This window comes from Balaenoptera musculus, chromosome 13 (genome assembly GCF_009873245.2).
Source record: "Balaenoptera musculus isolate JJ_BM4_2016_0621 chromosome 13, mBalMus1.pri.v3, whole genome shotgun sequence".
Classification (NCBI taxonomy): domain Eukaryota; kingdom Metazoa; phylum Chordata; class Mammalia; order Artiodactyla; family Balaenopteridae; genus Balaenoptera; species Balaenoptera musculus.
The window spans coordinates 42,513,332-42,585,420 of NC_045797.1; the positions used below are offsets into that span (position 1 = coordinate 42,513,332).

A 72,089-nucleotide genomic window follows, 5' to 3' on the forward strand; every position below is an offset into this window, starting at 1 on the left:
ACAGAAGAAGCAGTAATCAAGATGAGACTTAGTAGTTAAAATTGTTAATTAGAGACAATAGGGGAGTATTGACAGAGAGGACAAAAGGTACCTGGGGTATAGAGGCAGGAGAGAACATGATGTTTTCTGTTTGTTATAATTTGAGTTTAGGCTTCATAGGGGAGAATATCAGAAGATGGTTAAGCAGGAGAAAGATGGTAAATAATTGTGTAACTCATGCTAAACTATCTTGATCTTACTTTACTATATCTAGCTATTATGATGGTTATTTTCATATGTCAACTTGCCTAGGCTATCGTGCCCAACAACTTGGTCAAACATCAGTCTAGATGTTGTCATGAAGGTATTTTTTTATATGTGTTTAATATTTAAATTAGTAAACTTTTAGTAAAGCAGACTACCTTACTTAATGTGGATGGGTTTCATGCAATTAGTCAAAAGCCTTGAGAAAACACTGAGGTCTCCTGAGGAAGGAATTCTGCCTCCAGAGGCTTTGACACTCAAGATTGCAACAATTCCTCCCAGGATTTCCAGCCTGCTTACCAGCCTGCAGATTTCAGACTTGCCAGTACCCACAATTGCATGAGCCATTTTCTTGAAATCTCTCTATATAGACAGATATAAAATACAGACATAGATATAGATACATCCTATTGTTTTTTTTCTCTGGAGAACCCTAATTCTTTCTTTTTCTTTCTTTCTTTCTTTTCTTTTCTTTTCTTCTCTCCCTCTCTCTCTCTCCTTCTCTCTCTCTCTCTCTCTCTCTCTCTCCCCCCCCCTCCCTCCCTTCCTTCCTTCCTGCCTTTCTTCTTCCCTCCTTCCATCTACTGACCTACTAACCTATCTGTCATTGAGAGGAGATGAGATGAGAGAGGGGCATGGAAGAGAAATACCAAGAGAGAGAAACACCAGAAGATTATTGGAGAGTGGCCATGAATATGTGAAATCCTATAATCTTGCTGCAGCTCTCCTAAGGTAGTTTGGGGGACAGATACTCTGGTGTCTGATCTTACAATGATAAACTTTTGGCTCTGTTGAATATAACTGACTTAAAATCCTTTATCTGACCTTTCAAGCTTGTTGTTTGAAATTGGTTTCTCTCTGGCATGAGGTGTTGGAAATTGATCTCTCTGACATGTGGTCTCGGCTCTCTGTAGACTCACCTTGGAATTGTATTTTCTGACTTTTTCCTCTCCATATCACTTTGTATCCACATCTTATACTAGTTTTTAGCCTCAAGCCCAGTTCACTTATTTGGACAGTCAAGATTGTCAGATGAAGCAGAGTACAACAATAATTGAGAATGATTTTAGAAGCAGTTTAAGTAATAAATTCAAGTGAGTAATTCAATATGGAGCATGCTGGCTGATTTTGAAATTTCAGCTGTGAAAGGACAAAGAGGAAGTGATAGGTAGCTGGAAGATTTTTCTTCTAATTGTGAATTACTTTACCATGATTATATGCAGAAGGAAAGATGACTCCAGAAATAGGGGTAATTGATAGCCTCAGGTTTCAGAGATGATGGCAGTGGCTAAGATACTAAGAACAGTTGGATGTGTTAATCTTTGATGGGAAGAAAGACACTTTTTCCTCTACAATGATGGGAAAAGGGGTTGGGTGGGATGCAAATACAGCTAAATCTGTTAAGTGGAAAGGCAAAAAAAAAATCTTCCTTATGGCCCCTATTTCCTTCATTAAATAAAAGTTTTCTACAACTAAATTATATAACAGAAAGGTAGAAAGCTTAAAAAGACTGGAATATTTGGGGTAGCTTCTGAGAGGAATCACAAAAGCCTAGCATATAGATACAGAAGTATACCTAGAAGAGAGATGATAAATGAGAGAAGAGGACGGGGTCAAGAGCTACATATAACAGTAGATTAAGAGAGTAGGTATAGGGGAAACAAGAGAATGAAAAGACAGGCTATTATAGTAGAACATGTAACACCAGTACCTGAGATTTTTAGATGGGAAACAGTCTCAGATGATGACTAGGTCAAAAGTGTGTTCATGGTTCCTAAAATGGACAATGAATGACAGTCATTGAAATCAAGCAGCTCCAGGTGTAGAATGGGTCCTACTAAAATGCTCAGGTGACAATGACATTCAGGATGGTGGGGAGCTGCTGAGATGGATGTTTAAAACTTGGCTAGATGTGAGTACCCAGGAGGTCTGTAGATAATATGGGCAAGAATGCATATGGAATAGTAAAGATGGATGCTTTGTACCTAAAAGAATGAGTGAACAGTGCATATTAGTGGAGTGAAAAGGTCTAAAAGTGATGAAGGAAATATTTGCATATCTAAGTCTCTTTTCCAAATTTTGTGCTCAAGAGATGTACAGAGGAAAATTATTCTTAAGAAAGAATCATGCTGAAGCAAGGGTGGGTGTGGGGAATTTATGTAAACATTTGAGCATGTAGAAGAGGGTAAGATGAAATGGGGATTGCAGACAGTGATTAGTAGTTGAGGATGGAACAACAGAGCAGAAGTACCCATAAGCATGCAGGTGAATGGATGGATGATGAGAGAGCTGGGGCTTGGGGGTAAAGAAGAAGGCTTACATTAAGGACCATCGTCAAGAAAAACGTAGCCTACCATTCATTCATAGAATTAACAGGATGAAAGATTCCAAAATAAATTTTATCAGGTAATCTAATACAGTTCTTTAAAACTGGCTTTGGGGGAGTAGGCATTGTCGATAATTCTGTGCAGATGTTGTTGGGTCTTACGTAAGGAAGAGAAACAGGACTCTAGGTGCTGAAGAGATTGTGGGGAAGTTATTACTGCTTGATGCTACAATACGCTTAGGTGAAATAAACTGGGTAATAAGTTTAATTCATAATGAACAGCTTGGTCCTAAATTATTTTATGTCTACAAAACACTAAAACACCTACCTGAAAAGTTAAAAAAAAAAATTCAGCCAATCTTCCTAAAAATAAGTTCCTTACTTGATGTTGTAATTGTTGTTGTTGTTTTTTAAATTTGGATACAGCTGGTTGGCTTAGAATTGTTTTCACAAGCCTCACTATCAACCTTGGAGAGGACTTCTAATGAGCAAACCAAATAATATTCTGAAGTTTAAAAATAAATGATATGGGAACATTTGCAAATTTGAAACCAAATGCTTTCAAATTTTTCAAAATTAATTTAAAAGATATGACAATACCAGTGTTATGGAATTTTGAATTTATGTTTTGATACCTAAAGAAAATATCATAGAAGTAAAATCATATTGCCATTCATTACAAATGTCTTTATGAAATGAAATCCCAAATGCTTCACTGGTCACTATTCCACATCAAAAGGAGGAGATGTATCTTCAGACAGTGCATTCTTGACATCATGATCTTTATCTTTAGAATGAGGGAACATTTAATAAAGGTCCAGTAAACTTCTCTTATGAATCTCTTTCTGTCCTAAGTAAGAGACCAGGTTGCTTACTTATAACCTTGAATCAAGTTCTGTGGCAGGATCCTTAACTGATGTTAAGGGAATATGAGGTGATAAAATGTCTCACCACCAAAAGGAAAATATAACCTCTACTTCCCTTAGTTACTTTCAATTCTCAGTTTACTTTCCTTGAAAGGAGAAACAATCTTTTTTTTTTTTTTTTGCTTTAGGAAATCCAGTAGCACGTAACAGAGTGTTATTTAGAATGAGATAAAGTGAAATACATAGGTACACGTGTATGTAAATGTGTCTGTGTGTTTTTGTATCTATATATAGTAGAAGACTGCCATGGAAATTATTTTCAGAGATAAAAAAATCTTTTTTCAGGGGAGAGAGGATGGAGAGAGGTGGAAAGCAAACATATATAATACAAGGCATATAGAGAGGGAGGCTGTGTTGAAAAGTACGGTATTTCTAACACAAACTCAGATTCCTAAAAGTGGTAATTAACATTTCATTATATGACAACAAATCTTATAGTCCTCCAAACAGCAATTTAAGTACATTTGTTTTTATTCACTGATTAATTAATCCTCTGACATGTAGCAAATAGGATAACATTTATTCGAGCCTCATTGCTCACTGCAAATTATGGCCAGGTCACTAAAATCTGCATGCTTTTGAACTGTGGAAGGAAGCCCCATCTTATTCTTTCAACTGTGAACAAGAACCCATTAAGAGTAACTGATACTTCACTTATCCGTGTGATTTACATATGATAGACCTAAACTAAGTATCAGTTTGCCTAGATTTTATTGATGAAATATTGGATTGGATGCAATTCACTTGTTTCCTTATTCATCCTTCTTTGGGCATTAATTTCTTTAATTTTTTAAAAAAATTATTCTTTCAACATTTGTGAAATGATATTTTTTGGACCTCCACAATTTATCTCCAGCATGGACTTTTCTTCCTCTGTGTCCTTTGGGCTTTGTTCCTGGGGCCCTTTCTCCCCTGGAGATGCCATCCTCTCAAGCAACTTTAATTACTCCTTCTGTGCTAATGTATTATAAATGCTATCTTAGAGATCCATCTTTAGATCCACGTTTCCAGGTATGTGACAGATATATTAATCTTGTTTCTTACAGGTAAGAGAAATTCAATAGATTCAAACTAAACTCATAATCTCGCCTCATAGCCTATTCTCCTCTTGTGTTCCATTCTTGGATAATGACATTACCACTTATAAAACAGATTTATTCATTCTACAAGTATATAGTGAATATTTATTATGTACAGGCATTATCCCAGATGCACCTATGGTAAACTGTTATCTCAACTAGAGACAGATTTTGCATGAAGCTAACAAAGCAGTGGGAGGTAACTTGCCCTTGGAGACCAATGCACTTCTCTTCCTCCACTACTCTAGGCTCAAAAACTACTCAGGAGAAGGAATCTTTGAAACTGGTTAGATGTCCTTAGTTAATGGTATGGAAAAGAGTCTGGAGTCTCTGGGCAGTACCCAAAAAAATCAGATATAATTTAGGAATTAATTTTTAATATTTTCAGATACTCAGATAGGTACTGAATATTATTCAAAGAATTGTTTTCAGATAATTATTCCGATGAGAATTTTTTAATGAATTGCTTCAAAACTTCATTTTTCTTTTTGGATTTTTTTCATTATTTAAAAATCATTTGCATACCCTATAATATATATTTATATATTATATATTGATATAAATTATATAGAATTATATAAATATATGATATGATATAATATGTAATATATTGTGACTGATCGTTGAAATTGTCCTAAAGAGCAAGGAATTAGCTTTATTATAGTATAATTAACATATAGTAAAGTACAAACTTTGATAAGTTTTGACATATATTTGTGCGTATTTGTCTATCTGGCCATCTATGTATATATGTAAATATCATCATCACCATCAATATAATGAATCTAACCATTGCCCCCAGAGTTTCCTCATGCCCCCATTTTCATTCCATCCTTCTCTCCCCTTACTGGTTTTCCCCTCCCCCATTCCTATGCAACCATTGAGATTAGTTTGCATTCTTTAAAACCTTATGTAAACAAACTCTTTCTGTATGTATTCTTTCAACTCACATTACTATTTTGAGGTTCATCCACATTGTTTCATCTATCAGTAGAGTATTTATTTAAATTGATGAATAATATTCCATTCTATGCATATAACATAATTTGTTTCTCCATGGACATTTGGGTTGTTTTTAGTTTGGGGCTATTACAAATAAAGCTGCTGTAAACATCTGTGGACAGCTTTTTAACTAAAAATATTATCTACTTCTCAATTTCCTGGAGAACTTTTGTAGAATTGGTATTATTTTTTCCATATATATATATATTAGAATTTCCCAGTGAAGCCATTGGGCTTGTGTTTACTTTGAGGGCAGTAATAGATATAGAACTATTCAGATTATCTGTCTTCTTGAGTGAGTTTTGATAGTTTGTGTCTACCACAATATATATATCACCTACCACAATAATATTCTTTGTTCTGAAATCTACTTTATGTGATATTAATGTAGCCACTTCAATCTTCTCTTGATTAGCACTGGCTTGGTATATCTTTTCTTACCATTTTAATTCTGACCTATTTGTGTCTTTATAATTATAGTGGATTTCTTATAGTCAGCATATAGTTGGATTGTGCTTTATTATGCCTTGAAAACTGTGGTATCATATGTTTTATCTGTTTTTAATTTATTTCAAGAAGGAAGGTAAATTTGGTCCCTCTTACTCCATCTTGCCCAGAAGTGGATATTGTTGATGCTTTGGGTTTTTTTTGTTTGTTTGTTTTTTTGGGTGATTCTTTTTTTTTTTTTTTAACATCTTTATTGGAGTATAATTTTGATAGAGATTGTAGAGCCACTGTGCATGCAATCTCAAACAATGAAACATTGGACATCGAAGATCAGTGAAGAGATTTCAATGATCACTGACTGGAACCATGAAGTTGAACTCACTTAATAACCACAAGACAGAATACAGTCTTCAAGAAGTCATTTGTAGTTCCTAAGAATAGTACCATAATCCAGGAATCTATCTTTTTGTAGTTTGGTTCTGGGCAAAACTTAAAGAATAATTTGATATGTCCATAGATTGCATTCCTAGAGAGGACTATCTTTTTAGGATAATTGATAATATATACAAAAGAATAAAAGTAGACATTTGGAGAACAGCTTGAATGAAGAGTTTCTAAAAATATATAATATAAATTTTAATATTTTAGAAAATGTGATCTTTAGTTATATTTTTACTCATCTGCAGACTAATAAAGAATGACATTTTATACTATTCATGTAACCTTTGTTTCCTTAGTGATATCGTGTATTTCCTAAGTCATAAAACTCTTGGATGGTAGTTTCTCCTTTAAACTCTTATGAAATCTATTCTGCATAGTAAAATCAATGCTCTATTTATATAATCAGAATAAGATAAAACAGATGAAGTTAACCAGAAAAAGCAATATAAATTTTAATTTTCATTTAGATATTTCTGTGCATTTCTAAAGAAAATTTTGTTCATAAAATGTGTATATATTTTTAATCTTCATTAATCCCAAGCTTTCAGCTTAAAAAATTGTTGATCTTCTGGCAAACACAGTACCAAATAGTTTTAAATAGCTTCCCATTCTGCCCCCATCTGCTAAATTCATTACGTTTTCACTAATTAATTGGCTCTTTTTGTATTATTTGTAGACATTCTAATAGCAAGCATTTTTCTGCTTGAAAAAAAGAAAGCTTACATTTTTGTATACTAGTCAATAGAGAGGGATGTTATCAACAATAATAAATGCTTGTATAGGCTTAAACACCCACAAGTTACTTTTATATATGAACCTACCCCTACACCTCCAAGTTAAGTATAATGATAACAGTTTTAACAGGTGAAAGAATAAAGGCTACAAAAAGGAAAGTCATAGAGTGATTTTCCAAGTTTATGGTTTATGACCCTGGGAAAATGATAGAGTTATGTCTTACATCTTAAGTTTCTGATTTCTAGTGTGATACTTATACTTAAAAAGAAGAAAGTCACAACATAATTTTGTTCAAGATCACTTTTGAACAGCTATTTCGTGAGGAAATGTTTAGCATTTGGCCCACAACAACATCCATGAATGTACTTCTAATTTGGCTTTCTTTTGCTCTATATTTCCAAAATCAGCTCTGACTTTACATAAAAGTGTTTCCATGTACACATTTGCATATGTAAGACTGCCCTTTCAATAGGACTAGTGTTTATCCTAATGTTTTCATCTAATTTTTCTTTAATCACATTAGGAAACCATGGCAAATCTAACATGGCTTAATTAACGATGTAATTGTAAGAAGACTATTATATTAAATTTTCAAATAATGATTATGAGGTTAAGTTTTAAAGACCAGGAATAAACTTACAACATCACATTTTGGCACTAATAACTCTAAAAGCTAGAATAACTTTCTTCCTGAAATAACAGAGAAAAAATGATATTTTTCCTAAAATTGAAATTAAAAGAAAGCCAGAAATAAATATGAAAAATACTGAATAAGATATACCTCCAATTTGTAATAAAACCATAAAAATATTATTGCAAACTCTTCATAGAAAACTATAATTAAGGATTTTATACTTCAGTGAAAGCTGATATTTAATGACATGCACATAGCTATAAATTACTCTTGTATTTAAGATCTCTCTAGGTGTCATTCTGTTGTTCTTCAGATGAGCTTACAAAACTAAAAAAAAATCATGATTTTTAAAATATACACAAACTACCATTGTACCTTGAAGATTTTTATATAAGCTCATTAGAAATAACTTTATTCATTTTTATATTTTATTTTAAAGAAAATCAGTTAATAAACTTCATGTAAAGATCAGCCTATAATTTATTGCTGTCCCTTTGGTCAGAGATTAATTTTGAGACACTTTATTAGTGGGTTATAGTTCAGATTACTCCATAATATGAGATGTGGAAAAGTTATAAAATATTAAATAAATGGTAGATTATCAGTAGGTAAGTGATTTCTAGTACAAAAAAATGAAAAATTGAGCAAAAGTACTTGTGGATCAACTCTTAACACTGTTTTAAAGGCAATCTACAGATTCAGTGCAATCCCTATCAAAATACCAATGTCATTTTTCACAGAACTGAAACAAATAATTTAAAAACTTTTACAGAAACACATAGGACCCCAAATAGCCAAAACAACCTTGAGAAAGAAGCACAGAGCTGGAGGAATCATGCTCCCTGACTTCACACTATACTACAAAGCTATAGTAATCAAAACAATATGGTACTGGCAGAAAAGCAGACACATAGATCAATAGAACAGGATAGAGAGCCTGGAAATAAACCCATGCACTTATGGTCAATTAATCTATGACAAAGGAGACAAGAATATACAATGGAGAAAAGACAGTCTCTTCAATAAGTGGTGCAGGGAAAACCAGACAGCTACATGTAAAAGAATGAAATTAGAACATTTTCTCACACCATATACAAAAATAAACTCAAAATGGGTTAAAGACCTAAATGTAAGACTGGAAACCATAAAACTCCTAGAGGAAAACATAGGCAGAACACTCTCTGACATAAATTGTAGCAATATTTCTTTTTGATCTGTCTCCTAAAGCAAATAAAAGCAAAAATAAATAAATGGGACCTAATTAAACTCAAAAGCTTTTGCATAGCAAAAGTAACAATTGACAAAATAAAAAGACTACCGACTGAATGGGAGAAAATATTTGTAAATGATATGACCGATAAGGGATTAATATCCAACATATTTAAATAGCTCATACAACTCAACATCAACAACAACAACAAACAACTCAATTAAAAAATAGGCAGAAGAACTGAATAGACATTTTTCCAAAGAGGAAATGCAGATGGCTAATAGGCATATGAAAAGATGCTAATCATCAGGGAAATGCAAATCAAAACCACAATGCCATAACACCTCACACCTAATGAAAAATGTCTATCATCATAAAGAACACAAACAACAAATGTTGGCAAGGATGCAGAGAGTATTATTCTTAGTGAAATAAGTCAGACAGAGAAAGACAAATACTCTATGTTATCAATTATATGTAGGATCTGAGAAATAAAACAAACAAATATACATAACAAAACAGAAACAGACTCATAGATATAGAGAACAAACTAGTGGCTACCAGTCGGGAGAGGGATGGGGGAAGGGACAAGATAGGTGTATGGGATTAAGAGACACAAACTACTATGCGTAAAATAGATAAGCAACAGGGATACATTGTTCAGCACAGAGAAATATAGCCATTGTTTTGCAATAACTTTAAATGGAATATAATCTATAAAAATATTGAATCACTATGTTATACACCTGAAACTAATAAGATGGAGAGAAGGGGCACTATTGGGGTGGGGGTGGGAGGCACAAACTATTGGGTGTAAGATAGGCTCAAGGATGTATTTGTAAAACATGGGGAACATAGCCAATATTTTGTAATAACTGTAAACAAAAGTAACCTTTAAAAATTGTATAATTTTTGTTTTAATTTTTAACAAAAAACAACACTGGTTTAGATCTGAGGAGGCTCTATCTTTACTAAAGTAAATGATGACTGAAATTATAGGAATGAGTTTGGCATTTCTAAATGACTAGACCTAAAAAGAAGAAAAAAGTTGATAACAAAAGAGGGGAGGTTATTATGTAAACAGAGCATGGAAATGATTTGCTTATGAGCATGACAGAAAATTTTAGACCTATCATGTCATGATATAAACAAATCTTGTCTCAATGAAAGAAAGCATGTTTACATGGGTGAATAAAATATAAAAGTTTATCTTGCTGTATTACTAAGATTTATGCACTTTATTGTATATAAATAATGCCTCATTTTCAAAATAAGGAGAAAAGATTTGGATGGGTTAAAAGGCAAATATATGTGAATTCAGGTTTATATGTAGGAAACTCAGTAAAAGAAGAAAAGTCTACAAGAAAATGAAACAAATACAATATAGAGGAATTTAAAACTAGATTGAAAGGAATAGACAGCAGAATAGATACTATTTGCAATTGAGTGAATATTTGTGTCTCCCCAAATCTCATGTTGAAATCCTAACCCCCAAAGTGAGGGTATTTGGAGGTGTGGCCTTTGGGAGGTAATTAGGTCATGAGGGTAAAGCCCTGATTAATGGGATTAGTGCCTTTATAAGAGACACAAAGTGTTTGCTCTTTCTCTTCTCTCTGCCATGTGAGGATACAAGAAGACAGTCATCTGCAAACCAGAAAGTGGGCTCTCACCAGACATCAAATCTGCAGGCACCTACATTTTGGACTTCCCAGTCTCCAGAACTGTGAAAAATAAATATTTGTTGTTTAAGCCACCCAGTCATGGTGTATTTGTTAAAAGCAGCCTGAACTAAGACACTATTTGAGGTACTTCCAAAGAAGCTGGAACAAGTTAAACATACGGATAATTTATGGTTTAAAAAAAAAGAGCAAAAAACTTTCTGAAGTGAAAATCAGATTCTATAGATTAAAAACCTTCATGATTTGCAGGCATAATTAATAGAAAGAGAACCCATTTTTAGAAAAATCCCTGTGACATTTTTGAATTTCAAAGGCAAAGTTAAATCTTACACACAGAGTTTTCCTCAATCTGCTTCTCCAGTTCATTTAGTACGAGGTGACAATGAAGCAGCATGAACAGTTTTGGTGGTTGAAGTTTGATCGAAGTTATATATTTTTAACCACATGATAGCACCTTATTGGGAACATGTGCTAGGAAATACTTCTCAGATATAGCAAAATTCCGAAAATACATGACTCATAACTTTTGAAAATACATGACTTGTAATTTTTGAAAATACATGACTCATAACTTTATGAAAAAGTTTAGTTGAAGTACTACAGCTGAACTGAATTAAAATTAAAATATCAAGAAAGGGGAAGATCTAACATAAAAATAATGGCCAATATTGAACCAAGTCAAATATGTGTACTTATGCCAATTTTATATTAAATATTGATACATAATTTGGCAAATCTACTAAAATGATTCTTAAAGAGAAGGCATTAGTTAAAACAAATTTAATATAACAATTGAGCTTTATAATCTCATTAAATTTGTCAAATACAGTATAAGCAAACTAAATTATTTATCTCAATCTTGCACTCAAAAATATGTATTTTTGAATTTGAAAATTATAGGATTAAGCTCAACTGCATTTTTAACTGAAAAATAAACAATAATCAAATTTAAGCTAAGATTACTTCAAGTTCTTACAGATATAAAAGGAATAGCACATAAACCACATAACAGAGTAATTGCTGAAACAAATCTGTTACATAAAAGAAGTGGAGAGGAACAATAACATTTTATACATTTAGCAGATCAAGCAAAATTAAAAAAAAGAAAAATGTAAAATACATCAATTATATATATAGTAGAAGTATTCAAATATCTCTGTATATGCATATATACATATACATATGTGTATATATATGTATTTTTTTGAAATAGCATTTTAAAATATACTCTTAAATAGATAATCATACTTAAGGTCAAAATATAAGCTGTAGTACATCACAAAAGGAAAACATCACAGGTATAGAACTTTGACACATTACAAAAAGAATAGAAAACAATAATAAGAGTTTAGAGAAGACATTCTAGCTCCTTCCTTTAATTAAAAAAAAAAAAAGAAAAAAACTTAAAACATCTCCAGTGTCATCAAAGAAATCAAAACAGAATTTTAGAAGAAAAATAAAATGAAAATGAAAGTATGACACATTAAAGTTACAGAATATAACCAAAACTAGATTCAAGATATTTTCTTAGACTTAACATATTCCTATATTGAGAAAAATGTTTTTACTCAAGAAGAAAACAAATTTAGGAAGAGCAGAACAAAGTTAATTAGCAAATGTAAGAGCATAAATTAATAAACTGGAAAACAGAAAAAAACAATACATGAATAGTATTAGTTTTCTAGGACTACTACAACTAAGTAACACAAACAGGTGACTTAAACAATATAAATTTATTTTCTCACAGATCTGGATGCTAGAAGCCCCAAATTAAGGTGTCAGCATGGTTGGTTACTTTTGAGGGCTGGGAGGGAGAATCTGTTCCATACCTCTCCTGTAGCTTCTGAAAATTTGTTGGCAGTCTCTGCTATTCCTTGGTTTGTAGGTGCATCACTGCAATCTCTACCTTATCTCCACATGGCATTCTCCCCTCTGTATTCATGTTGTTTTCCCTCTGTGTCTGTCTGTAGCCAAATTTCCCCTTTGTAAAAGGACAACAGTCATATTGGATTAGGGCTCACTCTAATGACCTCATTTTAACTTTATTTACCTCTATAAAGATTCAGTTTGCAAATAAGGTCATATTCTGAGTTACTTCAGGTTAGGATTTCAACATACCTTTTTTGGAGGATATGGTTCAGCCCATAATATGAATGAATACAAGATCTGGTTATTTGGAGGGTAAAGTAATAGGAAAGATATAAATAGTTTAATACATAAAAACACAAATTGAAAAATAATAATAGAAAAGGTAATGTAGTATAGATATAGTAGTTATTAAGGTATGTGATAATGGCATGCCATTTAATGAAGTATATATATTTTGATAAAAATTTTAAAAATATAAGAAAAATAATTAAAACATTTAGAAGTAGAAGCTCAAATACATTTATTAAAACAAATATAACTAAAAAATGAAGTATAAAATGTAGCAGAGTTATAGTCATTGCATAATAATGTAGAAGACAATCATCCCTTATTCCTAACAAAAGACAGTGGATCCAGACAGTAATATGGTGAGTTATTTCCCATTATTTATCTCAGTTATTTTTATAACTCCACAAAATTTACATTTGCAGTACATTCTTACTACTGCTATCTCTTGATGTATTCAGTAATTCACAAGTATTATGAGACATATGTAGTTTTAAATGTTGGGTAAGGAACTTCTGGTATTCACCCCTCTACACACACACACACACATTAAATATTTCTCTTTTTAAAGATGAGATGATTTACATTCCATATACTCTGTTACCAATATAAAATGATGGAAAACTTTCCAGTTCTTTTAAAAATTATTTCACAGCATTAATAGTAAAAACCAAAGGAATTAATTACAAGAATAAAAACAACACAACAACAGAGATCAAGCTCACAAAGACAGGTGCAGAAATCCTAAATAAAATGTAACCCAAATTCTGCTTTATATTAAAAAATAAAAATGGTGCAACATAGTAATTGCATCTATATCAAGTAGTCTTAAGATATAAAAAAAACAAAATAAAACCTTTACATCTATTTAGATGTTTAAAAGGTATTTACAAATTCATCTATTCTTAGTAAAATAAGCTTATTGAAATGATAAATCATATTTATCTAGAATAATAACAACCAAATATTAAATAGACTATATTAGAAGCATTCTCATTAATTTCAGGCTCAGAGTAAGTACATCACTAGTTAAAAGAATAGGTCATTTCTATAGGCAAGCACATTGTATGATCATCTGCCTGGAAAATCTACAAGATCAACTGAGAAACTCAGATCGTTTCCAAGAGAGCTTACTAAATTAGCTGATATAAAATTAACACACAATTATAGGATTTTTCTACATTTCAGCAATGGTAAGTTAGAATTTTAATAAAATTAAAGTATTTAAATAAATTTGATTAAATAAATTTAAGTTAAAAATTAGAATAAACTAAAAAAGAACAATTAGCTTACTAACATTATTCAATGATGGATGATATTTTTTCAAATAGTATTTTGATTATGCTTGATTTGACTATTTACAAATAGTCCCAGAAGTTTGGGATTAAATAAAATATGCTTATGTAGTGGAATTCTGGGTAAATTTTTAGTGGTAAAACTTATTTTGAAATTTAAATATTTCCAGAGTAATTATAAGAATTTTTATGAAAATATAATTTAAAAGATTAAAAGCAAGAATAGTGCCTGGATGGATTGGTCAGAAAGCAGGTAAATTTCAAATTAAATTCCACTAGACACATAATAAGATCAGGGAATATGCTAAAATCCTGATTTATAGATAGGTTGGTTTGGAGTAATTAATGGAAGTTCCAGAAATGGCAGAAGGATACCTGATATTTGTACATGTGGGTATAAAACAGGAATTATCCAAAGACTGCTTTGCCTTGGACAATCTCTGAGTCAGTTTGTTGTCAGAGATAGCAGTTAGTGAGACCACCATCTTTCTACTGTGAAAGCAGTACTAGTCCAGAAAGATGTAAATTTCCAAGTACCTTGGTATCCTCAGAACAGTTTCTGGAAAAGAGAAAGAAACAGATATTCAAATCTTTATAACAACTCCAGAGAAGAAATTTTCCATATCCTTTTTGCCTTTTTCTTATTTCACAGTAGTTAGTTCAACTTCTAGTTAAGGGAATATTTTAAACCTCTAACTAGAAAAATTTGAGAGGCCTATTTTTTTTTTTTCTGAAGTATGCCATGGTTGGCTGAGAAATCACAGAGAAATACTGCTTCTCAGCAGGTATTAAGAGAACTTAAAACTGCTTACTAGTTTGTAGAGGAATAAACTTTGTAGCGAAAATTCCAGTTATGTCATACTCAGGAACATATTTTAATGAATTGAAAAAATGTGTATCATTTATTCTTCCACTTATTTTTTTTCCTAAAATTTCACTCATCTGATCTAAAAAGGAACTTCTTCAAAGTATGTTAAGAATTCACAGGAAAAATATAAAATATGTTTCTGGAATATGGATTTCTTAAATGAAGAATTCAATATATTTTTTTCAATATGGACTACTGTCCCAAATGAGTGTTTCTCCTGCATTTTTTAAAACTATTTATTTATTTATTTATTTATTTATTTAATTTTTTGACTGCATTCGGTCTTCGTTGCTGTGTGCAGGCTTTCTCTAGTTGTGGCGAGCAGGGGTTACTCTTTTTGCGGTGTGAGGGCTTCTCATTGTGGTGGCTTCTCTTGTTGCAGAGCACGGGCTCTAGGCACACGGGCTTCAGTAGTTGCAGCACGTGGGCTCTAGGGCACTCAGGGTTCAGTAGTTGTGGCACGCAGGCTCAGTAGTTGTGGCTCACGGGCTCTAGAGCACAGGCTCAGTAGTTGTAGTGCCCAGACTTAGTTGCTCCGCGGCATGTGGGATCTTCCCGGACAAGGGATAGAACCCGTGTCCTCTGCATTGGCAGGCAGATTCTTAACCACTGCACCACCAGGGAAGTCCAAGAATTCAATATTTTTGAGTCTAGTAATTATACATGAAAAGTCTCTTATGGGACAAGTCAGCCAGCAAGGACTTAGTCTGGTTACATATTCAGAGGAGGAGTGATGAGAGGTGGGCAGTGGGGGTGAAAGATAGAGGATGAGGGAAAAGCATTGGAATGAGATGGGTAGAAAATAATACTTTAGCTAATTTCATGGAGAAGGGAATTATAAAAGTAGTTGCCTTGCCATGACTGTTTTTCCTTTTTAATCCTTTCATGGAAATTTTTTCCAAAAATAATAAGATAACTTCTAAATATATGAATTTTTTTTCTGGCAGTGGCTTTCATTTACTGGGCATTTAATTTGCTTTTAAGTCTTAATTCAATAATATAGATTAACCCAATGAAAATGTTCTTAACTATTTTAACACTTTGATATTAGGTCAAAAGATTTTCTAATACTATAATTCAGAGTCAGAGACTATATTTTACTTCTTTACCTTTTAATGTTTCCATATGATTAATTGTCTTGAAAATGTGGAGCACCCACCAGTTATAAAGAGACAAAGGAACCATAGGCCAACTGCTTTCATTTGTTTCTCCCAAGCTCTTATCCAGCCTAGGACATATTAAAATATGTTTGAGAGTTTGAGAGTTTTCATTGAAAATGTTTTGTTCTTGTTGTTTTGTTAATACAAAAACTTGGCCATGTAAATTTAGCAGGTTTTAGTAAGCTAGGTAATTTTATATTTATTGCATAAGTTGCTTACTTTGAGCTGCATTATTCAGAATGCAGATGGAGAAAAATCAGTACACAAAAGGAAATATGGTATTAATTGCTGAGTCAATAGATTTTAACACACCAAAACCACATGTTAATTTGCAATTAAAAATCCTTTTTAATAAGAAATTAATGTCTGATGATTTTGACCAGCAAATTTGGACAGGAATTATTTAATTACTCCTTCTGTTCTCAACTGTATCCCTTTCTGTTCAGGCAGATAAATTTTTGAAAAAAACCAGAAGTGTGAAAGGTACAAACTTCCTATTTTTTATCAATATGTTCATGCCAACTTAAACTTACAATATACTCACTAGCATGAGATAGAGGGAAAAATGTCTTTGAAAACATGTTTTTACTGAGTTACATTTATTCATATTTTATACATAATTAGATGACTCCATACACTAAGATTTTTAAAAACTAAGTCTCTAATTTCTGGCTTTATTTTTATAATATTATTGGAAAAATACCACCAGGCACAAAGAAACTAGATTAGTAAAATATGATTAAAATCTGCCATTGACTCTCTTATTCTCTTTATCACCATCTGAGGTATCTTCTCTCCTAAAACCTTCCTGTGTGGATATTTAGGGAATTTATAACTGTAGCTGTTTTCTTAGATATACAAATTATCCTTTATAATTCAACTCTTTAAGACAAGTGTCTTCCTTCTTTCAAACTGGTAAATTCTGGGACCCTATTCTGTTTTCTACTTTGTTCTTTTCAAATGAGACTTGGCAAAGTATTTTTGGCCTTTTTAACCAGACTATAATTAACTTCTGTTTTCTGTCTAGGATTCTTTCTATTCAGACATTTTGCCTTTCTGAATTTCTATAATCAACACATATCAAATGAACTTAAAATGTTGACAGTAGAAATTACTATGCGATTTTCTTCAAGATTCAACATTGTGATAAAAGACGTCTGTCAATGTGCCTCAGGCTTCCAGAAGGGATATAAATATAGGACAACATTATCTGAAGCAATTTAGGATTGAAGCCCTTTTTTTTTTTTAATCAATAAAGAAAAATATGGATGAAAGGGATCTCAACGATTACCTAATCAAAATCTCTAATTATGGGAAGAAGGAAATAGAGGTTCAGACAGATTTCGCAAGTTGGACAACATATCAGCTCTCTAGTGTCCTGTCCTGAAACTGCTGCTTTATGGAGTCTTAGTAAGTATTTAGCTTCCCATGGGGGACACAGATCCCCTAATTGTCTTCCTTGTCCAAATAGATGTGAACATTCTCAGGGAAACTAGGGTATTTCTAGTGATCTTTAATTAGCTGTCTCTACAGATCCAAGTTACAGTTTCATACTGTAACATTTCCCAGGTAGGATACCAGTATCAGAAAAATAAAGCAATGTCTTCATTATATATGACAGGGAACTACAGAAGTAACAATGACAGCTTAGAAAGAGTAAATACCTGCATACATAGAAGCAATGGCATGGAATACATTGAACATGTTTTTTTTTTTTTCTACAGTGCATTTCAGACAATTACTTTTCAGAGTGGCATTTTGTCTTTTCTTCCTTAAAAAAAGGAGATACAATTCTGAATGGCTCCAGAAATGTTTATGCCATTCAGTTGTTATTGAAGAGGTTAATTTTTATCCAATAAGGAGTAATTCTACATAATTATCAATTTTATTGCACAGATATATGACTACATCAGAAGAATTCAGACGTTTTATTCAAGGCAAATATCTGGGGTTATTTGAATTCTAAGGTTTTTGAGAGTTATATATGCCAGACAACAGTTACAATATTAGAAATAATTCATTATAGTTAATTTTTTCCCTCTACTTTTCAATTTAACTTATAGGATAGAGCACAAAAATTAATATTGTTACAAATGTAGCATCTTCAATAAGTCAAAGGTTCAAAAAATATTGGCAATAAAAATTAACATGTGCAAAAGTGCAATAGGTAAAGAAGCCCTCTCCGACTATATGTTTGCAGATCATGCTGTTTACCTCGTGAAAAATAGCTATTTACTAATTTGAGGAGTACAAAATCTGTCTAAAGCATAGAGAACTATACACTCTATAAAATAAAATAACTGGTCAATCATTTAAGCCCCACATAATAGTTTTTTGTATCGTAATACTTCTCCCAAATCATAAAACAAAAAATAGAGTGTTATAAAATGTTATTCAGAATACATAGTTCTTTCCAGGGCAATAATTTAATTTTCTTAAATCAGTTGCTGTGCTCTGAAACTATTATTCTAAATGAAAAAGTAAGATCATACAAACCTTAGAAGTAGATCATTGGTGTCCCCATTTTTTTTTCATGATTTCATCGTTGGAATGCATTTCACAGCTGTAATATGTAGTACATGTATATGTATAGAGCACTGCATTTGTTATTATTTCTTCCACTCTACATGACAGATTCATTTCTCCATTTTTCAACTAGTGTGTTTTTATAAACTGTAAAAAAATTGAGTGAAAATAATTTTGAGAGCTTGAGCATGGTTTCCATGGCGATACAAAACACTTTACTGGTGTAGATTTACCATAATCTAGAAAATTTCAGTTGCTGACTTTTATGCACATTATTTATTTGACTTGAATTACCAAGGACTATACTCTCAATGGTTAACAGGACATTGTTTAATAAGTCCATGTAATCCAGGTATCATATCCTTTTGGATACTTTAAAATCTGTAAAATTTTTCTTTCTTTTTCTTTTCCTTTCTTTTCTCCTTCCTTCCTTCCTTCCCCCCTTCCTTCCTTCCTCCCTCCCTCCCTCCCTCCTTCCCTCCCTCCCATCCTTCCTTCCTTCCTTCCATCTGGCAATTGAACTGTGAAATGTTGGGGAAAGTCAGACATTAAATGCTTGGTTTCTACAACTGATGTCTTGAAAGTGTGGTAACAGTATTTCTGTTATAGATCTGGTCTGTTTATTACAGAACCATTTAGCACTTGTGTATGAAAAACTCTATTCTACCCTGAGATCATTTCCAGTCTTCTCTTTTTTTTCATGTATGTTCTCAGAGATTTATGTGTATATGCTTGAAGAAAAAGAAAAGAGCACCTAAATTAGTATGGAATAAATGGTGTCTTACTGTTGCCAGTACCTCAGGAGCTGAGTGGCCAGTCTGGTACTACAGGTCAAGTTAAGGAAACAGAAAGAATAAAAGCTCATTGGTGCAAATTAATTTTGTTGTGTATGTCAATAATTCAACAAATATTTTCTTATCCAGGGCAAGGTGTGTGGATTGGGACAGGGGCCTTCCTTTGGTAGGATGTAGTACTCTGCAGCACCCTAACAAACTACTTGGCCTGGAGGAATTATATGTCTGCCAGTACTTAGGATATTGAGAAAAAGAGAAGCCACCATACTGCACAGTTACGAAGCATGTCACTGAACATGAAGAAGGTATCCTGAAGCCACAGTGGCTGGAACATTGCAGGAAAAGAGAGATATGAGACTATTCAGTTGTTTCCTGGTAGAGACAGAAAGAGAGGAGAACAGAAAAGTCAGAGGCAGTGGTTCTCAAACATTGTTACCTGTTAGCATCACCTGGGAAACTTTATACAGATTCCCAAGTCTCACACCAGACCAATTCAGTTATAATTTCTGGGGTGAGTCCCTGAAATTAGTCTTTTAAAAAGTCTACATAAATGATTGCAATGTGCAACAAAAGCTAAAAAACACCTTTGAGACCATTGGCCAAAAGTGATATTACATTGATTCATGGTATGAGATATACACTTTGGTCATTAGTAAATTTGACATTGCTTAATAGTGCATTTCATTTGGTTTGTTATGCTGTGCTGTGTTTCTTCATGTGACTTGGTTTTTTTGAACATCTGAATGGATGAGGGTATATTTGACTCTAAGTAACTAAACTTAATATAATTTGTTGACTTTGCTACCCTACTATAATAGTTATATTTAATTGAATTACAGTGGTTTGATGATATATTACAAGTATCATATGTCTGGATTACCCACAAGGTTTTCCTCACTATTATAATCTATGGAGTCCAGAAAAATAGTTTATTTAGGATGCAATGTAATTTCTGCCACTGAATAATTCAAATCTTCCTTATGGGGGTACCAGGAAGGGGTTGCAGGTATGTGACAAGACATTGATCCCCTCTGTTCCCTTAGAGACAAGGTCGAGCTTAGGTGCCTAGAGATGCCTTGTCTTATATCTCTGTCTGTAAATAACTTTGAATTTCTTTCAAAGACAGTCTGATCAGAGAAGTCTAAAAACAAAACCCATGGTCAACAACAGGTACGAAGAGAATGAATGAATTTGCTGCCCTCCTGTACTATTAGTGAGGCGAAAGAGAAGCTCTCCCATCTGAACATCTAATATAGCTGCAACTACCTAGGGCTCAACTGCCCAGTGAGTATAAGGGGCCTGATGAGATGCTGGAATAGCAATCCAAGAACCCAGGTAACACTGTGAGCAAGCCAAGCTAAGGCTGATGGAGGAGGTGACAGTGAGGCAGGGGGAGCTCCTGGCAGGTACAGATCTTGGCAGCAGCCAACTTTACTCTCACTTCACGCATGTTAAATGTGTGTGTGTGCATGTGTGTGTGTGTGTAAGAAAATATACTATTTTTCCCCCACTGGGGTCCCTATAGAAGCCTCCAAATTCCCTTCAGTTTGCATCAGTTTACCATAAGAATATTATCACTTTCTGTGTGCCATGACAAGAAAAAAAATTGGGAAGCACTAATAAAGTTTAATTTTTAATATATCAGAGGCACTATGAACAACACAAATTGGCATAGTCAAGGTGATAGGGTTATTGTATTCCTTGGCTATAATTCCAAAGAGTATGTTTCCAACTTACTTCAACTTCTTTCTAGTATGAAACCACTGCATCATTGACTTTTTGGAGGATCAATAAACTCAGCACCTTACAGATCCTTGGTTTTAATAGGGATCCAGTTTAAATGGAGCGTATTAAATTTATCTAGAGAGAGATAGATTTAAGTATTATATGATAACATATTATATATTAATTATAATATAATATAGCATATAATATAAATGTAATAAACTATGTAATGGATTGGAAAGAGTATTCTGGAGTGACTAGATATTTGAAGGCAAGACAGTAAGCAACCAGAAATAAGACTACTACTTGCAGTGATATTTGTGGATTCACTTACTCTCAACATCATCTAAGTTTTAAATGACAAGTGTAGAAAACTTTTCTGAACCAACTTTGGAGTAGACTAATGATCAATGTTTGTCTTAGAAGATTTTTATAATAATCTGCAAAAAAAAAAAAAAACTATAAAAGGAATAACTAAGAGAACTCCATTCACTGGAACAATTCAGTTCAACTCAATTCAACAGCTATTTATTGAGTGTCTGTTAAGGGAACAGAACATGAAATGTTCAAAAGCCTTGATAACCTCATTTGCCAAACATATTATGAATTGTATTATACAGGGAGTTGTACAATAGGTAAGACAATGACTTATTTTTCCCAGATACGTTGCACTTGATAGGCAGAAATAAGTCTCGTAAAATAAAGTTGAAACCAGATAAAGTCTTTTATTGCCTTCTAAATGTATTCTTGTGTGCATTTTATTTCTCTACAGAAATTGGCCTGTTATTGTTTACACGATCTAAGGTTTCCTCAGTTATGTCAGTTAAGACCTAGGCCTCCACAAAATGAATATATGTTTAAGTTTGGCTTTGCACTTGCTCTTTTTGTGCGTAATTTCCGTCTTCTCGGACTCCTCCAACAATTATGAGCTGAGTAATATTGCATTGAATATACGTGCCACATCTTGATCCATTCATCTGTCAATGGACACTTAGGTTGCGTCCATGTCCTGGCTATTGTAAATAGTGCTGCAGTGAACAATGTGGTAGATGACTCTTTTTGAATTATGGTTTTCTCAGGGTATATGCCCAGTAATGGGATTGCTGGGTCATATGGTAGTTCTATTTTTAATTTTTTTAAGGAACCTCCATAATGTTCTCCATAGTGGCTGTATCAATTTACATTCCCACCAACAGTGCAAGAGGGTTTCCTTTTCTCCACACCCTCTCAGCATCTATTGTTTGTAGATATTTTGATGATGGCCATCCTGACTGGCGTGAGGTGATACCTCATTGTGGTTTTGATTTGCATTTCTCTAATAATTAGTGATGTTGAGCATCCTTTCATGTGTTTGTTGGCAGTCTGTATATCTTCTTTGGAGAAATGTTTATTTAGGTCTTCTATCCATTTTTGGATTGGGTTGTTTGTTTTTTTCATATTGAGCTGCATGAGCTGCTTGTATATTTTGGATATTAATCCTTTGTCAGTTGCTTCATTTGCAAATATTTTCTCCCATTCTGAGAGTTGTCTTTTTGTCTTGTTTATGGTTTCCCTTGCTGTGTAAAAGCTTTTAAGTTTCATTAGGTCCCATTTGTTTATTTTTGTGTTTATTTCCATTTCTCAAGGAGGTGGGTCAGAAAGTATCTTAAGGTGATTTATGTCATAGAGTGTTCTGCCTATGTTTTCCTCTAAGAGTTTTACAGTGTCTGGCCTTAGATTTATGTCTTTAATCCATTTTGAGTGTATTGTTGTGTACAGTGTTAGGAAATGTCCTAATTTCATTCTTTTCCATGTAGCTGTCCAGTTTTCCCAGGACCACTTATTGAAGAGGCTGTCTTTTCTCCATCATATATTTTTGCCTCCTTTATCAAAGATAAGGTGACCATATGTGCGTGGGTTTATCTCTGGGCTTTCTATCCTGTTCCATTAATCTATATTTCTGGTTTTTTGTGCCAGTACCATACTGTCTTGATTACTGTAGCTTTATAGTATAGTCTGAAGTTCGGGAGCCTGATTCCTCCAGCTCCGTTTTTCTTTCTCAAGATGCCTTGGGCTATTTGGAATCTTTTGTGTTTCCACACAAATTGTAAAATTTTTTGTTCTAGTTCCATGAAAATGTCATTGGTAGTTTGATAGGGATTGCACTGAACCTGTAGATTGCTTTGAGTAATATAGTCATTTTCACAATTTAGATTCTTCCAATCCAGGAGCATGGTATATCTCTCCATCTGTTTGTATTGTCTTTAATTTCTTTCATTGGTGTCTTATAGTTTTCTGCATACAGGTCTTTTGTCTCCTTAGGTAGGTTTATTCCTAGGTATTTTATTCTTTTTGTTGCAATGGTAAATGGGAGTGTTTCCTTAATTTCTCTTTCAGGTTTTTCATCATTAGTGTAGAGGAATGCAAGAGATTTCTGTGCATTAATTTTGTATCCTGCTACTTTACCAAATTCATTGATTAGCTCTAGTAGTTTTCTGGTAGCATCTTTAGGATTCTCTATGTATAGTATCATGTCATCTGCAAACAGTGACAGTTTTACTTCTTCTTTTCCGATTTGGATTCCTTTTATTTCTTTTTCTTCTCTGACTGCCGTGCTAAAACTTCCAAAACTATGTTGAATACTAGTGGTGAGAGTGGGCAACCTTGTCTTGTTCCTGATCTTAGTGGAAATGGTTTCAGTTTTTCACCACTGAGAACGATGTTTGTTGTGGGTTTGTCGTATATGGCCTTTATTATGTTGAGGTAGGTTCCTCTATGCACACTTTCTGGAGAGTTTTATCATAAATGGGTGTTGAATTTTGTCAAAAGCTTTTTCTGCATCTATTGAGATGATCATATGGTTTTTATTCTTCAATTTGTTAGTATGGTGTATCACATTTATAGATTTGCGTATATTGAAGAATCCTTGTATTCCTGGGACAAACCCCACTTAATCATGGTGCATGATCCTTTTAATGTGCTGTTGAATTCTGTTTGCTAATATTTTGTTGAGGATTTTTGCATCTATGTTCATCTGTGATATTGGCCTGTAGTTTTCTTTTTTTGTGACATCTTTGTCTGGTTTTGGTATCAGTGTGATGGTGGCCTCGTAGAATGAGTTTGGGTGTGTTCCTTCCTCTGCAATTTTTTGGAATAGTTTGAGAAGGATGGGTGTTAGCTCTTCTCTAAATGTTTGATAGAATTCACCTGTGAAGCCATCTGGTCCTGGGCTTTTGTTTGTTGGAAGATTTTTAATCACAGTTTCAATTTCATTACTTGTGATTGGTCTGTTCATATGTTCTATTTCTTCCTGGTTCAGTCTTAGAAGGTTGCGCTTTTCTAAGAATGTGTCCATTTCTTCCAGGATGTCCATTTTATTGGCATATATTTGCTTGTAGTAGTCTCTCATGATCCTTTGTATTTCTGGAGTGTCAGTGGTTACTTCTCCTTTTTCATTTTTAATTCTGTTGATTTGAGTCTTCTCCCTTTTTTTCTTGATTAGTCTGGCTAATGGTTTATCAATTTTGTTTATCTTCTCAAAGAACCAGCTTCTATTTTATTTATTTATTTTTTATATTAAATTGTAATTATGGTTTGAATTTTTTTTTATTTTATTTTATTTATTTATGTAATTTTGGTTGCATTTTGTCTTCATTGCTGCGTGCAGGCTTCCTCTAGTTGCAGCGAGCAGGGGCTACTCTTCGTTGCGGTGTGCAGGCTTCTCATTGCAGTGTCTTATCTTGTTGCTGAGCCTGTGCTCTAGGCACGCGGGCTTCGGTAGTTGGGGCATATGGGCTCAGTCTTTGTGGCTCGTGAGCTCTAGAGCACAGGCTCAGTAGTTGTGGTGCACAAGCTTAGTTGCTCCGTGACATGTGGGATCTTCCCAGACCAGGGCTCAAACCCATGTCCCCTGCATTGGCAGGTGGATTCTTAACTACTGTGCTACCAGGGAAGCCCCAAGACCAGCTTTTAGTTTTATTGATCTTTGCTTTTGTTTCCTTCATTTCTTTTTCATTTATTTCTTATCTGATCTTTATGATTTCTTTCCTTCTGCTAACTTTGGGGTTTTTTTGTTCTTCTTTCTCTAATTGCTTTAGGTGAAAGGTTACATTGTTTATTTGAGATTTTTCTTATTTCTTGAGGTAGGATCGTATTGCTATAAACTGCCCTCTTAGAACTGCTTTTGCTGCATCCCATAGGTTTTGGGTCATCGTGTTTTCATTGTCATTTTTTTCTAGGTATTTTTAAAATTTCCTCTTTGATTTCTACAGTGGTTGATCATTTTAATATGTATAGAAATATTGATTCACAGTGTTGTACACCAAGGACTAACATAGAATTGTAGGTCAATTATAATTCATAAACAAACAAACTAACTCATGGAGAAAGAGACCAGTTTTGTGGTTACCAGAAGTGGTGGGTGGGGGAGGTGGAACTGAATGAAGGTAGTCAACAGATGCAAACTTCCAGTTAGAGGATAAATAAATACTATGGATATAATACACAACATGATAAATACAATTAACACTGCTATATATATATGAAAGTTGTTAAGAGAATGACTCCTGGGAGTTCTCATCACAAGGAAAACATTTTTTTTCTTTTTCTTCTTTTTCTTCGTATCTGTATGAGATCATGGATGTTCACTAAACTTATGTGGTGATCATTTCATGACATATGTAACTCACATCATGATACTGTATCTGTTAAACTTATACACAGTGCTATATGTCAATTATATTGCAATAAAACTAGAAGGAAAAAATTAAATAATGTAGCCTTTAAAGTACTTACACCTAGTCAAAAAATTGAATTAAAAATTCTCATAAAGAGCTTTCTTTGAGTTTAAATTCATGGTTATCTTGGCTCAACAATTCAGAAAAATAGAAAAGCATATATTTATCCAAGAAATATCTGGTCAGAAGTTATTATTTAAGAGTAAAATATTAGAATCTACAAGTCTAAACAGTATGTAACTTATAATCAGTTTAAATTACATATTTCAATCAATAATATTTTGTAATCTTCACAATTGGTAATTGATTTAGTTAAAAATAAAGCATATTGCTCATTTAAAAACTCTTTATTTTGTAAAGAAGTGTCAAATGTTCTTCCTGCCAAAAATTATTTTCAAACAAGAACCATCCTTTTTCAAACTGCTTTAGAACAGTCCACATATTTTGCTAATGTAAGGAAAATTATTCTTCCAGTAAATACATTTTGATGAGACAGACACCAGATGTAGACATTGTTATTTCCTAAAGCAAAATATTTCCAGACTCTTAAAAAAATCCATGAGTCCTTGATATATGGTGAGCTACTTATTTATACTAAAGACTTCAAGAACATTATATAGTACTTCATAATTTTCAGCTTTTCAAGTAAAATTTACTTGCTAATGGTTACCTACTAATCGTGTTGTCTCTACAAAAATGTTATACAGTGAATAGCGTGTAAGTACTCTGCTTCTTGGTAGGAGAAATAAAAGATACAATTAGAGAATCTAAAAAGTAGCAGCACTATCATTCTATTAGTTTGCTACTTAAAAAAAAATCAAATGCAAAGTAAATCTTCAGTATTACTGAAGACTCAGAAGTAGCTTTGATAATGTATAGAGTTTTAAAATTTGTTTTGTTTTTGTCTTCATAGTGATTATAAATCTAGTGATCTCTTAAATTCATGTACAGTTGAGCCAGTCAGTAGTTCTCCTCAGATAGCTGGGAAATACTATTACTCATTGATCAAAGATCTCAGCAAATCTTAACTGCATGTCAACTATTCAACAAAGGATTTCATCAGTTACTTTTCATTTGAAGAAAAATGTGCATTCCATATGCATTAGTTATCCAGTTAAGAATACATTTTTTATTTCATTTTTAAAGTTCACTTTTTTAGATGTGAGATATACAATTCAGTCATTGAAGGTCTATTGCCTTTTCAATGCATTGGAAATAATAGCCTTTAATTATTTATAAATACTTTATCTAGATTTCAAAATAATGTTCCGAATAGATTTTTAAGAAGATGCAAAAACATGATTTTCCTTAATGTTTTTTAAAATACTTATTCTGAGCACAATGGAGAGATTAAAAAATTATCCATGTGATTAAACTATGTAGAGCATTTTTTATTTGGATACTTGAGGCCAAAGTAGTATTTTGGCCTGAATTATCTACATAGTAACATTAATTCTTTATTCTTGTCTAGCTATATCTCCCCTCATGATGGGGATAAGTTATCTATTACACAGATGGACATGTGCATATTTTTCTATACAGTTTGTCTAAATCTAACAAATAGTATAGTCATTCTTTTCATATATGCCAAGCATGCTTTTAAAATGTTTGTAGTTCCCCAAAGCAATAAATGAATTAATTCTTTTATCTGTAGCCACAGGGGTAAGACATATAGAGTAATGATGCTTTATGCAATATACATGCACACATACTATCAAAATGAAGCAGATTAAGAAATAAAATTCCTTAAGAGACCATGCCCCCATGGCATATGATCTTTCTTTAAATATGGTGTAGATGTATTTCTGTCACCATTTCAGTGACACACTGAGTTTAACATCATCCCATGGGCAGGGGAGTTTTTTTGTCCCGACATGGTCAAGCCAGGACCGTAAAAATTATTTCAGGTCTCTGTACAATGAGCACCTTTCCATAAATTATTGTTTCTTATGTGTGCAGAGAGCATGTCCTAGGGATCATTAATTACTGAGCTCACTGGGCAGGATGTGGGTCTCATGCCACCATTGTTTTATTGTTTTGGGGCGTGTCTCATGCTTCTGTCGCATGGTTTTGTTGCTCTAGGCAAGCCTGTTTGGTTTTGTGGTTAAGTAAACCTGCTTTCTTGAGTAATCATTAACTTACAGGGGTCTCCCATATTTTTTCTACTTACAGTCCCCTAGTGGGATTAGCTATTTAATCACCTACATTGTCCCTTTACTCTGTCCCTATCATCCCTATGACCCAGAATCTGTCTGTCCTAAACATCTGAAAGGTATCTGGTTCTGGACCACATCATTCAATTAAATTTCATAAAAACAACAAGTAAGCACCTTAATATTTGCCCATTTATATGAATCAGATGGAATCTTTGGCCTCAAACTGTCATAATCAAGAATGAGACAGAAAATTAATTTTACTTAGCAATTATATTTATGACACATGCTATATGATTCACTATTAACTCATTTAATTTTCAAATTAATGCCATAAGAAAGGGAATAACATTATAATTTTATAGGTTATTTTAAGTAAAATTTATACTACAGAGACTGGTAAGCAGGGCTTCCCTGGTGGCACAGTGGTTAAGAATCTGCCTGCCAATGCAGGGAACATGGGTTTGAGTCCTGGTCCGGGAAAATCCCATATGCCGCGGAGCAACTAAGCCCGTGCTCCACAACTACTGAGCCTGCGCTCTAGAGCCCGCGAGCCACAACTACTGAAGCCTGCGCGCCTAGAGCCCCTGCTCCACAACAAGAGAAGCCACCGCAATGAGAAGCCCACGCACCACAAGAGTAGCCCCCGCTCGCGGCAACTAGAGAAAGCCCACGCACAGTAATAAAGACCCAGTGCCGCCAAAAATAAATAAATAAATAATTTTTTTAAAAAGAGAGACTGGTAAGTAGCAGAAGTAGAATGTGAATCCAGGTTGTGGCAACTCGAGTTCAGCTTGTAGCCACTGTGCTCTGCTACCTCACTGGTATATACCAAGTGTGAAATAAGCCAGAGCTCACATGGAGCAACTTAATTTTACTTGAATTGCCACAGGAGAGATGAGCATTTTCTTCTCAGAGGATGCTCACTCTCTTCTCCTCAGTGTAAACACTTGGAAGAATCATTAAGGAGAGTGGAAGTTGGAGTAAAGATAACAATTCTAAAGGACTATCATAATCACTGTAATAAGGTGTTTATTTCCAATAGAGCATATTTACTTGTGTGAATTGCATTCTTATTGGCTACATTGAAAGCATATAGGCACAAGGTAAATTCTGACCACATGTGTGTTGTCGTCATATTCTTTTAGATACAGGCTGAAAATATTGAATGAGTCTGTACAGGTGATAAGAATTGCAATCTTCATTTGGACAAGGTGTGACCCAGAGCCCTGAAGTATAAAGTAATAAAAAGTAAAGTATGTCTCTTTAGCATGTTTACAGTTGCAGGCACCCATCAATTTGACATATAATCCCAGTGTCGTTTAATCAGCAAACTAAGAGTAGGATTTATGTATCCAGCACAAAGATGCCTCGGGCCCTTCTACAAGTTCTTTAATTTCTTTTCCATCTGTAAAATGAAAAGTATATATATAGCTATCTATTTTCAGTAGACTCTGAGAAAATGAAATGAGACTCCAGATTTAAGATAATGTGTATATACACCTGATATGCTTCCTTACAACTGATTCCCATAATAGCTTTTGACAAAAAACAAAAAGCTTATTTGCAAAGAGTACAGGTATGTCAGATTCTAGAAGAATCACTAAGTACAAACATAAATATATAAAGGAGGAAAAAACACTATTTCAAAGCGTGCCAACTCTATATTAATCTGTTCACAGTGGAAGAACTGATTATTTTTTTACTAGTATATTGTATCTATGAATGTTGTGATTTATCTTCAATCATCAGTACTTAAAAAGTTGAGAATGAAGTGGCATGACTAATATAGTTCAGGCTTACAGGAAATGTTCAAATTTTTATTTATTTGGGGACCAGAACCACATATAGTGGCCCTGTTATTTTGGTGTTTATCTTTCAATATGCTGTTGGATTTGGCTTTCTAGTATTTTGTTGAGGATTTTTGCATCTATATTCATAAGGGATATTGGTCTGTAGTTTTCTCTTGGAATAGTGTCATTGTCCTACTTTGGTATCAGAGTAATGCTGGCCACATAGAATGAATTAGGGAGTATTCCCTCCTCTTCTATTTTTTGGAAGAGTTTGAAAAGCATTAGTGTTCATTATTCTTTAATAATTTGTTAGAATTCACCAGTGAAGCCATCTGGTTCTGTTTTTTTCTTTGTTGGGAGGTTTTTGATTACTGACTCAAACTCTTGGTATAGGTTTGTTGAGAGTTTCTATTTCTTCTTGAGTCAGCTCAGAGGACGTGTGTGTTTCTAGGATTTTCTCCAATCTATCTAGGTTATTTGTTGACATACAGTTATTTAATTGCTTACTAAAATATGCTACTGAACCCCTCTACTGAATTTCTCATTTCGATTATTATACTTTTCAGCTGCAGTATTTTACTTGGTTTCTTTTTATAATTCTATTTATTGATATTCTCATTTTGTTCACACATTGGTTTCCTGACTTATTTTAGTTCTTTGTCCATGGTTTCCTTCAACTCTTTGAGCATATTGTATATTTAAGATAATTGAGTTAAAGTCTTTGTCATGTAAGTCCAATGTCTGGGCTTTCATAGAGATGGTTTCTATCAATTTGCTTATTTCCTTTTAAGTGACCATACTTTGTTATTATTTTGTATGCTTTGTAATCTTTTTTGTTGAAAACTGACATTCAAGTATTACAGTTTAGTAACTTGTCAAGTCAGATTCTCCCCTTCCTCAGGGTTAGCAGTTCTTGACTGCTGAATGTTTAACTTGTGTTTTGCCAGTATCTTGACTGAGATTTCCTTGAATCCTGGGAGTCTTAAATAATAGCAACGATGACAACTAAACCACCTCTTCTACGTTTTGTGAGTAGGCTTTGGGCTAGGACACTCCTTTAACACTTAGCCAGGCCATTTGCGATTCTGCCTCAGCCTTCACTTCTTTTTGCACTAAGACTATAGATTAGCCAGTAGTGAAATCTTAAGGTCTTCTCAGTTCTTCCTAAGCTTGTACCTTGTCCTGAGCATGCACTGTGGCTCTCTTTTTTTCCCAGTATACTCAAGTACTTTGAATGTCCTCCCCAATTTCCCAAAGAAATTCTCTCCTAGACTCTTCCAGGATTTAGAAGGACTTTTGTGTATCTCAACCATAATCTTTTGCCAAGCAAATGTGGTTATTTTGATGGCTTACAATGTTTTTGTGCAATACCCACAACATATCCTTCCTGAGTGGATATTCCTGAGTATCCACTGAGTGAATTCCGAGATAGATGAAACAGTGACAAGAAACTTGCATCAATCCTTCAGGTCCCCAGACAGCTTATAACAAACACCATAACTTACAAATAAGATTTTTCTGTTCCCTCCAGATCCAAGGACCAGAGTCTCATATTGGGAACATGACTACCATCTTCAAGACTTCTGTAGACCTGGAGAGGGGTTGGAGAAAACACAGATAAAATATCCGAAGACTTCCTAAAGTGAGATTTTTCTTGATTCAGTGTCCTTTTGATTGCTGTGAACTTTTGATTGTTTCTGGATTTGACAAAATTATTTCAGACATTTTCTGGTTGTTTCCTTGACGTTTCTGTGAATAGATAATGGGAGTGTGGAGCTACCTACTTCTGCCATTTTGCTGACATCTATTAGTACTATTTCAACCATTATCTCAGTGAGAAAAACCCCCTTGGAACTTCTGTCCATTGATCCCTCTATTTTATTCCTATTCATTTAGTCTCCTGTTGTATTTACTTCCCTCATTCCTCAGATTAAGTTTCATATTACGTCATTTCGACCACTTTTTCCCAATATCCTAAATTCCCTTTCTGCATTCCCTTTCTATATTATACTTTTAATCTTACTGCTTTGGCAAATGCTCAACTATGGATGAAACCAAGTAATTGCTTTCTTTTTACCAAACATGGGCTTCTGGCTCTAACCAGAACACCACCTATCTATTTGGAATTGCTAACAATTCCTGGTCACTAACATCAGTTGGGTTTCAACATTGCTCTGCTATGTTCCTGTGTTTCTCTAGTTAGGTTGTTTTCTCATTTTCTATGTTTTACATTTTTCTTAACGTCTTCTCTTCTTCCACCTTGCTCTCATTAATTACTTTTTTTTTTTTTTTTTACTTTGCAAAGAAAATAGATATCAGCAAGGTGTTGACTTTTGGACACTAAATCCATAAACCAAATTACATTTATACCCATCATGTACTTCTTTCTGCTAACAAAATCATAGAGGTTTCCTTTTTCCCATCCAAGGCTAAATCTTCTACATCTGCATCCCTTTTTCTTACATCTTAGTGACTCTGACTGTGGTGTTAATCATCTATTTAATTTGCCGAAGCCAGCTTTTACTGGCTCACAAGAACTGATGGATGAATTTTAAGGAAATTTGAAAGCTATCAATTTGATAGGTGGAAATTGTTTATGGTGGGAGTATTTACCCCATGTAATTCACCAAATCCTACAATATGTACTGTTTTTTAATTTTCAGAGAAATGGATGTTAAACATTTGTCAGCACGACACTGTTTATCTTCTACTTCTCCATTAAATTTTATTCCAATTAACATTTTTACCTAATGAGGAAAGAGAATATCAAATCTTTATGAGGGGTGAAATCATAGAATTACTTTAACAACACAAAGGTATATGATTATAGTCAATTAATATAGCTTGATTAAGCTGCCTGATGCATTTCCATGGAATGAAAGTAGTACAATTTGCAATGTATTGGCAAGGGGAATTAATCAAAATAAAAATTTTATTGAATTAGTTTTACCTTTTCCTTAAAGTTTCTGTCAACTTAGCTGAGGAACATCATGCATTTCAATATATCATATAACAAATTTTATAGTAATATCGATAATTTATGCTAAGAACATTTAAATATTTAAAATCAAATTTAATTAATTTGTCTGTTGGACATGATAAAGAAATAAGCTTCTGCTTGGTAACACAGTTTATTTATCTTAGCACTGGGTTTCTAATTACTTTTAAGTAACTGTGTTACTTATTTTCATTTACTAAAATTAAGCAGTAAATGTAATATTATTACTGTCCCTAGGAAAATCTCTAAATACATGGGATAGATTTAAGAGTGAACTTGAATGAAATATTACAAATACATGTGATCTTGAATGATTAAAGCATTTGGTAGTTTTAGATTACCCCTGTTGCAGATGGTATTCTCATTAATTTATTTTATTATATAGAAAAGGATGAATTAGTTGAAAGACTAACTAAATGGTCAGCTTTTTCTTTTTAACTTTGAAATAGTATCATTAAAATTAAAACTTAGGAACTTGTTTCAAATGTTATTCAAGATGCTATCCATATGTCTAACAGCTCAGTGAGATGAACAGATAGCTACTAATTTTCTTTCCAAAATAGAAAGACAAAATAGATTATTCTGTTTCATATGTATTCATTTCTTGGTAAATGAATATCAATATTAGCAAAAATCTCTTGCCTCTAACTCCAAAGTCTTAATCTGTATATCATCTATATTTATATTTGTATCTGTATCTCTATCTATATACATATACATATATACAGTTGATCCTTGTACTTGGAAGGGGCTAGGGGTACTCATCTCTGTGCAATCAAAAATCTCTGTATAACTTTACAGTTGGCCCTCATATCTGTGATTCTGCATCCTTGTATTCACCCAACCATGTTTTGCGTAGTACTGTAGTATTTATTGAAAAAGATCATATGAATGAACCCATGCAGTTCAAACCTGTGTTATTCAAGGGTCAACTGCAAATAGATAGATAGATATAGATATATTTGGTTTTGCCTTTAAAAGGGAAACTAGCTTTAAAACAATGATAGCCTTTATACATTCTGAGTCTATTGTACATTTTAAGTGCTTTCAAACTTAGCATGCTCATTGAGGCAGAGATCACCAAATTCCATCAACTATACTTTCTTAGTAACAGAATGATGATCTTTTTGAATACAGCAGGGTGTCCAGTTAAAAAAATCATCATTTCTGAAGTTCCTTTGCAGGTAGGTGTGATGATGTGACCAAATTCTAGCAAATAACTTAAGCAGAAATTGTTTGGGACTTTAGACAAGCTAGAATGGTGGAGCCAGAAAGATTAAAGGAATATGGTTCCCTGAGGAAGATGGGGTTGCCATGCTCATTCTGTTTTATCTATGCCTGGCTATTTTTTATGTAAAAAAGAAACTACCTTATTTAAGTTATTGTTTTAGGAAGCTCTGCTGTTCATACTTGAATGAAATTTATAACATATCCAGTCAGGTTATATATTCTTCAGTTTCCCATTATTACTATACCTCATATCTAAATGATGTGCCATTTAGACATACAGAAGTCACTTAGTTAGGTTATAGCTGTCTGTAAATAGCACAAAACAACAGGACAAAAATGTGAAAAAAAATCTTGCATTTGTACATTATAGTGAAAAACATTTGCACAACTCTTTCTTCTAGTAATAGCACCCTTACCCTGCCTCTCCCACCAGCTTTTGCAGATCCATTCCCATCTCATTCAAACACCTCCAGGTAGCAGTGTCATCATCTTTTAAGTGACTCCACCTCCCTGGTCACTCTCTACTATTTATCCCCTCACCCAAACTAGGGTAGTAATTGCAACCTTTGCTCCTGATTTGTCCAGGCAGTTAGCACAAAGACCCAATCAGAAGTCAGAGTTTTACCTAAAGTGATTTTTAATTGGTACTAAGAAAAGGACCATTGCTTTCTAGTATTGAAAATTGGAAAACATGAGGTAAGACTTGGTAGCAGCTGTGATTTTAATGTTTAAGCGAAAACTGGTATAAAACAATGAACAGGAATAGAGCAGATAGAGTGACTCACAAAGACCATCCAATGGTTTGGGGGTTACAATGACCAATTGTCCCTGAAGCCCTTATTATTGTTCACTTATATGAGTTGATAATTCTCCCATTAGGCTAATTTTGTCTCATTTTAATTTCAAACATTTTGCAACAAAAAGTCCTGAACTACAAGTTGACTTACGTGTCTTTATTAAAATAGTTCAATTGGTCTTGTGATGTTTGATATTGGACAACCAAAACATATATAGCTTCTTGCGTGACTGTTTCATTAACCCTTTGTAAACAGTCTTTACCTACTCCTAAGACAAGCTTGAGACCTACACACCCTCAAGATATGAATTAGGTACATTCATATCAAACATTTCAAGATTTCAAAAAAAATGTATACCTTGTTGTTGGAAGAGTATAAAAAAAGACAGCTTCCTATTTGAATGAAAAATAATATTAGAATCATGTATGCTGTCAAGAAATGTATAGAGTACATAAAGTGATGTACCAGATAAGAACACGTCAGTACATTTTCTCAGGAAGGTAAAGAAAGCTCAGGATTACCAGGATTTAAATTGTTTATTGGCAAACAATCCCTTTTTTCAGGCTTCTTTCTGAAACTTAAAGATTTGGTGGAATAACATATTGATTACTCTTAAAACTCCAGAACGTAATCTCTGTTCTTTTAGACTCTCTGTGTAACTAGGGACTGGAAAGAGAATGTCCTCTCTGTTTATGTGAGTAATTAATCAGAAGCATTAATTATTAGATCCCATTTACCAGAATTTTGCACTGAAAAAATGAGAGTGGAAATTGAGTAATTATCTTCTTCCCATATTACATATTGTATATTTTCTTTCTCCTTTTTATTTTTCACCAATATACCAGGTAAGATGCAATACTTTTTTTTTAAAGATGTTTTTGATGTCGACCATTTTTCCAATCTTTATTGAGTTTGTTACAATATTGCTTCTGTTTTATGTTCTTGGGGTTTGTTTTGGCCCCGCGGCATGTGGGATCTTAGCTCCCCAACCAGGGATCGAACCCACACCCCCTGCGTTGGAAAGCGAAGTCTTAACCACTGGACGGCCAGGGAAGTCCAAGATGCAATACTTTTATAATGAGATATTTTAAGTGTGGTTTTGGTACACATACCCATTCAACAGAAGCAAACATTTTAAGGTTTTAATTATGTTTATTTTAAGTTAGATCAGATTATTTTTTGGTTTATATACTTTCTAGTTTATATCCCACTTTATTTTATATATTCATTCTAATTTATGTCTTTCTTTATTTTAAAAAGGATACAAATGACTTACAAATATGTACAAAATGTAACAACATAAAGTAAGTTTAAATAAGTAGGAAAATGAATGAAGAATAAATTAGATTAAACAAGGGCCCAGGAACCAGAGCATGCCTAGTTCCCAATATCCATGCCATCAACTCAAATGCACTTACAAGGAGCAACCTGTGTTTGACATACATTCTTGAAAATCCAATAGAAAGAGGAAAAAATAATTATTAAATATTTAGTATCTATGTTCATGTTCTCCAATAAAGTAGCCACTAACCACATGTGACTTAGCCACTTGAAATGTGGCTAGTCCGAATTGAAAAGTCCTATGTATAAAATGCACTCTGAATTTCAGACCTAGAATAAAAAAAGAATGTAAATATCTCATTAATAAGTTTTATAGAGGTTACATATTTAATGATAACATTTTTGATATATTGTGTTAAGTAAAATATATTATTAAAATTAATTTTACCTGTGTCTTTTCACTTTCAGAGTGGCTACTAAAGTATTTAAAATTACATAGGTGGCTTGCAATTGTAATTCATTATATTTCTTTAGGACACCACTGGTCCATACGGTAAAACAATTTCATTACTCTAGGAAATCACTACTATTCCTAATGCAGGCAGTTCTCACTTTGCATAGTTCTGATATGCATGGATTTCAGTTTCTATTAGTTTAGTTAGCTAACACTAGTCCCCCACACATGATCCAAATTTTAGTTACCATGGCATATTAACTATGAGTTATTGTATAAAGTGTAAATTTCACTGCTAGCTATTCATTCCACAAATATCTAGTACACCATGTTCAGTGACCAATCATGACACTTCCTTCTCAGTCTCTTGATGATTGGTTACTGCATATCTGTTTTCAGACAGCATGCACAGACAGTAAAGCATGTACTTGTGTTGCCTTCTTGTCTCCAAGTGATAACCCATGTGACACCTTACAAAATGAATAATCAAAAGAGAGTATAGGCCAACAAAGATAAAATGCAATAAATAAACAAAAAATCATAACAATGGAACTGAAATTTTAATTAAATGTATATGGAGTTATAAAAGAAATAGTTGATTGTGAAGATGTTGGCACTGCCATCATTTGAGAAACCTAGATATGCAGTCAGGGGAACTTAGTGAAAGCCAACTTATAGACATAAATGAGGAAAGTGGTTGTGTTAAAAAAGATGCAGAGAAAGTGGTGCTGGCAAAACTTCACATTAATGGAACTTTCTGAAATTATTTTACATCACTGAAAGCATAAAGAGGAAAATGTGTTGGAAGCTGATGCAAACTTAGAAAGTAATATATAACAATTTGTCAAGGCATGTAAAAGGTGCTTGCTCCCTATCCTAAGTTATAAGGCAAGAGGAAAGCAAGCACTGTTCAAACTACTCTTGATAAGTTTATTTTGCTATTTTTAATTCCCTATACATTTATCCCTAAGTCTAAGAGAATATTAATGTTTTGAGAAAATTTTTTAAAGTTTACAGAACAATAGAAAAACATTTTCTATTGATTATTAAGAGAGCTTTGCACAGTTGTAGCTTTAATAGTCATTTTTACAATCCTGCGTGGAGGCAAAGTGAGGACCACTTGTATTAAGATCAGGGAGAAATATTTTTTGAGGTTTCTCATAGAAAGGTTATGGAAAGCATCTTAATTCCTTACAGCAAAGTCAGTGATGAGATCTACTGGACTCTTTTCTTGTAACCTCACCAAAGTACTTGATGGCCTCCTTAGAACAAGGGAGTTCCGTGATGGGACAGTGTGATGAGATCCAGGGGTAACTAGCTCACGGATCATTTCTCTTTATTCACTGATACACTTGAGAATGGGCTATCAATTTTTTTTTAATTAATTAATTAATTATTTATTTATTTATTTTTGGCTGCGTTGGGTCTTCGTTTCTGTGCGAGGGCTTTCTCTAGTTGCGGCAAGTGGGGGCCACTCTTCATCGCGGTGCGCGGGCCTCTCACTATCGCGGCCTCTCTTGTTGCGGAGCACAGGCTCCAGACGCGCAGGCTCAGTAATTGTGGCTCACGGGCCTAGTTGCTCGGTGGCATGTGGGATCTTCCCAGACCAGGGCTTGAACCCGTGTCCCCTGCATTGGCAGGCGGATTCTCAACCACCGCACCACCAGGGAAGCCCTGGGCTATCAATTCTTAAGGCAAATTTTTATGAACATAGTTTCTTTCTAATCTTAAAAAAGAGAGCAGTGGGCAGTTTGGGATTACATTCTAGAAGATATACCACTAATGGGAATATTGTTATCAGTTAAGTACAAAGGGCCTTATGTTTTAACAAGCAGCAGAATAATATAATTATTAAATTAAATTAGCTATTAAATCAGAAGAATATTGATGTTTTTAAAAGATATGCATATTCTGAGAACTGACCTTTTATGTCAGTTTTTCTTTCTTGGTTTGAGATGCTGAGCCAGCCAAGTGAGATTTGGTATCAAGACCAAGGTATAGATCTGTGGGTACTGCTCGTATTTGTCTTTGTTTGTTTGTTTGTTTGTTTCAGATCCTGGTGAGTATCTCTTAATACTGGTAAAACTGAGCACTGTCTGGAGTACTAACTGGTTTCATATCTCTTTTTTCCATAGAGAATTACTTTACCACAGCATGTTAGATCATATCTGAAAGGTATCTGTTCTCCCTTTCCATTAACTCTTCCCTTTATTGACTATGGAACATTTTCCATTTTCAATATTTTGATGTGAATTCACTTGTAGGATCCTCACAGGGGCCCTATGAGATAGGGTAGGTATTTTTATTTCCCTTTGTCAAATGAAAACAAAGAGACCACAGGGAGTTGGGTGACTATTTGTGACGACCATGAGAATGCACCTGGTGTATTTCCAACTGCTGGGAGCTTAATTGACTGAGGACCCCAGCTGCTTCCTCTGACATCCACCATGGGAAAGCGAAGGAAGCCTCATTCCTAGGTAACAGGAGACTCCTCAGAGTAGCTGACTTGGTTTGAGGACTCCCAATGGCTATGTTTAATCTTTCCTGGACTAGGGCACTTTCACCCACCCTTACTTCCCTCTCCTTAACTCTGGATCACAGTTGTGTCATGGTCTAATGACTTTCTCAGCCTTTCCAGCCCCTGCCTGATTTTCTTTCCTGCAGGTATTTCCACTAAGAAAATTAGATCAGGAAGAGCTACTGCTGACTTTCAGAAACTGAACTATTGCTGGCCTTCAAAAACACAAAATATGCAAACAAAGAAACTTGATGCTGGAGATTACAGCTTCCTGTATCAGCAAAATATAGCATTTGCAGGAGCTCACAGGGAAGCCACTGCAGCTATCATACTCTCTCTACCAGCACGTCTACCTGCTGGAGGAGAATAAGGGCTTCTTTCCCTCTTGCACATTTCAAATTTCTTAAGAGTACCTCTCATTGGTGTAACTAAACTAGAACCCATCAGGCAAAGGAGCCTAGGAAAGGGGTCCAGTTCCTGACATGTAGGAGAAGTATAGAAGGTGGGGACATATACATGATGTCTAGCATTGATAGTTAGAAACAATTCAAGGAACAAGGGCTGCTGAAGACTATTTTTTAGCTAGCCATTTTTCTGAACCCATTCAATTTCTTCGGTGCCGTTTCATTGTAGATTTTGTTCTTTAAACTTGACTCAGGTTGGGTCACTGAAATTCCTTAAAATATGATTAATCTAAGGTTCAGCATCACTTCTTCCATTACCCAGATGTTTGTTTTTCAGTCATTTACATACATTCTTTGCCAGCTTCCTTGTGTTCTGCAAGTGACTACTGTGCTAATATAGGAATAGATGGGGTTAGAGAGAGCAAAACATATCTCTGCTTCTTCAGCAATTTCAAGACAAGAGTTTCATTTATTTTTCTAACTTTTCTTTGTGTTTTATTAACCTTTTTTGGGATGTGTGAAATGGTGGTAATAAATACTTGAACATTTAATCTTCTACTGAGCTTACTTAACTTCTTCAAGGGAAAAAAAATCAGAGCATGGTCCTTATCTTTAAAGCTACAATATTTTGCATTTTTTCTTTTTATTAAATCCCCCACCTGACTCTCCTATTGAAAGATTCATTTAATTATAGAACATGTGCCATCTTAAGTCATTTATTATTCTAGACTCTGAAAATATAGTAGTGAATAAGATGAAAATGTCCCCTGCTCTTGTGGAACTTTCATTTCTAGTGACAAGAACTATCAATAGTTAAATCAACTGAATGAAAAAAGAAAGATGATTTCAGACAACAGTAAAGTCTGAGAATAAAATAAAACAATGCAACATGAAAGAGAGAACAGCTGAGTCTGAGCACAGCATAGTTAGGAATGTTTTGCTGAAGAATTGCATTTATTTGGGACCTGGAAGAAAAGAAGTTTCCAACTACTAAGGGACAGAACATTCTAGGCAAAGGAAACGATATATGCAAACATCTTAATGCAAATTTTCTGGCAGAAAAGAACATACATTCAGGAATGCAAAAGGTCAATATGTCTGTATCATAAAGGAACAAGAGGGAGTTAAGAGAGTTATGAAAGATGAATTTGGACAACCAAATCAGAACCTAGAGGGTTCTGTAGCCACGTTGAATTTGTTATTCTAAGAGCAAGTGCACATCATTGTAACAGTGAAAACACAAGTGTTACATGTTCTGATTTGCAGTTTTAAATAAACAATAGGACTAAAATAAGTAAACCATGTTTTTATCAAGCCTTTATTCTATATAACTGCTACATTTAAAAACATTAATTAGTCATTATCTTTAAAGTAATATAATGAGCATTTTATAATGGGTTTTGGTTTCATTATTTTCACTAATACATACAATACTTTTACACATAAGTATTTTAAAAATCTGATAGTTGTTTTTTTTCTCTGATTTGCAAAACAGTGTGCTAAAATTAGAAGATTTTGACAACAATGACAATTTCATTGTTGCTTGTAAACTGCTTAAATATTAAAGATGTATTGATTACTTGTCCTGGAAATCTCAATAGAGATCCAGACTGATACAAGTCCTGTATAAATAATCTTTGTGAGAAAAAAATTACAAAGTGATAAGAGGTAGAGAAAGGGGGAAGTGTTATAGCAGTGAAGGGAAGGGAGTAAGCATTTTGTGAAGAAATCCATCAGATAACATTACAGAGTTTAGCACCGGATATTACTGGTATTAGCCTGCTGGAGCATTCCCATAGAAGAAAGGAATGTAAGCTTTATTTTCAGCCTCACAATTCTAATGAAAGGCCCTCTCTTCCCCCACAGAATGAACCCCAGCCCAGTGCATGAGACAAACTCTTCCAAATGCCTTTGTGCCAGTGACTTAAGTGAAGGACTTTGATCTCTGTCCCCCACTGTAGACAGCAGAGTCTTGAACAGTTCATCTCACTGTACTTATGTCCACTCAGCAATACAGTTTCTGTGCTGAAAGTACTTCTTTCTAGCACATGATACAAAATAAATATTCAAGAAAATTGTTAAGTTCCTCTAGGGGAAGATAAATAACAACGAATATTAACATTCTTTTTTCCGGACTTGGGTTTAAGAAGCAAGGTTGACAGGCAGACCACTGCAATGCTGTGACTTCAGAAGCATTTCCTGCCTGAGCTGAATGAGACTTCCGTTTAATGACTTCATTTTCAAACTTCCTTTTCCTGTACTCCTTCAGAATATGTTTTAATTCATTCAGTCAGTCAGAATTGTTGAGTGTCTACTTTATGTGGGGCAATTTGTTTTCAGCATTGAGTTGTGTATACAGTAAGCTGAAGTTAAGTGTGTGTGTGAGTTTCTGAGTGCCAGTATATGTGTTATCTACTAATTATTTTCTGTAACAATTTATTTTTCTTTTCTACAACAGTTTGTTTAAAAAAGGTGAAATGTTGCATTACTAGAACTATTTTATGAGAAATAATAAACAGCTTATACAAATTGCATTTCGATTTGGAGGAAGAATAAAATTCTACCTAAATAGTTTTATTTCTTTTTAAAATGATTATTATATGGACTAAAAAACTTACCTTTTTTACTTAGCATTTTATTAAAGGTAAGTGCACATTAAGTTTTTTCTTTCAAATGTGTAACTACCCCATTCCAGTATCATGTTTTATCTCATTGAATACCTAGAGAATAAATAAGAGATTACCACTGATTTCATTACCAGAGACAGCATGTACACAACTGGATAGAAACCTTAGATCATTAAACCATTTCCACTGAAAACGTAACTTAAAATCCTTACTCTGCTTATAGCCCCTAAACATCTGTATGATGATCTTTCTATTCTTTATTGACAAAAGTCATACTTCTGTTACTGAATATTTAACCATGGGTCATTTCTGCTTTTGAGATATAATCTCTCAGACAAGTTATTTGATTTCCTGTGTCAGTCTTCCTTCTTCCTTTAGAATAGAAATCATAGTGCTTGCCATCAATCTGTCTTAGCCATGTAGGTTGTCTCATATAAAAGGATTAAGAGCATACTTTACTTTGGGGGCTTATAAAAAATTTTACTCCCCACCCATATCCCAATCCTGCTTGGAACCCTAGGTTTCTGCCAAAATTATGCTTGCTAAGTGCACTCATATTCTCCATGTCATGGAAGTGGTTCAGTCTTCATTCGGAGGCTGCATAGTCCAGCCACTAAAGTGGGGGTCTTGGAAGCCCTCTCAGCAGCACACATGGATGGATACCATCTCATATTCTCTGATTACAATCACTCTTCTCAGGAGGAGGTGTCTATCTGTGCCCTTCAAAATCTTAAACCTTTAAATGATGAGGGTCATCACTGACCCAGGTTCCTGGGGTCATAAGCATTAGGGCTATATGCTCATGACTTCCCTGTGATCTCTTCCCTCCTAGCATATTCAGACGCACACTCTGGGCTTCCTACATATGCACTACTGGCTTCCACTTGGGGCAAAATTCATATGTAAACTCTTTTAGCCATACCATCATCCAGTTGTTCCTTCAGATAAACTCAAATAGCTATTTTTTTAGGACTTTTTTTTCCCCCTACTTAACTAACATAAGAAAGATAGTTGGAATTTGTTTAAAACATGGAACCTTAAAAAATTAGCATGACTTACTAATGAAAACAGGAGAAATCCATTTAAACATTTAAAATTTTTGGTGGCTAGCATTGGTGTTTGAATTTTATCTCAAAAGACTAATCAGACTAAGCTTGAAAGCAGCTTTCATGGAGTGATGGATTAAAAGGCCCAATTCTGAGAGGAAAATATTGGCAACTTTTTAATGATGGCTTTAAAAGAAAGTACAACAAATTTTTTCTGACCAAAATTTAAGATTCTTATTTATATATGTTCTACATATAGGCAGGATTTCTAGAATTTAGTGTGTGTGTACATGAAACACACAAATATGATTTTTAAATGATTTTTAAAAATGATATGTATAACAGTTGTCAAACTTTAAATGACAAACGTTGTTCTGGTGTCATTAAAAGAACTGCAGAGCCAGAGTGGGTAAAAAGCCTTTGATTGCTCCTGCAATGGTTTCATTTTAAATACATGTGCCATTAAATTAAGTTATGAAGAACAAGAATAGGGTGTTAGTGGAGGGCGGTTTGGAGTGGCGCGGTAAGTTCATCTTTGATGCTCTCCTCTGATACAAACACAAAGCAATCTTGGAGAGAAATTAAGGGGAAAGTTAAGAAAACATAGCTGAACTCAAAACAAGGATAAACATCTCCAGAGATCGGAAATGGAAAAGAGAAACAAAGCAGTGTGTGTTGCTGAAGCCACACCCAGCTTGGCAGGAGCTATCCTCTGTAGGAAATGGGGACTAAACGTGCTCCAGGTCAAGTCTGACACAGGACCAAGCTCCTTGCTTGCATCCAGAGCTAAGAGCAATTCCCTCAGATGTATAAAATAATAAAAACAGTAGTGTTTTTTTTACCTGATTCCCTGATCTTCAAATTTATAACAAGCAGTAGGTCTAGGGAAGCAGAGGATAAGGACACTTCTGGCGATCAGGAACAAAATCAAGCCACTCTCTGGCCCATCAGATTGACCAATGACTTCTTCAGTGAAATGACAAGGATGAAGTTTTGAAATACCATCATAAGAACTGGGGACACTGGGGGCTGAATGTAGGGGTAGGCAACTCTATAGTTACTAGGTAATGGTAGGTGAACATAGAAGAAGAGAAGAAGTCAAGGAAGAGAGAGAGAACAATGAAATTTTACTACTCAGAATGAACCTGCACACCAAGGTTATAGAGTAAATGAAAAATAAATAAATAAGTAAATAAATAAATTTCCAAATGAAAGACCACCAGCAAAATCAACAATCTGAATTTGAATTTACTCAAGATTAATTTTAGGAGACAGCATGTTAAAAAAAAAAACTTAAATAACATACTTAAGATGTTCATGTATGAAGGAATAATCTCTAATTAAAATTAAAAAGGTAATAAAATAAGATAACCATTAGACCAGTCACAGCTGAAGAATGAATAAATTAGAAGATAATATGAGTTAATCACCCAGAATGAAGAAAATAAAGATAGAAATATGAAAGAGCAGTTCAGAAACATGCTACTAAGAGTAACAAGAGGCAGAATTGAATAAATAGAAAAAAACCGGTATTCGCCTAACATGAAGTCTCAATAGTATAAATACTAAAATTGAATAGTGACAATTCAAGAAAATAAATTACATCTGAACTTCATTTATAAGCATGGATTTAGCCTTTTAAGTAAACTACCATACCATTCTATTTTTAAGAGAAAAAGCAGTTTAGGAGAGAAAATGTATTGTCCGTCACAATTTATTCAAAGTTTGGAAACTTCAAATAGTATTTTATATAGGTTATATATAGATACATTTTGTTGTTATAGTATAAAAACCTACATGAGATGGAGGCAGAGGAATGGGATTAGAGAGGTGGTTTACCTGTGTCTATAATGTTTTATTTCTTTTCAAATGACAAAAAGCCCATATGACATATTATGATTTGATAAAGCTCAGTGCTCCTTACATTGTCTTCTGTATTTTTCTGTATGATTGAATTATTTCATTTATTTTAAAGGTATGTGAGTTGGGGGAAAAAATCAGATTTTAATGAAAAATGAATAAAATGTAAAAATAAATGAAGACTGGAAAATCAGTTTCTGCCAAATGAGAGTAGCCTCATTCCTCTAGTTCATGCTTTATAGCTGAATATCCTTTTATTTCTTCTTCTTGCCTTATTGCAGTAGCTAGAAATTCTAGTCCTATGATGAATTAGAGTAGTGAGAGTACTCATTACTCTTGCATTGGTCCTGATGTTAGAAAGAAAGTAAAATATGAATGTTAGCTCTTTTGTTATGGTCCCACAGGTCCCTGAGACTCTGTTGGTGGTGGTGGGTTTTTTTTTTTTCTATTTTATTTTCTCTTTGTTGTTCAAATTGGGTAAATTTTATTGATCTGTCCTTCAGGTCACTGATTCTGTCCTCTGTAATCTCTACTGTACTATATATTAAGCCCATCCATTGAGTTTTTATTCTGGTTATTGTATTTTTAAGTTTTATAATTTTCATTTGCCAAAAACTGGAAACTGTTCTTCAACAGGCAAATGGTTAAACAGGCTGTGATACATCCGTATCATGAAATATTAGTCATCAATTAAAAAGAACAAACTATTGATACATGTAACAATTTGATGTATCTCCAGGGATTTATGCTGAGTGAAAAAAGCCAATCTCAAAAGGTTGTATGCTATATGTAGACATGAATATAGCATTGTTGAAAAGTATAGGCATGGAGAATAGATTCAGTGGTTGCCAGAGTTAGGGATGTATGATGGTAAATATATGAATATATGCTCTCCACTTAATTTAAAGTTGTTTCCTGGCTATCTCTCTACCCACTGACCCCCCACCCACCCTGCCCTTCCAGTGTCTCTTGCCTTTACTCTGCACTGAGTGACTAGTGTTTGGGGCAGGGGCAGGATCAAGGAAAAGTAATCTAATCTATAAATGGGTTCATTCAGTATACTGAACAAAGAGGTCAGAAAACACACACACACACACACACACACACACACACACAATTCAGTGGAAGGAGTAAATCAACCAGACAACCAACCAGAGAATCTCCAAGTATTTTGATTTCATTATGTAGGTGTATCTAAGTGTGAAAAAAGAGTTTTAGCAAGGAATTTTAATTTTAATATTATGGAGCAGGGTGATTCCAGTAGGCTGAAAGAATCCGTATATTTGATGATTCAATAGAGTCACATCCTGCAGATTTTCACAGGAATCTTCCAGTTCCAGCCTTCCTACTTCCCTCTCCCAGTAGCAGAACACCTCGTGTACTGTTAACTAGCAGGACACATGCTGGGAAGATGGAAAAAACAGGGCTTTCCAGTGTGATTGACTCCAACTCAGCCTTGTGAATTCTAGTTAGCTTTTGAAATAGAATACACCACCATGAACACTGAACCTTTTCTAGTGGATTCTGGCTTATTAGCTATCTGGACATCAAAAATATCACTTAAATCCTTATTTGTCATCTAGGAAAAAAGGTAAAGGTCAGCAGGAATTGAAAGTTTTACTAGGTGGCCCTCTTCAATAGATTTGCAAGTGCAAATCTCAAAAAACTCTCAGGATATTTTATGCTAGAGAATTAAAGGGAAAGGAGGATATGGCTCTATCTTGGTACTATATAAGTAAGGGCCTACTGAAAATCTCCCTGTTTGGATCTACTCTTTCCTCAGTGGAAATACTGGTTAAGCTATAGATGAAATAAAGGTGATAAGGAAGAATGACTTGTTTTTGAAAATTTTAGGGAAGCTGAAAGAGATAGCTTGAATAGTAGCTAAGTGAAAATTAGAATTGCTATGACATACACAGCGTCTTTTACCTCTGACAGAAAAAAGACTTGTGTTCCAAATATAAAACACTTGGGGGAAGGATGTTAAGACACTCGAAAGAATTCGTGTGTAAGGTGGATGTGTACTTCATGGTTTAAAAAGAATACTCTCAGTTTAGGTAGAAAGTCTGTCAGATGTCTTTAAGCTTCCCACTCTTTGCCTCTCATCCTCATTTTTGAGTCTCCAAAAGTTTGCTGCTGCATCATTATTCTCTCTCTACTACTTAAAGACAATAACTTTAAAACTGTGCTTTGAAGAGCTCTAGGAATTCCGTACAGGTCCCTCAATGATGAGCACCCACAGCAAAAGAGAGAGATGGTAAGCATCATACCATTCTACCAGAGCACGTCTGCTCTATTAGTTTATTTGTTTATGCTTCTAGGCATCATTTTCTTTTGAGTAAAAAAAAAATAAAGCTTGAGAACAAATGTGTTGGCAAATCCCTAGATCTTTGACTGTAACATTAGAAAAACTGTGTCAACATGCTTTGCTATAAAAATGATATCCATCTATAATGTATCCTGCTGAAATCCATACAGTAAGATGAAAATCCACATTTTAAAATGTAAGGAGAAAAATGATTTTGTAAGTAAGCTGATAAAAGCAAATATTAGGTCTGAATCTTAGTGTAGAATTTGTGTTTCTTATGGCTTCTCAAATTTTGATTCAACTAATGGAAGACTAGAGAAATAACACATTAGGTCCTATATAACAGTTAATAAACCCTCAAATCCAATCAAGGCCCATACTGAAATAGTAGTTGTTTTATTAGTAATACTATAACAATACTAATTAATAGTGTTTTAGGTATATTTAAAACTGCATTAGTCTTCTTAACATTATTCCTGTATATGAATGTGAGGACCCCATCAGGGCAAATGGTCTGCATCAGGGATGTTTATCATGATTGTAGCTTTGAATCCAGTGAAAGGAGCTCTAAAATTTGGATAGATCTTTTGAAGTGAATATTTTCAAGATGCCAAAGAAGAAGAATTGTTTCCAGAATATAAGGATTATAATCCCATTGTACTCCAGGCTAGCCAGAACGCTACCGAAATATTGTATATTGGTTTTGATAACATAATTTAAGAAGATCATTGACAAACTGGTGCCTGATCAGTGGATATTGACAAGTTCATAAAGCATCTGAATACAATGGAATACCATGTCATCTGATGGGCATTAGAAAGGTTTCTGTGGAAAGTTTAGTCAAGAGAAGCCTTGGAAGATGGTGGTAGAAATTTTCTCTCCTTTCAGTCAACATAGAAGACTATAAGATAACTGAAACATGTTAGCTGAAAGGCAAAGTAAGACTAACAATTGGAAGTTGTATGAAGCAAATTATACTGATAGAAACAAAATTTATGAAATGATATGTTAAAAAATAGAGTGTGCTTCCTTCTGAAGTCCTACATTTCTTTTCATAGATACACACAGTGTACTAAATTTGGGATTTAATCTGTCCAGAACGTTGGAGAGGAATTCCTATCTTGGAAATGTTTTGTCCTAGATAAACTCAAAGTCCTTTCTAACTCTAAATTGACATCAACTGTCACCATCATCCTTTGAGAAGTGCTCTTTGAATATTTTAGGACTCTTTACAACTCAAGTATTTAAAAAGCCTTTGTTATGTTACATGCGTTAAGCATACATTTTATATACATTATCCTATCTCATGACATTGATTTGTTCATTCAGTAAATATTTCCTGAACACTATCTGCCTGATAACTATGCTAGGCACTAGGCTGATACAGGTGGAGCTTGGGTTTCAGTTATTTGGGAAAGATTTGAAGGGAAATAGTCATTTTGGACTAAGGAAGAGTGAAGTGAAAGAAGACTAAGCCTACACAGCATATAAGAGTGTGTTCTCCAGATAGTCACCTGGGACTTGATCCACTGGGACCTTCTGCAAAACCCCAAAGAATGCATTTCAGAATCATCTGCCCAAGAGACAGAAGGGCAGAGACTTTATCCACGGGGTCCATTGGTCAGGTGTTGCTCCATGAGGTGTTTACTCTCATGCATATCCAGGCCATACTTGCGTGAGAGCCTGGCAGGATTTCACAAGCATTTTAGTCAGGTAGTCAGAGACACCTCATGGCAGAAAGCAAGAGCTCCACAGTGCAGCTGAAGGGAGATGCTTCCAGGTACACCTGTGTGATGCTAGTTGCTATGGCCATGGCTGGATAAAATGCAGGCCCAGAAGACAGTGAGGTGATGTACAAGAGGAATCTGAGTCCACTCTTATCCCTGATTCAGATCTTATCCATTATGAGAATTTAGTCCTTTTACTTTACTCTTTCTCTGCTCAGTCCTTCTCTTCTCTCTTTCATATCTCTTAAGAGGAAAATATCCTCAAATTTTCTTTATGAAGAAAATTTGTATGAACTTTGTATATCCCCTGTCTACAAATGGAGCTCAGGACCACTTTCGCACATCCAAGGCCCAGGCAGAACTTTGAAATTACTGCTTAAAGCCCACTACATTAAGCTTTAAGCAAGACATCTTGCTTCTAGGTTGTTATTTAGGGTGTGCAGCACAGATGTGTGTGTGTGTGGTGGTGATGTTTGTTTTTTATTTCCATGAAAATGAAATAAGAATAGTGGAAGTTGGTAGAAGAAAAAACTTGACATTATAGATTCAATATGGGTGGGCACTTCTAGATATCTTGAAAGAAAATAGATCATATTAGAAACATAAGCACATGCAGAAATTGCCAGTCCTTCTGTGCCATTGGAATGTTCTATTCCCAACTCCGACTCTTAAAAATATAAATAAACATTATCTTATTTTGTTTTATTTTGGTTGAAGAGAAGTTTAGATGTCTTTGTGGAAACTATATGTGGATTCTGAGGGAGAAAAATGTGTTCCCATTTGTCTCGCTGGTATTCTGTAGTTTGAAATAGTTTGCAATAATTAAAAAAGAAGGGGAGAAAAAACTAAATTACTATCACTTACTACCTGTTAGGGATTTGTTATTTTTTTAAAAAATCAACTCTCAACTATATAATCAGAAATTCCCTTCATTTCTGAAAAAAATTAAAATAAGATGACTTCTAGAATTTTTTTTAAATATGCACCTTGCTTTTTTTGTCTGTTTCTATACTGTATCTACTGTGTGATTATATCTTCTAAACATATGAATATTGTAATACCATTTGTTCTTTTTTTTTTTAATATTCACATTTTTTAAAAATACAGCTACTTAATGTCACTGAACTGTGCACTTTATTAATTTTATTTTATTTTTGGCTGTGTTGGGTCTTCGTTTCTGTGTGAGGGCTTTCTCCAGTTGCGGCAAGTGGGGGCCACTCTTCATCGCGGTGCGCGGGCCTCTCACTGTTGCGGCCTCTTGTTGCGGAGCACAGGCTCCAGACGCACAGGCTCAGTAGTTGTGGCTCACGGGCCTAGTTGCTCCGCGGCACGTGGGATCTTCCCAGGCCAGGGCTCGAACCCATGTCCCCTGCATTGGCAGGCAGATTCTCAACCGCTGCGCCACCAGAGAAGCCCTAGAATTTTTTTAAAAAATTTACCTTCCATGTGTCATGTTAATCATGGATGACCTTTCAGAGCCTACAAATATATCAGTGACATTCATACAAACATTTCTCACGAAAGGTCAGGACAGAATTCCTTTTTCTGCTCACTTTTGAATAGAAGGATAATAATTTCTAAGAACCACTATCAGAACTGTTATTTCTAGCAAGATGCATTAAAGAATCACTCGGGTGTTTTCGTTTTTAAAGTATATCTGAGTTGGTACAGGAAAGAAGCAAATGTTTTGTGAAATCAGGAGAGAGGTCCATGAGGTAAAGGAAGAAAGAGAGGAAAAGCATGAGTAGGAGTGAGCATAAGAATGGGATGGAAAGTGCTGAATCTGCACAGAAAAAAGTCACTATCAGAAAAAAGAGAAATTAGAATTTAATTCACGTATAGTTCTTGTGTGTGTTCATTGAGCCCCGTATCTGAATAGGCATCATATTCTTTTTAAATTCTTGGATTAATTTTCAGAATTTCAGACTGTATTGTTAGCTGTGAGACACTAGGGAGAAGGGAAAATGGCTTATTCATTCTTCTGTCATAGTATATGATAATTGTCTGTTGGACATAAGTAAACTGAGATGCCTTTGGCTATTTTTGAGGCATGAAGAATAAGCATGAAGTCATCAAACGTATTTTAAAAAGCCTCCCAAAATAGAGTATGGAAAAATAATAAAGCCAGTTTTCAACACTGCCTGGAAGATCACTTATGTCTCAAATGAATAATGTCAGACTGATCTGTTTCCATTTTGTGAAAAAGGAAAAAAATGTTGCTTTTTAATGTGGAAAAAAACTTGTTGAAAGTTTGTTATTATGGACAGAATTCTTTTCTAGACATTTGGGTTTTTATGGAGGAGGGGGAGTGCAGCATATGTGGTGAGAGTAGTATTGGGTGGTGTTATCTAAATGTTATTTTTATAAACTGGTTATGTTTTTTTTTTAATCAAAAGCTCTAATAATTCAATAGAGAGCATACATATTAAATATATTGATAACACCAGGTGAAGAAGCCTAAGTTAAGTCCTAGAGGAAAAAAAATAAGATATTTAATTGACATTGACAGAAGTATATAAAGAGGTTATGTTTCAATAGAATAAAGCACAGGGGAGTGAGACTATTTGCCTAAGGAAAAGTAGACAAATAAAAAATGAAAAATAGTTCCTACAACCTGGTACAGCAAGAACAGTTTCTATGGAAATAGAACAAAAGGTGAAATATCACAAACACAGAACCTTGTATGCCAAGATAATTAAAGAGGGTGCAGAAGTCCATTTGACCTGGCATATTAAATACCTTTAAATACCCTTCTTCTCACAGCAGCCAGAGAGATAATATTAAAATCCTCTAATAAATGTCCATGGAACTTAAAGTAAAACCTTCACGTCACAGGCTGCCCTACCAAGCCCTGCAAGATCTGGTCCTGCCAGACTGTCTCATAAACACCTTCACCTTCGTTGCTTATACAGCTCCAGTCTCACCAGCCCCCTTGGCTGTTTAGAAAACAAAGTCTTTTCAACTTAGGGCTTTTCCTCTTGATACTTCCTCTCCTTGATAAGCTCTTTATCTAGATTTTTGCTCCTTCTCTGTGTCCTGGTCTGTGTCTAAATGTTACCGTCTTAGAAAACCTTTCCTAACCATGTGTTTAACCACCCTCCCCACTCCTACTCCATCCCACCCCCAGCCGATTACCCTGTTTTATTTTCTTCATTATATGTATCAGTATCTAATGCTATATTAAGTGGTTTATGTAGTTGTTTATGGCTTGAATTTCCCAATGAAATCTAAGCTCCACAAACACCAAGAACTTTACTATCTTGTTCTCCTCTCTTTTCCTATCCTTGCGATTGTCATTGGCATCATTATAGGACAAAATAAGTATTTGTTGAAGGCATAAACATTTGTAAATTAGCCATTTCGAGAAAAAGAAAGCTCAAGAAGAGAAATCTCCCTTCCTGCCATGAAAGTATCTGTATGGGTTTTAATGTACTAAAATAACTTCTTGAGGGACGTTAAGGAAACATAATGAACACTGAGTTTATTTAAGGAGGTTTATTAAATGTAAAAGTATAGATTAGGTGCACATTGAAGAAATATACACTGTTCAGTTAGTAAATTGGAAAAAGCTTCTTTTCAGTATCAGAATACCAAGAATTCTAGCTCTCTATTGATTGCACTATTTGTTGGAAAATAACATTAAAAAAAAAACCATCCCTGCACTGTTATACCACTGTGAATATGGACATTCTTGGTATGCCAGAATTTGTTAAAGCTAATTTAGTCTAGACTGTATTCTGTTTGAGGGCAAGATTGTACCTTCTACTGGTGGAATCTACATGAAACTTAGTAAATCTATTCTGTAATTTCTTTATGTAAGGATATATATTTCAATATATTGATTGCTTAAAAATCTAATAAATGTTCCTTAAATAGAATTTATGTTCTGGATTAAAGTAGGTATTACTTGCTGTTGCAACCTTTACTACTAGTAAAAGTGAATATAAGTGACACATCATAGTTCATTTTAGTATGGTAGTAATTTACACTTCAATTCTCAGTAAGCTTGTATGTAATAACCACCAAGGACATTTAAAGTAATGAGAGATTCAGTGAAATCATATACTAAGAATTATTATTGAAGGGCCTGAAAAGCTTCTCATCCCGTCAGTGATGCATAAAGGAGATGTCTGCCTGCCTTTTACAGTTTCAAAGTGGAATCTTTTACCTAATGTTTCTTTCATCCTTTTAGGCCTTGCAACCTTCATGCATTTATTTTTCAACTTTCACATGAATATAAACCATCTCTTCCATAATACATGGCTTTGGTACCATTTGACTTTAGCTTATTTTGTTCTTTCTTTCTTTTTCTTTTTTTCTTTTCTTTCTTTCTTTTTTTTTTTTTTTTTTCTAATGGCAAAGGACCTTCAAAAGCAGCAAGCATGCCTTGATTATTTCCAGCTATCCATGCAGATTTCTCTGGTCACACACTGAGAAAACCCCATAGTTACAGGATATTTATGATAGCAGCACTGCTATTTCCGGGAATTACATTATAGTTCACACTAAAAATAAAAGGGCAACACATTTTACATGCTGGTAGCTGGTTTCCCTTGATAGATGCGGTTGCTTTTTCTATAGAATTAAATTTATCCTTCACCATCTGCTCTTCCAGTATTCCAGAAAATACAATATTGCATCTGAATTCCCCTGAAAATAAGTTATTCTTCCTCCTTACAGACTTCCTTGTCAGATTCATAGTGTTACCTGCAAACAAATGCCCAATATTTGGGGAGCTCCACTAATTTTGTACTTCAGTTTAGAGACAACTTGGGAGAGCATTGTCAGTCACTCCCGTAATATTTGGGTGTGATTAACGAGACGACAGAGGCATTTTTTTTTAACATCTTTATTGGAGTATAATTACTTTACAATGGTATGTTAGTTTCTGCTTTATAACAAAGTGAATCAGTTATACATATGTCCCCATATCTCTTCCCTTTTGCGTCTCCCTGCCTCCCACCCTCCCTATCCCACCCCTCTAGGTGGTCACAAAGCACCGAGCAGATCACCCTGTGATATGAGGCTGCTTCTCACTAGCCATCTATTTTACATTTGGTAGTGTATATATGTCCATGCCACTCTCTCACTTTGTCCCAGATTACCCTTCCCCCTCCCCATGTCCTCAAGTCCATTCTCTAGTAAGTCTGCGTCTTTATTCCCTAGATTCCCTGCACCTAGATTCTTCATGAACTTTTTTTTTTTTAGATTCCATATATATGTGTTAGCATACAGTATTTGTTTTTCTCTTTCTGACTTACTTCACACTGTATGACAGTCTCTAGGTCTATCCACCTCACTACAAATAACTCAATTTCGTTTCTTTTTATGGCTGAGTAATATTCCATTGTATATATGTGCCACATCTTCTTGATCCATTCATCTGTTGATGGACACTTAGGTTGCTTCCATGTCCTGACTATTGTAAATAGAGCTGCAATGAACATTGTGGTACATGACTCTTTTTGAATTATGGTTTTCTCAGGGTATATTCCCAGTAGTGGGATTGCTGGGTCATATGGTACTTCTATTTTTAGTTTTTTAAGGAACCTCCATACTGTTCTCCAGAGTGGCTGTATCAATTTACATTCCCACCAACAGTGCAAGAGGGTTCCCTGTTCTCCACACCCTCTCCAGCATTTATTGTTTGTAGATTTTTTGATCATGGCCATTCTGACTGGTGTGAGATGATATCTCATTGTAGTTTTGATTTGCATTTCTCTAACGATTAATGATGTTGAGCATCCTTTCATGTGTTTGTTGGCAATCCGTATATCTTCTTTGGAGAAATACCTATTTAGATCTTCTGCCCATTTTTGGATTGGGTTCTTTGTGTTTATGATATTGAGTTGCATGAGCTGCTTGTAAATTTTGGAGATTAATCCTTTGTCAGTTGCTTCATTTGCAAATATTTTCTCCCATTCTGAGGGTTGTTTTTTCATCTTTTTTATGGTTTCCTTGCTGTGCAAAAGATTTTAAGTTTTACTAGGTCCCATTTGTTTATTTTTGTTTTTATTTCCATTTCTCTAGGAGGTGGGTCAAAAAGGATCTTGCTGTGATTTATGTCATAGAGTGTTCTGCCTATGTTTTCTTCTAAGAGTTTGATAGTGTCTAGACTTACATTTAGGTCTTTAATCCATTTTGAGTTTATTTGTGTGTATAGTGTTAGGGAGTGTTCTAATTTCATTCTTTTACATGTAGCTATCAGTTTTCCCAGCACCGCTTATTGAACAGACTGTCTTTTCTCCATTGTATATCCTTGCTTCCTTTATCAAAGATAAGGTGACCATATATGCATGGGTTTATCTCTGGGCTTTCTGTCCTGTTCCATTGATCTATATTTCTGTTTTTGTGCCAGTCCCATGCTGTCTTGATTACTGTTGCTTTGTAGTATAGTCTTAAGTCAGGGAGTCTGATTCCTCCAGCTCCATTTTTTCCCCTCAAGATTGCTTTGGCTATTTGGGGTCTTTTGTGTCTCCATACAAATTTTAAGATTTTTTGTTCTAGTTCAGTAAAAAAAAAAAAAAAAAAAGGCCATTGGTAATTTCATAGGGCTTGCACTGAATCTGTAGATTGCTTTGTGTAGTATAGTCATTTTCACAATTTAGATTCTTCCAATCCAAGAACATGGTATATCTCTCCATCTATTTGTATCATCTTTAATTTCTTTCATCAGTGTCTTATAGTTTTCTGCATACAGGTCTTTTGTCTCCTTAGGTAGGTTTATTCCTAGGTATTTTATTCTTTTTGTTGCAATGGTAAATGGGAGTGTTTCCGTAATTTCACTTTCAGATTTTTCATCATTAGTGTAGAGAAATGCAAGAGATTTCTGTGCATTAATTTTCTTTCCTGCTATTTTACCAAATTCATTGATTAGCTCTAGTAGTTTTCTGGTAGCATATTTAGGATTCTCTATGTATACTATCATGTCATCGCAAACAGTGACAGTTTTACTTCTTCTTTTCTGATTTGGATTCATTTTATCTCTTTTTCTTCTCTGATTGCTGTGGCTAAAACTTCCTAAACTATGTGAAACAATAGTGGTGAGAGTGGTCAACCTTGTCTTGTTCCTGATCTTATTGGAAATGGTTTCAGTTTTTCACCATTGAGGATGATGTTGGCTGTGGGTTTGTCATATATGGCCTTTATTATGTTGAGGTAAGTTCACTCTATGCATACTTTCTTCAGGGTTTTTATCATAAATGGGTGTTGAATTTTGTCAAAAGCTTTTTCTGCATCTATTGAGAGGATCCTATGGTTTTTCTCCTTCAATTTGTTAATATGGTGTATCACATTGATTGATTTCCGTATATTGAAGAATTCTTGCATTCCTGGGATAAACCCCACTTGATCATGGTGTATGACCCTTTTGCTGTGCTGTTGGATTCTGTTTGCTAGTATTTTGTTGAGGATTTTTGCATCTATGTTCATCAGTGATATTGGCCTATAGTTTTCTTTCTTTGTGACATCTTTGTTTGGTTTTGGTATCAGGGTGATGGTGGCCTCGTAGAATGAGTTTGGGAGTGTTCCTCCCTCTGCTATATTTTGGAAGAGTTTGAGAAGGATATGTATTAACTCTTCTCTAAATGTTTGATAGACTTCACCTGTGAAGCCATCTGGTCCTGGGCTTCTCTTTTTTGGAAGACTTTTAATCACAGTTTCAATTTCAGTGCTTGTGATTGGTCTGTTTATATTTTCTGCTTCTTCCTGATTCAGTCTCGGAAGGTTGTGCTTTTCTAAGAAGTTGTCCATTTCTTCCAGGTTGTCCATTTTATTGGCATATAGTTGTTTGTAGTAATCTCTCATGATCCTTTGCATTTCTGCAGTGTCAGTTGTTACTTTGCCTTTTTCATTTCTAATTCTATTGATTTGAGTCTTCTCCCTTTTTTCTTGATGAGTCTGGCTAATGGTTTACCAATTTTGTTTATCTTCTCAAAGAACCAGCTTTTAGTTTTATTGATCTTTGCTATCATTTTCTTTGTTTCTATTTCATTTATTTCTGCTCTGCTCTTTATGATTTCTTTCCTTCTGCTAACTGGGTTTTGTTTGTTCTTCTTTCTCTAATTGCTTTAGGTGTAAAGTTAGGTTGTTTATTTGAGGTGTTTCTTGTTTCTTAAGGTAAGATTGTATTGCTATAAACTTTCCTCTTAGAACTGCTTTTGCTGCATCCCATAGGTTTTGGCTCGTCATGTTTTCATTGTCATTTGTTTCTAGGTATTTTTTGATTTCCTCTTTGATTTCTTCAGTGATCTCTTGGTTATTAAGTAGTGTATTGTTTAGCCTCCATGTGTTTGTATTGTTTACAAATTTTTTCCTGTAATTGATATCTAGTCTCATAGCGTTGTGGTCAGAAAAGATACTTGATATGATTTCAATTTTCTTAAATTTACCAAGGCTTGATTTGTGACCCAAGATATGAGCTATCCTGGAGAATGTTCCATGAGCACTTGAGAAGAAAATGTATTCTGGTATTTTTGGATGGAATGTCCTATAAATATCAATTAAGTCCATCTTGTTTAATGTATCATTTAAAGCTTGTGTTTCCTTATTTATTTTCATTTTGGATGATCTGTCCATTGGTGAAAGTGGGGAGTTAAAGTCCCCTACTATGATTATGTTACTGTCAATTTCCCCTTTTATGGCTGTTAGTGTTTGCCTTATGTATTGAGGTGCTCCTATGTTGGGTGCATAAATTTTTACAATTTTTATATCTTCTTCTTGGATTGATCCCTTGATCATTATGTATTGTCCTTCTTTGTCTCTTGTAATAGTCTTTGTTTTAAAGTCTATTTTGTCTGATATGAGAATTGCTACTCCAGCTTTCTTTTGATTTCCATTTGCGTGGAATATCCTTTTCCATCCCCTCACTTTCAGTCTGTATGTGTCCCTAGGCCTGAAGTGAGTTTCTTATAGACCACATATATACGGGTCTTGATTTTGTATCCATTCAGCCAGTCTATGTCTTTTGGTTGGAGCATTTAATCCATTTACATTTAAGGTAGTTATCTATATTTGTGTTCCTGTTACCATTTTCTTAATTGTTTGGGTTTGTTATTGTAGGTCTTTTCCTTCTCTTGTGTTTCCTGCCTAGAGAAGTTCCTTTAGCATTTGTTGTAAAGCTGTTTTGGTGGTGCTGAATTCTGTTAGCTTTTGCTTGTCTGTAAAGGTTTTAATTTCCCTGTTGAATATGAATGAGATCCTTCCTGGGTAGAGTAATCTTGGTTGTAGGTTTTTCCCTTTCATCACTTTAAATATGTCCTGCTACTCCCTTCTGGCTTTCAGAGTTTCTGCTGAAAGATCAGCTGTTAACTTTATGGGGATTCCCTTGTATGTTATTTGTTGTTTTTCCCTTGCTGCTTTTAATATTTTTTCTTTGCATTTAATTTTTGTTAGTTTGATTAATATGTGTCTTGGCATGTTTCTTCTTGGATTTATCGTGTATGGGACTCTCTGTGCTTGCTGGAGTTGGGTGGCTATTTCCTTTCCCATATTAGGGAATTTTTCAACTATAATCTCTTCAAATATTTTCTCAGTCCCTGTTTTTTTCTCTTCTTCTTCTGAGACCCCTATAATTCCAATGTTGGTGCGTTTAATGTTGTCCCAGCGTTCTCTGAGACTGTCCTCCATTCTTTTCATTTTTTTTTCTTTATTCTGCTCTGCTGTAGTTATTTCCACTATTTTATCTTCCAGGTCACTTATCCGTTCTTCTGCCTCAGTTATTTTGCTATTGATTCCTTCTAGAGAATTTTTAATTTCATATATTATGTTGTTCATCATGGTTTGTTTGCTCTTTAGTTCTTCTAGGTCCTTGTTAAACGTATCTTGTATTTTCTCCATTTTATTTCTAAGATTTTGGATCATCTTTTCTATCATTACTCTGAATTCTTTTTCAAGTAGACTGCCTATTTCCTCTTTGGTCTGGTGGGTTTTTACCTTGCTCCTTAATCTGCTGTGTGTTTCTCTGTCTTCTCATTTTGCTTAACTTACTGTGTTTGGGGTCTCCTTTTCACAGGCTGCAGGTTCGTATTTCCTGTTTTTTTTTTGGTGTGCCCCTAGTGGATAAGGTTGGTTTAGTGGGTTGTGTAGGCTTCCTGGTGGGGACGACAGGTGCCTGTGTTCTGGTGGATGAGACTGGATCTTGTCTTTCTGGTGCACAGGTCAACGTCTGGTGGTGTGTTTTTGGGTGTCTGTGACCTTACTATGATTTCAGGCAGCCTCTCTGTTAATGGTTGGGATTGTGTTCCTGTCTTGCTAGTTGTTTGGCATAGGGTGTCCAGCACTGTAGCTTGCTGGTCGTTGAGTGGAGCTGGGTCTTGGTGTTAAGATGGAGATCTCTGGGAGATCTTCGCCTTTTGATATTATTTGGAGCTGGGAGGCTGGTGGACCAATGTCCTTAACTCGGCTCTCCCACCTCAGAAGCACAGGCCTGACACCCAGCCGGACCACCAAGACCAAAAAGAGAAAAAGGGAAAAATATATATATATCGTTGCTCCCAAAGTCCACCGCCTCAATTTGGGATGATTCATTGTCTATTCAGGTACACCACAGATGCAGGGTACATCAAGTTGATGGTGGAGATTTAATCCGCTGCTCCTGAGGCTGCTGGGAGAGATTTCCCTTTCTCTTCTTTGTTTGCACAGCTCCTGGGGTTCGGCTTTGGATTTGGCCCCGCCTCTGCGTGTAGGTCACCTGAGGGCGTCTGTTCCTGCTCAGGCAGGACAGGGTTAAAGGAGCAGCTGATTCGGGGGCTCTGGCTCACTCAGGCCCTGGGGGGAGGGAGGGGTGCAGAATGCATGGCAAGCCTGCAGTGGCAGAGGTCAGCATGACGTTGCACCAGCCTGAGGCCTGTCATGTGCTCTCCCAGGGAAGTTGTCCCTGGATCACAGGAGCCTGGCAGTGGCGGGCTGCACAGGTTCCCGGGAGGGGCGGTGTGGATAGTGACCTGTGCTCGCACACAGGCTTCTTGGTGGCGGCAGCAGCAGCCTTAGCGTCTCATGCCCGTCTCTGGGGTCCGCGCTGATAGCTGCGGCTCACGCCCGTCTCTGAAGTTCGTTTAGGCGGCGCTCTGAATCCCCTCTCCTCGCGTAGCAGAAAACAAAGAGGCAAGAAAAAGTCTCTTGCCTCTTTGGCAGCCGCAGACTTTTTCCCGGACTCCCTCCCGGCTAGCTGTGGTGCACTAACCCCTTCAGGCTGTGGTCACGCCGCCAACCCCAGTCCTCTCCCTGCGATCCGACCTCCGAAGCCCGAGCCTCAGCTCCCAGCCCCGCCCGCCCCGGCGGGTGAGCAGACAAGCCTCTCGGGCTGGTGAGTGCTGGTCAGCACCGCTCCTCTGTGTGGGAATCTCTCCGCTTTGCCCTCCGCACCCCTGTGGCTGTGCTCTCCTCCGTGGCTCCGAAGCTTCCCCCTTCCCCCCTTCACCCACAGTCTCCGCCCGCAAAGGGGCTTCCTAGTGTGTGGAAACCTTTCCTCCTTCACAGCTCCCTCCCACTGGCGCAGGTCCCATCCCTATTCTTTTGTCTCTGTTATTTCTTTTGTCTTTTGCCCTACCCGGGTACGTGGGGAGTTTCTTGCCTTTTGGGAGGTCTGACGTCTTCTGCCAGCGTTCAGTGGGTGTTCTGTAGGAGCTGTTCCACACGTAGATGTATTTCTGATGTATTTGTGGGAAGGAAGGTGATCTCCGCGTCTTACTCTTCCGCCATCTTGAAGCTCCTCTGCATTTTTGTTTTAATGATGGTTTTAAGAAAAAGTTATTGCTGAAGAAGCTATATGGTTTTTGTTTGTTTTTCTTTATTCATTTATTCCTTCTTTCAACAAAAATTTATTAAAATAACTCTTCTTAAAACAGTTTTGGAAAGAATTGTGCTAACTAACCCTATTTATACAGAATAAGTCAGAGTTGTATGTTGCCATCAGTTAGGGGAGCCTGAAAGGACACTTATACCCTCTCGACCTGATACAGTTTCCCAGTATAGGTAGTACAAACTAAAACTTTGGTCCTTTGGTGTCTTTTGGAAGCATCCTTTAAGAAAAATCCAAACCTGCAAGTAGCCATGTTAATTATTTCTATGTGATTAATTTCTTAAACAGCAGGGCTTTAGGGAAATCTCAAGGTCCTTGTCTTTGGACAGGAGGAGAAAGGCAGAATTAGGTTCTGAATACTGGGAGGACTTGGCCTTTTATGTAGTCTATAGTCAATAGATATTTGTTGAGTGAATATGAGAGGGTGAATAGAAAACCCTAAAATAAATCTGCCCTATTGTAAGATATCACCCTGAGCCAGTCTTTTTTCTAGGCATTCAGATTTTGCCTTTGACTTTCAAATTCAACTGAAGTCCTACTTCTCTTCAGCCACTGGATTCTATCTTATAACAGGGAAAGAAGATGCTTCATCCGCATTTGATATTGATAGCTTCCCAGAGGTCTCAAAGCATTATCATATCGATCTTGATGTGAACACAACCAAGGAATTCCTTGGCTATAATTAATTAGTCCTAAAACACTCTCACATTAAAAAATTTAACCAGAGGTCACTGAAAAGTTTGTAGCCACTTAGAAATGGTGTGATTGATGTGTCACAAATTGGTGAATGGCTGAGAAAGTGAAGGAGTTTGTACGTGATCTGATTATCTAGGGATCAGATGAACCTGTGAAACTTCCCTGATTGTTCATTTGTGAAATAGGAAGTTCAGAATTGATGTTGCTGGAGTCACCTTTCTCGCACTGTGACTGATTGCAGCTCTCTTCTTCTCTGTGGGCATAGAACAGGCAAGTGTGCAGCGCCAGAAGAGAGGACGGATGCATGAGCTCCCCACCATGACTTTCGGCCTAAACTCATGTGAGAGAGATTCCAAGTGACCCTGATTGTTGACCTCACTTCCTTGAAAGTACATCACAGAGAGAATCTTACTTTGCCAAGGGCATTGTTTTAGTTGAGAACAATTGCCATGTTTGGCACTTAGTGTTTTTCTTTTCTTTGCTTGTTTTTGTGTAGCAAATTAGGAAAAAAAAAACACACACACACACAGTTTTATTTTCACCTTATTATTTTTTTAAAGGATCTCTTCAGAATCATATAATTTTAAGGCTGAAAGACACCTCAGAAGCAATCTAGTCTTTCTCTAATGCATAAATCCCTTTATTTCATCCACTAAAATGATTTATAAGCTCAAGCACTTTAAATGACTTGGAACTTACTGCCTCATCAAACATCTCATTCCACTTTAGCAGCTTTGAGTGTAAGAAAGTTTTTTTTTTTTATATTGAGTTGAAATCTGTACCCCTCACCTGTCTGTAACCTGAACCCATTAGTCCTAATTTTGCTTTCTAGAAGTACACAGAAACAATAAGCTCTCATTTACTTGGTAACCTCTCACATATTTTAAACTATCTACTGTATACTTAGAAGGTCCTTTTAAAATAATGAATCACTCCAAGTTTCTGCAAGCATTTTTTAAAAATTCACAGATACGCAGGTTATTAAGAAATGGAAGAAATTTTAGAAATCATCTAGTCTATTTTTTTTTCTACAAAGACATTTCTACAAAATACTAATGCTGGAGATACTAATAGTAAAAAGCACACAGTAAGATCCTCATCTTTAGTCTCCTTATGCCTGTGATTCTGGAACTTGGGACTCCTCTTCTTGGAGTTATATGAAGGGAGCCCCAGGGTAATCTTACTTTTCCTTAAAGATTTTATCAAAGAATCCTCATTTTTATGTTAGAAAGAAACATTGACATAATAAGAATTTTAATATCCACTTGACATGAAATATGAGGTTTCAAATACTTTCAAACTTTCCAAGGGCAGCTGCTATGGACTGAATTATGTCCCCTCGAATTTATATATGTTGAAGCCCTAACATACAACGTGACAGTATTAGTATTCGAAGATGCGGACTTTGTAAGGTAAGTATGTTGTGATGATGTTGTGAGAGTGGGCACATTGTGGGATTATTTTCCTCATTAGAAGAGACACCAGAACTTTCTTTCTCATATTCTCTTCTTCTCTCTCTCTCTCTTTCTCCACCATGTGAGAACAACCAGAAACTGACCATGCTGGCACCCTGATCTAGGACTTCAAGCATCCAGAACTATGAGAATATTCATTTCTGTTGTCTCTGCCACCCACACTGTGGTATTTATTTATGGAAACCTGAGCAGACTAAGATAGCAGATTTGGTGCAGGCCTGTTCCTCTCAGCCAAAGGCAATTTGCCAATATCTGAACACATTTTTTATTGTCACAATTTGGAAATGCTACTGGGATCTATTGGGGCGGGGCCAGGGATGCTGTTAAACATTCTATAATGCACGGGAGGGGTACCCACAACAAAGAATTATCTGGTCCAAAATGTCAAGTTGGGGTTGAAAAACTCTGGACTTGGTTATCAGTAGGGTATCATTGGATAACTTAGGGGAATGTTTATTATTCATCACCATTTGTTATTCATCTTTTAAGTGCAGAATATGAAAAACTGTCATAAGAGGAATGGTTTTTCTCAAATAAAGGAGGCTAGATGATTTTTCTCTTTTCACCAGCTCTGGATGAATTTACAATGATCTCCAAGCAGATTTCTTGTTCTTATTTCAACAGGATCTTTGTCGTCCTGTGAAGAATGTTGATTACCTCATATCTCAAATAACCTCAAATAACAGGGCCCTTAATGTTGAGGCTGCATTTCAGATATAACTTTTATTACTCAGGGTTTTTCAGAAGCAGAACCAATAGGCCGTGTGCGTGTGTGTGTGTGTGTGTGTGTGTGTAAAGAGATTTATTTTAAAGGAAGTAGCTCATAACAATTATGGAGGCTGGCAAATCCAACAAATTATGGAGATACAGCAAAGAGCTGATGTTGCAGTTCAAGTCTAAAGGCTATCAAGCTGAGAATTCCTTCTCGCTGAGGTCCAGTCTTTTGTTCTGTTCAGGGCTTCGACTGGCCGCCCACATTATGGAGAGCAGTCTGCTTTACTCAAAGCCTACCCATTTTAATGTGAATCTTATCCAAATCACCCTCACAGAATTATCCAGAATAATGTTTGAGTAAATATCTGGGCACTGTGACCCAGCCAAGTTGACACACAAAATTAACCATCACAGTGCTTCTTTCCTAATCATGTTGTGCGTTAAACCCCATCTTTTCTCACTCTACACGTCTTTAAAAGTGCATAGAATATTGTTTTAAAGTTATCATATGTAATAGTGAAAAAGTAGTAACTTTAAAAAATGTAAGTAAATCTCGTTATATTTATTTATGTATTTTTCATTTGAAGCCTACCTTACTATGAGTTTAATTTGGAGTATTCCAAAATTGAAAGCAATTTATTTGAGTAAATGTAAGAAGCACAGCCCTTAAGTAAAAATTGGACTATCTCCTCTGCTTGGAACTGGATGTCCTTCAAATCCAGCTTAGTAAAAATTGGTTTATTCCCTGTGTAAATGAGAAAGAAAATAAACGGTATCAAAACAGTTTCAGAAACTTCCTAGCACTGAGGACATGCCATATTTATATAACAGTTTAAAAATAATTTACCAGTGCAGTTAGAAGCCATATACCAGAGTAATTCCTTTTTAAACACTGGACATCATCTTTTCTTGAACATCACTTTCATAGCATCCAGTCTTGGTGCTATGCAGTATTTGTTTTGCAAAGTTGCCAAAATTATCAGGCATTTTAGTGGATTTTTAATTTTTTAAAACAAATTTGCTTGTTCTCAACTTACTTCTGTACTTAAGAAAGCCTCAGTAGTTTATCTGAAGAAGTCATAAGTATTATTTATTACTCATTTTAGCGTTGGAATGCTTTTTCCATTAACACCATTAGTGTTTGAATAATATGCATAAAGCACCACAGAAATCTAGAAAAATTCTATGAGTATTTAATGTTTTTTTTTAAATAAATTTATTTTATTTATTTATTTATTTGTTTTTGGCTGCGTTGGGTCTTTGCTGCTGTGCGCGGGCTTTCTCTAGTTGCAGCGAGTGGGGGCTCCTCTTGGTTGCAGTGCGTGGGCTTCTCATTGCAGTGGCTTCTCTTGTTGTAGAGCACGGGCTCTAGGCGCACGGGCTTCAGTAGTTGTGGCATGCGGGCTCAGTAGTTGTGGCTCGCGGGCTCTAGAGCACAGGCTCAGTAGTTGTGGTGCACGGGCTTAGTTGCTCCACGGCATGTGGGATCTTCCTGGACCAGGGCTCGAACCTGTGTCCCCTGCATCATTGGCAGGCGGATTCTTAAATCACTGCACCACCAGGGAAGCCCAAGTATTTAATGTTTAATGTGTGTGTGTTGGTATTACGAAATCACTTGTTTACTGCAAGGCATTTGATGTTAAGACAAGACTTTGGACCTGCCCCACCCTCCTCCCTCTCTCCCTTCCTCCCTCCCACATATTAGCCCAGAGGTGATATGACTCTCTATACTTTTCTGGGTTCAGGATTTATGTACATCATTTTCCTTTCATGGAAATGTAATCTGTCCTATAAATCACCACAAGGCCTTCAGAATTAACAAATCTGAGGAAACCTATGCTGAAGCTAGTCCTCTGTTTGGATACAATGAGTCATCTACAGTTCTCTTTTGGTGTCCTAACTGGGAAAGTTCATATGACTTTTCATTCTATCTTCATGGAATAGAATGGGTTAGTTGACCTACGTTCCAGTTTTGTTCAATGAACCATGTCAGGAGAGAGTTTCTGTTCTCGCTAACTGTATGGAGAACTGCTTTTTCATAAAGTTTCAAACTGAGAAAAATCTCAAGGATATTTTCAAACTAGACACAAAATTGTCTTTAGTGCTCTATAATTTGAATGAATTTTTAAAAACGAATAAATGGATTCTAATATATTAGTGAAAACCAAGATAAATAATTCCTCAAATTCTCATGTGACATTTGCTATGATACTAATTATCATGAGGAAATAGAAGTGATTAAGACATGGGGCTGCTCTCAAGAAACTTACATTCTAGATATCTAGAGAAGATAAGTTCATAAATAATGAGACTTCAAAGCAATATTTGAAACATGGTACAGTAGAGGTAAACTGTATGAACAAAGTTTAGAGAAGGTTGTGATCATTTTTAACTCACATGGGTAGGTCTTGGGGGAATGATGAAAATATTGAGAAATAGGGTAGGTTTGCTCTTAGAGGCAGCTGGTCGAGACAGGATGTATTTTCAGGACCACAGCTGCTCCCGTTGAAGGTAGTAACTTTCTCAGGCAGATCTTCACCGACTTATTCAGAATCTACTTGCTCCTTTGTTTGTTGAACAGTTGGACACACCTGACTTCAGGGGTTTCCTAGTCAGACTAAAGTTTCATTTTGAAAGCATTAATTTTTGACCAGTAATATAAAATGTTTTTGTTCTGTAGAGAATAACAAATTCCACCAACTTTACAGCCATTTCATTTTGTGTGTGTGTGGAGAGGGTCAGTGAGGAGAGGGTAGGGGGTCGGGAACTCAAGGATGTTACAAAGGTGTCGTGTTTTAGAGGTAGAACTCTGAGATATTTATCAGTCTGAGGAGCAGCTTGCTCCTCCAAAGTAGAATCAGCAGTAGAGCAACAGGTAAAGCTTTCTGCTTCTCAGAAAAATAAAATTGGCCATTCTTCCATTCTACAGATGCTGCATAGTTGTAGAATGGGAAATAGGGAACTACTAAATTGAAGGATGAGCTGGGAAAAAGATGTGATGTAAACGCTTTGAGGATCCAGAGGGGAGATTGTTAGATCCTAGATGGTTCTGTTATTATTAAAACAATTTTTTTGGAAATAATTGTTTTTACTCTTTTTTTTAAATTAACTTTTATTGCTTTACAACGCTGTGTTTAGTTGCTACCGTACAGCAAAGTGAATAAGCTATACGTATGCATATATCCCCTCTTTTTTGGATTTCCGTCCCATTTAGGTCACCACAGAGCACTGAGTAGAGTTCCCTGAGCTATACAGTAGCTTCTCATTAGTTATCTATTTAATACACAGTATCAATAGTGTATATATGTCAATCCCAATCTCCCAATTCATCCCATCCACCCCCACCCCCCTTGGTATCCATGCATTTGTTCTCTATGTCTGTGTCTCTTTTTCTGCTTTGCAAATAAGATCATCTGTACCATTTTTCTAGATTCCACATATATATGTTAATGTGCGATATTTGTTTTTCTCTTTCTGACTTACTTCACTCTGTATGACAGTCTCTAGGTCCATCCACATCTCTAAAAATGACCCAATTTGTTTCCTTTTTATGGCTGAGTAATATTCCATTGTATATATGTACGGCATCTTCTTTATCCATTCCTCTTTTGATGGACATTTAGCTTAGTTCCGTGTCCTGGCTATTGTAAATAGTGCTGCAGTGAACACTGGGGTACATGTGTCTTTTTGAATTATGGTCTTTGGGTATATGCCCAGTAGTGGGATTGCTGGGTCATATGGTAGTTATATTTTTAGTTTTTTAAGGATGGAAATAATTTTAAATTTACAGAAATGTCACAAAAATAGTTCAGAGCATTCATGTATATATACCCTTCACCCAGTTTCTTCCAAATGTTAACAACTTGCTTAACCACATTACAAATATTACAATCAGGAAATTAACATTGATACAATATTGTTAACTATTAACTAAACATTGATACAACATTATTAACTTAAAAGACCTTATTAGCATTTCACTAATGACATCCCATAATGCTGTTTTTCTGTTCTAAGATCCAATCAAAAATCCTGCATTGTATTTAGTTGTGTCACCTTAGTCTCCCCCAATCTGTGAAAGTTCTTCAGCCTTTTAATTTCATTAAAATGGGATCATACAATATATACTCTTTTTGTCTGTCTGCTTTTGCTCAGCATAAATTTGATATTCATCTGTGTTACTGCAAATAACACTAATTCTTCCCTTTTTATTTTTGGATATTATTCTATTTTAAGAAAATAACTCAACTTTTTATATTCATTCTCCTGTTCATGGACATTTGAGTTGTATCCATCTTGGGGCTATTATGAATAGTCTCTATGGACATTCAAATCTGAGTTTGTTTATTTGTTTGTCTTTATGGACACAATTTTTAATTTTCTTAGGAATGGAATTTTGGGATCATATTGTAGGTGTATGTTTAAGATGACAAGAAACTGCCAAACACCCTGACAAAGTGATTTTACTTTTTTTTACATATTTGCAATCGTATCAGAGTTCTAATTGCTACACTTTTTTGCCAGCATACATAATTGACAGTCATTTTAAATTTAGCTTTTCTTTCTGATGTGTAATGGTATCACACTGTGGTTTAATTTGCATTTCCCCGATAACTAAAGAGATTATGCATCTTTATGTGCTTTTTGACTATTCATATGTCTTCTTTTGAATTGTCTATTTAATTCTTTGCCCATTTTTATGTTTTTTTTTATTTTTCAGTTGTAGGAGTACTTTATATATTCTTGATTCAAGTTCTTTGTCAGATGTATTTTTTCCAAACGTTTTCCTCCCAGTTAGTGATTTACATGTTTATGTTCTTGTTTTTTTCTCTAGATCATGTTAAAAGTTCAGACTTATTTGGAATCATATAACAGAACTCTACTTGAGCTATCTGAAGCAAAAGTAGGTGAGTTTGGGGGATTTACTGTAAGAATATAACAATATATCACAAATTAGAAAAGAGAGATACTATCAGACCTCAGAAAAGAATTAGAACAATAGACTTTACGCCAAATAGCAATTGTTCTCCCTGTTTCTGTCATCACGTTCTCTTTTTCAGCCTCCCTCTTCCACTTTTAAGAATCATTGTGATTACCTTGGGCATACCCAGATATTCTAGGTTAACATTTTTTACTTAAAGTTAGATGGTTACACCCTTAATTCTATCTGCGAACAAAGTTCCCTTTTGCTGTGTAGCATAACATAATCATATGTTCCAGGAATTGATATAGGCATCTTTGGGGGAGCCATTATTCTACATATGTCAAATGAGTTTCTCTTCTTTAAGACAAGAGTGCTAATAATTAAATGCCTCAAAGTTATGTAGTTGACAGTAGTAATATTTGTATTTGGTCTTAATGAATTTTGATACTGCCTTTAGATCAGTGTACATATGAAAATCGAATAGATTCTAGAAGAGTTTTGGTTGATCTTCATGGTACTTTTGAAATCTTATTCCCTGATAAGTTACAAGAGGCCACTAATGAAAACCTATTTCACATACAATGCCTTGAGACATCCTTCACATGTGAACATGGACTTTTATCATTTTTCTATTTAATTTTGCCATTGAATGAGTTGGAAGACTAATATATTTGTATGATCCATGGTTCTTCAGTTTGTGGGAAATGAGCAGAGTACTGAAGGAATATTAGGATTTATATAGAAAAGAGGGATTAGGGTGATGATATTTCTAGAAGAGAAAACTCCACCTGCTCCAGGAAATATGAGAGATTCAGTGTCATTAAGTGTAAGCTATAAAGTTAGGTACCCAGAGACAAAGCTAAAAAGATAAATAAGGTCCAGATAGGGGTCATAAAAAATAATTTAAATTTATCCTAAAGTAAATGTGAGTATTAATAATTTTAAACAAGGAATTATTTGACTAGGATTTGTATGGTAGATTGATTTATAAACCCTTAAATTAGATTATTTTTTCTCTTTTTTTCCACCCACATTTGTGGTGGAGATTTTAAGATGTGGTTGGATATAGGATATATCTAAGATATAGCCAAAAGCATCCCTCAGTGTCCTGAATGTGGTATGAGAGAAAAAGAAGTGTCAGTGATGATTCCATGGGTTTGGACCTAAGCAATTTGAATACTGAACTTAAAATTCACTGAGTTGAGGAATAGAGAAAACATACTGAGAACTGAGATAACTAAGATATTGCTTTTGGTCAGTTTATTAATTAATGCTTTTTAGAAAGAAATCTAAATGAAAATGGTAAGTGGAAGCAAGATATAAGAATCTGGATTTCAAAGGTCAAAAATGGAGGCATCTATTTGGGAGTCATCAACATATAGAGATTCTTTAAAACCATGACATCAGATGAAGTATTTAAGAACATGAGTGCAGATTAGAAGGACAAGGCCCAGAGTTACCGTAACATTTAAGGGTTTTGTGGAGAGAATGAAGAACCGGTCAAGAGAATGAGGAGGAGCACTCAGTGAGATAGGAGGAAAGCCAGGAGAATGTGACGCCTTGAAATCTAAATGAAGAAAGTGTTTCAAGAAGGAGAACATGATAAAATATGTCAAATGCTGAAGGTAAGTAAAGTAAAATGAGGATTCAACTGACCAATAGAATTAGTAGCATGAATATCATTGATAACTCTTACAGGAGTCAATTTAATGGAGTGGTACGGATGAAAGCCTATTTAGAGAGGAGTCAAGGCTAAGTGAATTGGTGACAAATCAATTGGTATAGACCAATCCTTAAAAGAATTTTACGTCAAAGGTGTGGTAGGTAAAATTCAGAAATCATCCTTGAAACATCTGAGTTCACCCGCGCTCAGTGTACATGCCCTGTGTCATCTCTCCTTGACTGTAGATGTAACTGCATATATGATGGATTTCACCCCATGATTAGTTTATATTACAAAAGTGAAGACATTTTTGCATTTGCAATTAAGGTACCAAATCAGCTGACTTTGAGATAATCAAAAAGAAAATTATTCAGGTGGCCCTGGCGTAATCAAATGAGCTGTAAAAGGGACAAGGCATCTCCAGAAATCAGAGATTCAATGTGTGAGGTAAATTCGTCTCCTGGCCTTGAAAAAAAAGCAAACTGCTATGTTCTGAGAGAGTCTGTGAGCTGGAGTCTTCTAGGAGCTTAGAGGGGCCTCCAGCAAATACCCAGCAAGAAAACATGGAACTCAGTCCTACAACTCCGTGGAAATGAATTCTGACAGGAACTAGTAAGCTTAGAAGAGGATACCTGTGAACCCCTCATTTGAAATCACAGTCCCAGCTGACCTCTTGATTCAATCCACTGAGCGCCTGAGTAGAGAACCCAGCTAACCTATGCTTGACTCCTGACCCATAGAAATTGTGATATAATTATTTGTCTTGTTTTACACCACTAAGTTTATGATATTTTAAGGCACACTTTTAAAATAGGCAATTATGTTTTAATAGACAATTAATACAAAAGGGGTTCAGGAAAATAAAGCATTAGCTAAAGGAGATGTAGAGGTCGTGAGGGCTTTTCTTTTTAAGATGTCTGTATGCTGATGGGAAAAAATGATGCAGGAAAAAAATGATTGGGTATAGTGCATGAATGGTTGAGTTGGCTTTACATGGACAACTTATACAGTAGCAGAAGAGAAGGCAGAGTGTATTGGTACAAATGATGGCAAATTAGTTGATGTGATAAGGATATGATAAAATTCTTTGCAGATTTTATTATTTCTCAGTGAAATAGGGGCTAAAATAATCAGCTGAGTGTGAAAATAGTTGAAGCTTGGGGAGAGGGAATAAAGTGTGAAAATATCCTTTAGGAGAGTAAGCAGTTAATTGGAATACAGATACATAGCAGAATTGCTACTAATTGATAACAGAATTGCAGTGCGAATTGATAAGTAAACTTAACTAGTCACAAAGATTACATGTTTTCTCTAGTCAGGTTGAGTGGCCTTAGTGAAGGGAGAATAGAGGGAGAGTTGGGCTTTCGCATACGAGTGCTAAGGAGGGATAGCCTGACAAGGAAGGTGAAGGTGGATGAAAGGGAATTATTGCAGTGATGGAACATTTTCCAGGTTGACATGTGTAGCTCAAATTTATTTTTTAACTGATGTATCATTCCATTTTGAGGTATACCACTATTTGTTTCTCTTCGGGTGGACATTTAGATTGCTACCACGTTTTTTTGTTATAACAAATAATGCCACAGTGAGCATATTTGTGCCTAATTTATTGTGCATATGTGTAAATATACTTCTAATATATGTATCTAGAAGAAAACTGTA

General features: G+C 35.1%; 1 long non-coding RNA gene across 1 annotated transcript; it reads right to left on the reverse strand.

Annotated features, from left to right (window-relative positions):
- Positions 1-28,122: 28,122 nt before the first annotated feature.
- On the reverse strand, positions 28,123-40,453 carry LOC118905715. Its single transcript, XR_005022331.1, has 3 exons — positions 40,443-40,453; positions 39,367-39,368; positions 28,123-28,193 (listed from the first exon to the last, which is right to left on the reverse strand). It is a non-coding gene; the product is annotated as an uncharacterized LOC118905715 (long non-coding RNA).
- Between the last annotated feature and the right edge of the window lie 31,636 nt (positions 40,454-72,089).